At 33.8% G+C, this 71,595-nt stretch overlaps 1 pseudogene; it reads left to right on the forward strand.

Moving 5' to 3' along the window:
• The first annotated feature begins 52,447 nt into the window (after positions 1 to 52,447).
• LOC100917522 lies at positions 52,448 to 53,205 on the forward strand (annotated as a pseudogene).
• Positions 53,206 to 71,595: the final 18,390 nt, after the last annotated feature.

The following is a 71,595-nucleotide window of genomic DNA, read 5'->3' on the forward strand; positions in this document are numbered from 1 at the left end:
TACGTACACACATTACCCATATACACACATGTCTTTTCCTATCCCTGACTCATTAAATTCTGCTCCATAACTTGCCTTTCTATTTTTAACCTCTTCCTACCCAGGATCTCTGCCTTGTCTTCTTTCTTCACTCATTGCTTCCTCATCCACGTATGCCTCCCCCCTTATTTATATATTTTGGGGGATGCTATACCCTTCATGTTAAATATGTAATGTTGCCTATTGAGCTCATTCCTGATATGAGTAGGTTTTCAGAACTATTAGGCCTCCTCCTCCTTCTAATGCCTTTATGTCTATTCTTTCTCTCCACCTCATATGTATAACATGATTACTATTTTTTACCTTTACTCTGCCAGTTTTTCTTTTAAGTTTACCCTATTTATGATGGAAATCTTAAACATAAGGTATACATTTCCCATATAAAAAGAAATAATTTGTCCATATTTAAACAGTTTGTCCATGTTGAGTTCCTTAAATTGCTCATTGATATTGGCTCTTATATGTTAAATTTTCTGTTTAGTAGATAGAAAGTCCTGAAAATCTGCAGGTTCATTGAATGTTTTTTCTCATTCAAATGATAGATAATTTTGCTGGATATGATATTTTTGCTTTAGGCCTAGTTCTTTTGCTTGTCTATAGATATGATTCCAAGACTTGCAGTCTTTTATTATGACTGCTGATAAATCTTGCACAAGTCTAATTGTAGCTCCAACATATTTCAAATGTTTTTTTTTGTTTCTTAAAAAATTTTCTCTTTGATCTAGAGGTTTCAAAATTCAACAATAACATTAGTTATTTTGATTAGTTTTTCCTCAATGTCTCTCATTTGATTTCTGAATTCTTTTTTGCATTCTTCTATAAATTCTTTATGGGCAGGGAGCCATTTCTTTGAGATAGAAGCATTTTTTTAAATATTAAAAGTGTCCTCCTCTGAAGATAAATCTCAGTCTTCCCTGTTCCCACAATATGTTTCAGTGGTGGAGTTCTTTCTTCTTTGTCAGTTCATTTATTTTTTTTAAATAAGAGGTATTACTATAAGTACCTCTAGTGAGTAGGATGGGAGAATGGTGCCTGAAGCTTCCCTCCAGTTCTCCACTCTGACCAGGAACCCCAAATCAGGAGCTCCAGCCTCCTGCAAGTGCCCACAGCTAGTAGTGCTCCTGCCCTGCAGCTTCTGCACTCACCAGGTGCTGGTTCCTTCTCGCCCAGGGCCATGCCTCAGCAGCACAGCTGGACCTGGTGTTCCCAATCGGCTGAGGTTCACTCTGTCTTCCCCAACTCATATCCCCTCTCAATAAGCAGTCCAGGAGGTGAAAGTCTCTGTGATTCCTTCTGAGGTTCCAGCCCCAACTAGATAGCCTGGGGATCCTCTCTTGATGTTTCTGCAGAGTTGGCCCAAAGGTGTTTGCACTTCAGACAGGTTAATTGCCAGTCCAGGGTCTTTTTTTCAGATCTTGTCCAGTAGTATCCGGAGGACTCCTGCTCTGCCCCAAGTCTTCTTGGCTTTTCCCCAGTCTATGTTCACCCTGAGGCACAAATTTGTTCTATTTGTGGAGGAAATCAGGAGATCTTGAAATTTACCAACCTACTGCACCATCTTCCCAGAATCCTCCTCTTAGATTTTTTTCTGGGGGAGTTCATTGATGGCTTGTTAAATTTTTTTTTTCCTAAAATAGGATTATCTAACTATTTTCTTTTCTGTTAATCTGTCTAATTTATATTTTTGTAAATGTTCATCCATTTCACTTAGATTGTTAGATTTGTTGGCATAAAACTGGGCAAAATAGCTCTTAATAATTTCTTTAATTTTGCTTCATTAGTAGTGAATTCACTCTTTTCATTTTGATACTATTAATTTGGTTTTCTTTTTTAAATAAAATTAATTAATAGTTTAAATATTTTATTTTTTTTTTTTTTTATAAACCAGATCCTAGTTTTATTTGTTAGTTCAATGACATTCTTATTTGGTTTTCAGTATTTCCAATTTGGTGTTTAATTGGGTGTTTTAAATTTGTTCTTTTTCTAGTTTTTTTAAAGATACATTTCTAAATCATTGATGTACCCTTTCTATATTTTGTTAATGTAACTGTTTAGAGGTACAACTTTTCTCCAAGTATTGTTTTGTTTGCATCCCATAATTTTTGTATGTTTTTTCATTGTTATTATTCTCTTTAATGAAATTATTGGATATTTTTATGATTTGTTCTTTGATCCAATCATTCTTTGGAATGATATTGTTTACCTTTTCATCCTGATAGCTGATATTTAGATAATTGCCATCTTGACTTTGTGCCAGCTTTGACACAGATGAATTCTTCATCCATTTCATCTTCCAGTCCAGGGAGTTTTTAATATCTTCTGATTACAAAACTGCTTTGTTTTATCTTTTCATTGATCTTCACCCAGATGTTCTTCCCTGTTGTATTTTATCTTGTTAATTTAGAGTGAGGCAGCTAGGCAGTATAGTAGATAGAGTGCTGGATTTGGAGGCATATCTGAGGTTTAAACCTGTCTCAGACATTTTGTATGTGTGTGACCCTAAAAAGATCATTTAAACTCTTTTAGCTTTGGTTTCTCCTTCTATAAAGTAAGGATAATGGCATCTACTTCATTAGTTTGTTGTGAGATCCATTTATCAAATGAAATAATATGGTAAAGCACTTTGAAAACCTTAAAGTACTATATAAATGTAAGCTACTATTATTTACCTTTTATAACTTTTTTCCCCTTTTTAATAAGGTATACTCTTTTGGAGCCATATTCCCATTATGAATTTCATCCCACCAAATTTTAGTGACATCTATGAGGTCACATTTGTTTCTTGGGTTAGATTTTATTCATTTTTGCTTTTTGGTTAAAGTTGTACATTTAGATATTTGAGACTATGGGTCCACTGCTGGCTCTTTTCTTGGATTTTGTGCCCTTGAATTTTCGTTTATTCAGATTGCTATTCTTCCTTCACTCACATTACTTTTTTTAAGCATTTTAATTTGGTGGATTTACATAAGCATTTTTCTCCCTCTCCCAAATCTTTTTTTCATTTAAAGCTAGATTTATTAGACACCAGACTTTGTTAGATATACTCCATCTCTGACCATTAGACTGTCATTATTATTATTCAGAAATTCAAGTGTCATTATCAGAAACTATTTTCTCAGTTCATTGTTTATTTCCCTAAGCAGTTTTCCACCTTTCCATCACTTGCCTACAAAGGACAGCATCAATGAAACTATCACTTGTATTCCTGGCCTGATTTTCTCCTTGTCTTCATTACTTCCTCCCCCCCCCACCCCTCGCTTTGTCATTTTTACAGTGTTCTTTAGTTTCCTTATGTGAGAATCATTTGTGACTCCCTGTGAATCATAAGAGAGGAGGAATAGTCATCTAATTTGACAGGTCTTGGGAGGTTCTTTGTAATGCCTTGGATAGATGCTTTGATGTAGGCTTCACTATTATTGTTATCAGGTCAAAACAGTTAAAAAAAACCAACTGCCTTTATACTCCCTGAACAGGGAGTTACCAAACACTATTATTCACTTTTTCTTTATTGGATGGTATCAGTTCTGACTGTACCTATGGTTCCACTTTATCATTCCTTGGAGGACAAAGTGTTCTTTCCCTCTACTTCAGAAAAAAGCCTCAAATTAGGGTTTGGGTTTTTTTCCTTTGTTTTGTTTTTGCTTTTGCTTTAAGTATAAATTGAAGTGGTTTTTCTCTTACTCTTCTGTATGACTTTTTCTGCTCTTCAACCTTTAGATACAACATAAGGCAATTAGCATTTATTAAACACCTACTCTATGCCAGGCACTATTACTGCTGGTTTATAAACAAGAAAGAGAAAGACAGTCCTTAGCCTCCAGGAATTTATACTCTAATGTGGGGAGAATACAGAAAAGCAAACTGAAAAGTGGGGGGGGGGGCAGGAGGACGGGTGTACCCAGCACAGGAATATGGTCAACATTGATGAAGTGGAAACCAACCAGAGCAGCTTGAGGCAAATGGAGAGATAATTGGGGGTTTGAACCCTCAATAAGGAGAGGCTATGTAGGAAGTTTTTGCTTGCCTCCAATCTAAGAAGGAAAAGCAATTGAGGGTACTGATGAAGTGTTAAGTATCAAAGCTGAAGCAAAGTCGGTGATGATGAATTTCCTGATGATGGGATTATCTGGTGACAAATTTATTCTGGGAAGAACATGAATGATGATGAGGGATTTGAAGCCAAACTGGTGGCAAATGAAGATAAAGTGCCCTCTCTACCACTTCAGATCCTTGGTAGATAAACCTTTTCTTCCTTGCATTGAAACCTACTTCTCTTTCGTTGTTGTTAAGTAACTTTAAAACATTCCCGATACTTTAGAATGTGGAGAAATATTTTTTGAGTTCCTTCATCTTATTTTGTTGGATCAGGGATCGACTTGAATTCTGAACACAAAGAGTACTTTCCTTGCAGTAAGCAGAAATTTAAACATCTCACTCTCAAGAAAAATCATGTCACAATTTTCTAACTGTCCATTCTAAGAGTTCAGCTTTGTTTTCCAAAATGCTTGTGGATGTTTAATTCACCTCCTAATCACCTCATTAAGACCTAGTTAGCTTTTTTGTCCTTTTTTAACAACTTGACAGTCATACAAATGTTCTTTACCTCCTTTTATTAGCCTCATTTGTTTTTACACACTTATAAAATTTTAGTTGTTTATTCACTGAATTTGTTTTATTTATCAGTTTGTTTACTTGTCTTGCATTCTAGCTTCTTCTTATTGAATACTTCCACTGAGTCACCTAGCCTTTCTCTCTCTCTCTCTCTCTCTTTCTGTTTCTGTCTGTTTCTGTCTCTCTGTCTCTCTATCTCTGTCTCTGTCTGCCTCTCCCTCTCTCACTTCCTCTCCCTCTCCCTCTCTGCTACTTGTGTATATCTATATACATATGTATCTATCTACATGTATGGATAGACAATGAATTAAGTCTAGAACAAAAATAGAAAATTAGAATGGATCTACATCGGGAAATTTTAAAATTCATTGGAAAGACTACAAGCTTCTTCCTAAATTCTTAACACAAATATTCCTTGGGTGATATAGATGTGTCATGGAATGCTACTGTTTCTGATGAATAAAATTTGAGAGTCATCCAAGAGCAACCATCCAAGAGAGGTACATGTTGGGTGTTCTCACATAGCAACATATTACAGACAAGGAATTCTAAAAGAAGCAAACTAAAGTATGTCATCAATAAAATGTACAATCAACAAAGAAGTTGAGCTGGTCACATGGTGAGAGCAGTGGATAAGGAGTGGATGAATTTTTTTTTAAGTATTTAGGAAGGAGTTTCTATGTGCCCCAGTGCTTTGCTGAGTAGTAGGAATGCAAATACTGAAATTAGACAGTTTCTGCTCTCAAGAAGTTTATAACCTAATAAGGGGACACAACACATATGGGGGAATGATGTCCAATTTTAGTCTGGGAAATTACAGTTCATAAATGGAAAAATAAGGCAGTATATTAAATTGATCCCAATTCCCAGAGAGAGGGGAAAAGTGAGGGAATTTCTGGGAAATGGTAAAGAAGTTGGCTAGAATGAAGGTGCATGATCCCAGAGTGGGAGATGAGAGCTAAATGGCTTTTTTTCTGGGTCCTTCAGCTAATTTTTGGAGGGCCTGTTCACTAGGATAACAGTGATAGGCAATAGGACAGAAAGTGATGGGAGTGAAGAAGCTTGACCCCAGAATAGATTTGTTGCATATGATATTGCTCTGTATTTAGTAGACCTGGTGCCTTCAGATTTTTCAGCAGGAATAAGGCTTCTGCATTATTTGCCTTTTTTGTTTCTCAGTCCATATTTTTGCCATGTTCTCCATGTCGATATTTGCACTTAGGTATCAGGGTAAGCCTTGGTTTGGAGTATCTTAAATTTTTGATGGAATGTTATTACTACTTAATCCTCTGCAACAGATGGCTATAAATTGCCTTTATCTTCATGCCCTTTTTGCTAATAATTATTGTGAGTATTGAAAGTTGAGATGCTCACATCCCATGAAATGACATTTCTCAATGCTTTTGGCTGAATGAAAAATTTTCTGAATAAAGGGAGTTAATCAGGAAAATTCTGAAGCAAAATGAACATTTTAAAAGCCTTTTAAATATTTAAAATTGATAGATGTAATGTATATGTCTGAAAAAATAATTTCATGTTTAATGTTTTAGAGAGAGATATATTGCTAGCATAAATTTTTTTTTAGAGAAACACAATTTATAATAAAGAGAATGCAGGGATCCCAAAATACAGTGTGCAATGCAGATCTAGGACAAGCCTGATTTTCTTTAGGCAATATTTAATTCACTTTGGTGCACTCATTGAAAAATGTCCCATATATTTCATGTGGTTCTTCTTCCTTTATGTTTATAGTGGAATAGTGGAATGGAGAATCAGGACTTATAATTTCATTAATTAGGGAATTTCTAAGTGATTAAAAAAAAACCCTTTTCTACCAATTCAGGTTAGCTCCTTCTCTTACAGTCTAAGTAAGTTGTCTAAGTCCCTGGGAAGTTAAATAACTTGCCCAGAGTCATATAGACAGCGTGCATCAGAAGGCCAATTGACTGAGGACAGTTCTCTAAGTTGCAGCCCCATGCTACTGTTCATACATATATTTGCTTATGAAAGATAACCAAACATTAGAGAAACACAAAATGGATAGTTTAATTATAACTCTGTAGAAAGAAAATTGTTCTTTCTAAATTTACTAATATGTTGTATTCCTTTTATCCCTTTCTTGGTGTCTTCACTATTTTTCACATTTTTATAAAGAAATGAAAAAGAACAATTTGATCACTTGTCTCATTCTTTACTTCTCTGTTGAGCAGTAATAGAATTGTATTTAAGACATAAGACTTATTTTGAGGGGGTTTTGACTCATTTGTTTTTACAATTAATGTCAAGGAGAGATCTAGAAACCCTTGTAGTTTTGTCAGTGAATTAAGTTTTTAGAGTGCAGGAAGTTTGGGATGATATCATCTTTCTAAACCAATGGGCCACAATACTTCTTATAGCTCAGCGCTCACACACAATAGAGAAATTAGTCAATGTTTTTGGATGAAGTGATAGAGATCTCAGAAATCCTAAAATAAATCTCCTATAGCACTACTTACAACCTACTCTACTCTCCTAATTTTCTCTTATAAAATAGTCTTTTGCTTAAAAATGAGCTTTCAGTTTATCAAAAAACTCAATTTACATTTTTAGCGGGCCAAAGTAATCACTGCAATCCACACACACAAATAAAGCGGTGCATGAGTTTGCAAGACAAATTACTCTGCTATTCAACACAACTGCCAAATCAAACTCATCTTCACATCAAATACTGTCATTCATTTTGAGAAATTATACCAACAGCAACATTCAATACAAACACGAAAATACAGTGGATTATTTAATTTTCTTAACAAAAAGCATCATGTTTCTATTTTCCCTTTATGAATAAAATGTATGTAATCCATCTCTTAGCCCTTTTTAGCATCTTTTCCCCTTTAATGATCACCTGAATTGATATAGCTTCTGCCATTCTAACGTTTTTCATTCCTGAAATTAGCACATCTCCAGTCTAGATCCATTCTCAACTTCTCACTTTGCTCTGTGAATACTTGTCACTTCACCTTATTACCATAAATATAAATACTCCATTTGTGGAGCATTACACAAACAAACAAACAAAAAACCCAACCACATATAAAAGCAAAAACTCCTTATCACAAAATGGCTACCACCAAATATGAGGCAAAATTAAATTTACTCTCACAGGACTGTTACTTCTTTTCACAGGACCAAAGATCACAAAGAAAGATCATCTTCTCTAGCCTTCTAACTACTGAACTTTCTAAAACATCTCTGATAAGTGGTCAACCCAAGAGTTGGCAGTGATTGTAAGAGAACATTAGGTCTAAATCTCCATTTTCAGCCAAGACAAATGGTTTCCATTCTCTTAAAGATCTTTGAGAATGGAAGTTCAAGACCTTCAGCATTCCATTAAAATGTTTTAATTTCTAAGGGCAAAAAACAAAACAAAACAAAAAACTCATGATCTAATAGAGGGATGGGACAGAGGGAGACAGACACTATAATGTTTTATAAATCTGGAGTCATGCTATTTACTAACTTTGTGCTGTTGGGTAAATCACTCTTACTTTGGTTTGGTTTCTTCTTCCTGAAAAAAGGGAAAGCAATTCACAGATTCATTCAACATTTACCAATATTTAATTATGATATTAATTAATTATCCATGCTCTGTGTATGGAACACTATATCAGTATAATGAAAGTTTTGCTGTATATACCTAGATCACTCAATGTGGATGAACACTGATTCTAGGAGAAGACGCCCTGCATGTATTTCTCTATTGTGAGGGTGGGAATAGACTCTGAACAGGGTGCAGGGCTGGAATAGGAGGCATCTTTAAAACTGCCAGGCAGGGTCAGTCTCACTCCTGTTCAGCCTCCAGAACTGAAGAAGGCTCACCTTCAGTGCTGATACTATGTACTGAACCAGTGAAGGGGAAGGACTTCTTTCCCCTGATTTCTCTTTTACCCTGTGGCTCCCCCCCCAAAAAAATGGGTCTGAGGTCTCTGTTATGTTTCATTTGTTCTTCTTAGTTTCTTGGTGCAGATGTAATTCTCGCTGGACCCAGAACTGAGCCATGGCAACGTCAGAGTCAGGGTATGAGCAAGATGTAGCAGGCAGCCAGCCTGGCAATGAAGTCCTGAGAAGCCAGGGTGGCTGGAACTTGAACCCAAGTAGAGCTTTGGACTTGGAAATGAGACTGTAATAGGTAGGAACAGAACTAATCTATAAACCTAATCCCCTTTCGTTTGCCAGAAAGTAAGGGTTATTTAAATGTGATTAAAGTGTCTGGGGAAAAAAAAATCAAAGGATCTTTAGAAAACATTTTAAAGGAATTATATTAAAAAAGAAATATCTACCAGAATCCTCTGATGTGTGGGCTGGACTATTTTTTTCTTTAAAAGGCATTGAAAGCATTCTCAAGACTGCATTGACTAAAGGGATTAAAATCTCCAGCCACTTGACAGTACTTCTTGATCTTTCACTTTAGCACAAAAAAGGTATGCTGAGTTCCAGCTCCCCTCCCATTGCTTGACTAAGGCTTTCTACAGGCAATGCAGAGATAGGGCAACTGCCCTTAGCTAAATTACTGTAGTGCCCTAGTTGAATATCCTTCCCCTGCCGTGATTTAGTACTTCTCCCTTTGTTAACTGTCCCATCTTCTGTGAGTACTTTAATTTACTCTGATAACAAATCTAAACTACCAGAGGACTGGCCTTGAGTCAAGTCTTTCCTACAACAAACTAGTTTGGTCATTTGGTTAATGAATAAATCTTAAGCAATTTAGTGAAAAATATCATTTATATGAAAGTTGAGTTAGTTAGTTGGGAGGAGGAGTTTAATTGAAAGTTAACTAAATGAAGTGCCTTTTCCAAATTACAATAAATCCATTTTTGGAGAATCACATCCCATGCCTATCTTTGTTTTATTTTCTTTGGGCCTACATGGAAAAGGAATATAGCATTATCTCTGATAGGCTGTAAATATAGAGTAAAAACTACACAGCTAAGTAGCTCAGTGGGTAGAGTGCTTAGTCTGGAGTCAGGAAGATCAGAATTCAAATTTGGCTAAAATACTTATTAGCTGGGTAACTCTGGGCAAGTTACTTAACTCTGTTTGCCCTCAATTTCCTCAACTGTAAAATGGGAAAAAGCAAACCACTCCAGTATGTGCCAAGAAAACCCAAGTGGGATCATGAAGAGTCAAACATGACTGAACAACAATTGATACTGCTCTGAAACTCCATAGCACAGACCACATGGAAGGGTTCACACACCAGGCCTGAGACATTGGGACATCTAAAATTAGAGAAATTGAAAGGGTTCTTTCAGTTCTAGGATTCTATTTTGAAAATCAACTAAAATATTTCTTCTATACCTGCTGGAAGGAAAATATAGAATCTAGGAAAGGCCTTTGTCAGAGAGCTATTGAAGAGTATATTGAACTCCAATAATTAGTTGAATAGTTTGTATAGTTCGATTTGAAACACAACTATTCAAATGACCTAGCTTGGAGCAAGACAGTAAAGGAATACAGTTGAAGGCAAAAGATAGTCAAAACTATTATCAAAAACTCCTGCCCGGTTAATGACTCAAGGTTGCATAACTTAGAAAAGCAAACAGTCCTCTGCCCACATTGAAGCAAATGGCAGTGCTCTCTGAGGGCCTCTGACATTAGGGAGTGTACCTTGTACTGCAGAAGCAATTTTTCCATTTCCTGAAATTTTCCCTTACTGTGCTCTGCCTTGGAAAGGAAGAGAGCAAACTCTTCTTTTCTTACTGTCAACCCTGTTTTTATTCCCTGCAAACCTAGAAAAAAACCTAGTCAAGTCAAAAGAATAACCTTCCATCTGACAGGCAGAAACAAGCTTATTTATCAAATATCTCGGGTCAGTCATGCCACCTGAACAAACTTTAACACTTCTTCGGAAGATATGTAAATGTTGCTTTCCATCCCTCATGTCCACCAATGTGCATACACCTGAGCAAAGCTGAAGGAAATTTGGTTTGGACTCTAAACAACTATTCTTTTTACTTTGAGAAAATAGCTGTTAAATTATAATATATGTTTAAAAATGTAGTATCACTTCATCTTAATAATGTAAGCCTTGTAAGACATCTGAGTAAAATGAATAATCCAAGTATAAAATATTAGTAAGACTAAATATAGAACTGGCAGAAAAGCTCCAAATTGTGTTTACCAGGCAGGGTTCCTGGGAACTTAATCAGGTCATGTGAAAAATACAACATGTAAATGAAAACACATTTAGAAATCACCATGTAAGTGGTTAATCTTTGGAACCGTGAAAGGAGAAGTCCGAAAACATAAGATACGCCATACTGAGTCAAGCCATTGACCCATCAAGCCCAGTATTCTGCTGTTGACAGTGATAAAGGATGACTTATGAAACAGCATTGATAGTTGTCTTTGATATCATGCCTGTGGGGATGACAAACACCTCATGGAGTGAAATTGCATTTTTTGAAGACTTCATCCCCACTGGGCCCTTCAAAGGCTATTCCAGGGTTAATTTTGTAGGTCAGAATCCTTTTGAAATCATAAATCATGAACTGTCATTGATGTGTTTACTTTAACTAGTAAGCCAGAGGAGATTTCCTTTACTTCAAAGCAAAGACATTTAATGAAATAGCAACATAATAAAACAAAAGAATGTTCTCCTCTGGAAGTCTGGAGTTCATTCTCTCACAAATATATGCATGCACCTTCCTTAGGAAGAGGGAACAGGAACAGAGGTTTCTTCACTATAAACAACTGAGGAATTCTTGTGGTCAGGTAACTCTAATGAAGGGACATGAATATTCAAGGAATATTTGTGGCCAGGGCACCTACGGGGGAACTAGCATAACTCATACTTTTGCTCAGCTAAATGTCTTTTGGTAATACCCCTTATCTACGCAGTCTTCTTCCTAAAGGCTTTGTTCTTTGATGGTCCCATCCAGATATTATAGCTCAGTGCTTCCTTTCCCACATACTATTCATTGCCAACAAAGATCCTGGTCAGGTTCCCACAGTGAAACACCTGGGGCTCTCTCACTCATGGTTCCCCAGAAAGCCAACTCAGGTGTTACCTCATGAGCCCCCACCAATGTATTTACATTGATCAGTCAGCCAATAGAGACTGTTAGTTCAAAACAAAGGCATTTAATGGAATAACAGAGTAATAGTAATCATAACAGAGAATTCTCCTTCAAAATTAAAGCTCACTGACCACAAATGACACTTTCAGTGGTAATAAGATCATGGATTTATAACTCAAAAAAACCTAAGAGGTCTTATTTTATAAATGAGGGAATCTGAGACTGGATTAAATGGCATTTAAAAAATTATTGTGGGCAGCTAAATGGCACAGTGGATAGAGTACCAGCCCTGAAGTCCCGAGGACCTGAGTTCAAATCTGGTCTCAGACATTCAATACTTCCTAGTTGTGTGACCCTGGGCAAGTCACTTACCCCCAATTGCCTCAGCAAAATAATAATAATAATAATAATAATAATAATAATTGCACAAGAAGTTAATGGACAATCTGAAATTCAAAGCCAGGTCCTCTGGCTCCAAAACATTATTCTTTCCACTGCCTCCCACATGGGACAGAGACCCATGGGGAATATGTATGACTGGAGCATATATAAGAGAGGGCTTCTGAAATTGCAGAACTACCAGTGTTTTCTGGTGGTGTTATCACACTGCCCTCTTCTGGACCCGCTCCCTGTTAGGTCTCATGCCTTTGTCCCAGTGGACCTTCAGGAATCCAGCTGTTTTCAGATTCACTCATTATTTGTGCAACATTCATTAGGGATACAGTGATTAATTAACCTCTCCTCTAGAAGAGAGCTGCAGCTCTTCTTAGCTAGCTTCCTTATCCTTGTAGATACACTATGGCTGTTAGTAAGCCTCTTTCTTTTAGGGAAGGGTCCTAGAATCTTCAGGCAAGGTTACACAATTCTCTGATCCAGTGTGGGGTGTTGTGGTTAGTAAGCCTCTCCTCTGCAGAGAGAGCCTCTTCCATTAGCTCCCTCAATTAATGCTTATTAAGTTCTTCAATTAATGGCTATGAAGGGATAGTTCCATCACTTGGGTGGCTCACAGAAGACATTAGGTACCCAGGAGAGACACATAAGCATAATGAGCTCATCTTTCCTTTCTTATATATTTTTTACTTAGCTATTACAATGATTTTTCTAAAGTATAGTTCTGACCATATTACCCAAGTCCAGTGACTCCTTATTAAATCCTCATGATGAAATATGGAATCCTCTATTTTGCTTTCACAACCAGTTATCTTAATACCTTACAATGTATTTCTATTTTATTCCCCTCCATGTATTCTCACTGATCTACCAGCTTATTGATCCTGAAAAACAACATTTCATATCTGAATTCTGTGATTTTTCCTTACTGTCTCCCATGCCTGGGATGCTCTCTCCCTCCTCAAATTTTGGGTCAAATTTCACTTTTTGCATGAAGCTGTTCCTGTCTCCATTCTCCCAATTCTAGTGCTTTCTCTCTGTAATTACCTCTTATTTATACTTCATGCATTTCTTTTATATTCATAGTAGTTTACATGTTGTCTTTCCAATTAGAACATGAGCTCCTTGAGGAGAGAGACTATGCTTTTCCCTTTCTTTGTATCCCAAGGACTTAGTCTAGTGCCATAACTGCTTACATTGTTATAATTAAGTTTTTGTTACTGTTTGGTTATAGGATAGCTAGGTGGCTAAGTGGACAGAGTCAAAGAATCATCTTCTTGAGTTCAAATTTGGCCTCAGATATTTACTAATTGTGTGACCCTCGACAAGTCATTTAACCCTGTTTCATTCACTTTTCTCATTTGTAAAATGAGCTGGTGAAGGAAATGACAAACTTCTCCTATGTCTTTGTCAAGAAAACCCAAAATGAGGTCAGGAAGAGCCATATCCAACTGAAAAACAATTGAACAACAATTGTTAACTTATAAATGTTAGTTCCCGTTGACATAATTTATAATGATCACAAACCCATTTTAGTTCTCAGGGTTTTTTTGTTTGTTTGTTTGTTTTTTGCATATCCTCTGGAGTAAGGAATGTATCTTCGGTATTCTACTCTCTCAAATAGTAAAGGAGCTAAGCAAAATGGTAAAAAAATTACTTTTAACTTCTCTTATCATGTTCTTCTCTTCTATACACTGGCTGAATTATCAGAAAAGTCTGGGAAGGTCAGTAACCTTTTTCTTCTTCCTCCCAACAATACTAAAAAACCCCACAAATCATAGCTTTTTATCACTATAAAACAAAACCTTAAAATTATGATTAAATGATCCTCTCTATCCATTCTCTTATCATAATTATTAAATTCTCTCTTAGTTTTTAGTTTAATAAGAAGACAATTTATACTAATATCAGAGATATGAGAATAGGGAAGCCTAAATATAACATTATTTTTGAAAATATACTTAATAGTTTTTTAAGCAGGAGCATGACAGTTTAGGAACATTAGCCATTTTGTGCACAAGATAATGTGCAGGTAGGGGAGATACTGGAGTTAGGAAGACCATGAACAAACTGTTACAGTAATCCAGATGAAAATGATTAAAATTGGGTTATTGTGATAGTATTGAAAAGGTTGAAGGAATAAATCTATCTGATATCCCTCAAAGATGGAAACTAGGAGATACAGAAAAAGGGAAAGGAGTCTAAGAGGGCTCTAATATTTAAAGCCTGATTGGTATGAGAACAGTGCTTCCATGAACAAAAATGGGAAAGTTTGGAAGGAGTGTTAATTAGAAAGAAGATGATAAATGAGTTGGAAGTGACTATGAAACTTCAACAGTTAAGTGTTTGCCTCTGAACAAAGTATTTGCCCTTAAGGAGTTTATAACCTAATTGCCTCCTATATAGATTAATTCAATTTCAAACCAAATGTTACATGTTATACATTAATGTATATACATTATATTATTATATTATTAATATATCAATATTACACTGGTATATCAGCATATTTAAATTTAATATTAATATACCATAATTATCAATAATATTTTAATAAAATATTATGTATTAATTGAAATTATGGTGCACTGATACATATTATTTGTTGTACTATATAATGTTATATAATATATAATGTATAATATATTAAGTTATTACTGTTCAGTAGTTTCAGTCATGTTGAATTCTTCCTGATACCATTTGGGATTTTCTTTGGAAAGATACTGAAGTGGTTTGGCGTTTTCTTCTCCAGCTCATTTTACAGATGAGGAAACTGAGGCAAACAGGGTTAAATGACTTGTCCAGAATCACACCGTTAGTAAGTGTCTAAGGTCAGATTTCAACTCAGGTCTTCCTGACTCCAGGTCCAGTTCTAGCCATTTCCTAAGTGATAATGAGCTAGTATTGGACTGAATATTATCATTGTTATGAGGTTGCTAATTGTGAAGTGACTTTTTCTGTTGTTAGACTACTTAAGTGGTAGAAAATTTCTTCTTGCTGAAAGCTGCCTTTTTGCCATGTTTACTCTCTGTTCTGTAGTCGGATGTAGTGAAATTTAGTCTACAATCTCCTGCATAACCTGTCAAATATTTGGCCAATAATATATTACAATAATTAATATAACACATTGACTGAAATTATGATACACTGATACATATGATGTGTTATTTATGTTATATGATATATAGCACTATAATACATATATAATATATTAGCACATATTATATAATGTATATTTTGTTATTTTTGTTTAGTCATTTCAGTGTGTTGGGCTCTTGTGACCACATTTTGGGGTATTCTTTGCAAAAATACTTCTTTTCTTCCAGCCTTAGTATCCCCCAATTGCCTTAACCATTCCTGGCTCGGACATCTCAAGGTACTGAAAAAAACAGTTAGATACAACTTTCTGAATCACGTTTAGTGATCTTTCAAAGATCATGGTGAATCAGAGAGTTATCATAGGACTAGAGAGAAACAGAAGAGAATTGAGTCTGCAAACAAGAGGCCATTCAGGTTGACATTGATTCTTAGAAAAATTCTAGAACATGTTGTAAAAGGGACAGCCAGAAAGAAAACAGAAATGGTGATTACAAAGAGCTAATATGGTCTTATTGAGAGCAAATTATGTCAGACTAGCTCTCCCCGTTTTTTTGGACTAAATTCCCTATATTGTGGGAATGCTGAGGATATAGTACATCTAGATGCTGAGAAAGAACATATTTTCACCAAATTTTTCATTGAAGTAATATGGTGAAGTGGGAAAAGGATTTGCAGTCATTGTACCAGATTTGAACTCCAGCTTTGCCTCTTACTGCCTTTAAGTTTCTTTACTTATAATACTTCATTTCTTCACTTATAAAATGAAGGATTATTCTAGATGATCATGAAGATCATTTCTATCTCCAAATTTTCTGGATGTCTCAGAATCTAAAGATAGGCTACTCTTGTGGAAAAGAAGTGAAAGTGTGGGTGAATATGATAATAAATGTAGGTGTATTTGGAACTGACCGAATGGCTACTAAAAATTCACCTTCTAACAAAAAGCTTTTTGCAGTTTCTTTTATGCCTTTGTTGATTATCATCAATTTAGCCTACATAATACATGATTATTTGCATGTTTTCTCCCTTATCAGACTGGGAGATTGAGAACCAGGACAGGTTTTTGTTGTTGTTGTTGTTGTTTTGTTTGGTTTTGTTTTTGCCTTTCTTTGTATCTCCAGCTTAGTCAATTGTTATTGTTGCTCTTCAGTTGTTTCAATCATGTCCAAATCTTTGTGAACCCATTTGGAGTTTTCTTGGCAAAGACAGTGGAATAATTTGCTATTTTCTTCTCCAGCTTATTTTACAGATGAGGAATGGTGGCAAGCAGGGTTAAGTGACTTGTCCAGAGTCACACAGCAGGCTGAGGTCAGAGATGAGCTGAGTTTTTCCTGACTTTAGAGCTGGTGCTTTATCTGCTTTATCACCTTACTGCCCTATACATTGCCCGACACTTAATAAATGCTTGCTGATCGATTCACTTAATCATTTTATGTCTTTTGAGAAGAAGTCCCTAGTTGAGTACCCCAAGAATCTGTACTTGGGCCTTTGCCTTTTGCAGTTTTTATATTAACTTGGTTAATGGCTCAAGTAGCATCTTGTCAAATTTTCAAATAATTTGAAAGTTAAAAATATAGTTAACAGACACATTTACTGACAGGATTTGAAAATACTTTGGCAATCTGGAATACTAGACTAAATCTGAGAAAATGACATTTGATCAGGATAAATTTAAAGTCTTGGGCCTGAGTTTAAGAAATCAAGTTCACATGTAAAGACTGGTGAAATCTGAGTAGGCAGTAGTTTGCTTATGAAACAAAAACTAAGACCTGAGGAGCAGTTTGTTATTTATTCATTTTTATTTTTTTATTTTAGAATTAGTTTATTTATTCATCAACAAATTCAATATTATTCTAATATGATGTGTGAGCCAAAAAGATTATGATCATTTTTGGCTGTATTGAAACTTATTTAGTTATTTCTTTTACATTCACATGGTGGCTTTGATATTTTGCAGGCTGGCATAAGAAATTAAATAGGAATTTTTTATGAGGTTTGCAAAAGCCACAGAAAACATATGTGAGAGTCAAGGAAGTTTAGAAACTCAGAAATATATACATATATATATGTATGTAATATTGTATAATATCAACACATCTTTTACTCTATAAACACCCCATAAAAGAAAGGAAAAAAAATTGAGACTTCTCTGATATGAAAGGAGGGCCAAAAGTTTTTAATGTGAATTTTCCAGATCAAAGGGGTACTATGCTCCTAATCTGGTATGAAGGAATAGCTATAGTTTCCAGATCTAAGGAGGTAGGAGTCACTTTATAGTCTATCCTCATCAGGTTACAACTGCATTGATGTACTACTCAGTTCTAGAAGCCTAGTCCAAAGAAATTTTAAAAATGATTCTAGAGGAAAGCAATCAGAAAAATGAAGGGTCTAGAGTTCAGGCCATATGAGTTTCAACTGAGAGTTTAACCTGGGAAGGGGAAGATTTAGGGATAAAAAGGTAGAAGTCAGTCTTGTAAAAGACAGATTAAACATATTTTTCTTGACATCAAATGATGAAATTGATGGGTAGAAATTGAAATGAGATAGATAAGGTTTCATATAAGGAAAAATTTCTATTCAATAAAAGTGATACAAAATCTCTTAAGATTACAGGATCATCTTGTACCTGCATAGGTACAAGAAGAGGAGAAAGAGGGAAAGAGACAACTTGGAACTCAATTTTTTTTTTTAAAAAAAAAGAATGACAAAAATTGTTTTGATATGTAATTGGGAAAAAGTAAAATGTTATTCTAAACTTTAAAATTCAGGTTTGGGTCATGGTTAATGCCTTTCCAAGTCAGAGAACAAAAAGGTACATGATTCAGATATGGAATAGTAAACAATTTCTTAATTACAGAACACTCATAAGTGCACAACGACATAAAGACAAAGTAAAATACAATGACTAATCAGTTACAATTAGTTATATTATTCCAGGAGGCTGAAACTTTCCAATACATAAAGCATGTGGCAGAATTGCTAAAGAAGCATTTTATATCTTACTTTGACTCTATATTATCCAAACATTTCCCCTGAGGTGAATATATTTTGGTGGAAAAAGCCCTGCTTGGATTTATCATCTTGCTGGTGATTATTTTCTTGGATACAGAAACTTTTCTTACTAATAGTAAACTAAAACCAAGAGATCTAAGCCTTCTAATTTCTTGGATTCAAGAGGTTGCCTCAAAAACTGAACACATACAACTCAGGATTACTGCTCCATCATCTAGGATCTGACAAAAAAGAGATAGCCAGAGTACCCTCTAGCTTGACTGAGCTCCAGCTCTAGAGTCCATGTGGTCCAGAGTAATCAAGCTACTTAGTGGGGGAAAAAGTGCTGCTTTCCACTTTTTACCAGAGAGACATGATCTGATGCATCTGGAAGAAAAGAAGAGAGGGAGCTGAAGCCATATCATTCTCTTTTAAAGATCCACTGAATTAGTGACCAGAAAGGGGATTATGAAAGTGCCCAAGTCCTTGAGTTCTAAGCCATACCACATGGCTAATTAAAAGCAAAAAAACAATTAAAAGCAATCTCTGCATGAGCTCCATACCTATAAAATGTGTGGGTGTATACACAAGAGAATATTTGCATATAATTGTACATATATGCGTCTATGTATGTATATACCTAAGATAATTTAAGGAGAAGTGACCCCATTTGGGGTTTTCTTGGCAGAAATACTAGAATGGTCTGCTGTTTCCTTCTCCAGCTCATATTACAGATGAGGAAACTGAGGCAAACAAGTGACTTGTGCAGGATTATGCAACCAGTAAGTGTCTGAGGTCATATTTGAACTCAAGTCCTCCTGATTCCAGGGATATCACTCCACCTAGCTGCTCCTTGTCATGAAATACTGTCCCTCAAAAGATTAAATAGTAATATGAAATATGTAATGCCTGTGATTTCTAAACAAAACAGGAATAGTTTTTATAGTGATAATTGGTAAGTCATGATAGGAAGAGACTAATTAAAAACAACAACAACAACAAAAACTCCAAACATCATCGCCATAGAAAGCAAATGTCCAGAGATTTGTCATCCAGAAAATAAATCTGCCTTTTCATAACTTAGTAAAGATGATGTGAAAATAAATCATTATATACTATGTAATATACTATATAGCCATTATGGAAGGTGTTATACATAGTTTGAAGGCCAAATTTCTACTTTGAATTAGTTTTTAGAGTGTTGTGAAAACCCTGTATACCTCTCTAACTTCTCCATATTATCCTAGGTTAAGTATTTATGGATATAAAATTTATTATAATCCTAAATGCCAGAAACAAAATTAAAATTGAAGAAACATACCAGGCAACATACAACATACAAATATTTTTTAGAACCATTCGTATTAAATATGGTGAAAACAAATTAATTGATTTACAACAAATAATAAAAAATCCTTTGTTCTGACACCTGCCAAGTGTCCATAAATTTCTGCTAGTTTTGGGTAGTTCTAGTTTTGCTGATTTTGCTTTTCCTCACTTCATATAAGAGCAGAAACCTTAGTCACAGTTCCAGGGCAGAAAAGAGGGCTTGTGGTCATTCACAAACCAGAGAACAGAGTAAACACACATATCCTTAGATCATACCACCTTGGAAAGAAGTGGAAACTTACAGATTCTCCCCCCCCCACACACCTCTAAATTAGCTCCAAAAACAAATACATAAAAAACTCAAGAAACTTAGGAAAATGCCCCCTCAATTCTGGAAGCAGAGTCCTCTTTAGAATGGAGTTAAAAATCAAGAAATAGGCTAGGAAAATGAGGAAAGAGCAGAAAAATATCCTGATTATAGAGAATTACTATGGCAAAAGGGAAGATCAAAACACAAACTCAGAAGACAAAGTCAAAAATGAAATAACCAAAACCTTAAAGGAGAAATATGAATTGGTCTTAGTCCCAAAAAGAATTTTTGGAAGAGCTCAAAAAAGATTTTATTTTATTTTATTTTTCTGTTGAATCCTTGGTGAAGGCCCTATGCATTTTTTAAAAATTATTTAATATTTCCCCCCACTTACATTCAAAACAATTTTTTATATTTATTTTTAAAAAATTTGAATTTTAGTTTCTCTCCCTTATTCCCACCTTCAGTTAAAAAACCACATGGAAAGTTATGCAAAATATTTCCACAAAAGTCAAGTTATGAAAGAAGACATAGAACTCCCACCCTAATGAAAATAAAAACCCTTAAGAAAAATTAAATTAAAAAGAAAGAACTAGAAAAAGAGAGAATGCTTCAATCTATATTCAGAAACAATCATTTCCTTCTCAGAGTATGGATAGTATCTTTCATCATAAGTCCATCAGAGTATTTGTGAATGACTGTACTACTGAGAATAGCAAAGTCAAAATTTACTGCTGGTCATCCCAGAATAATTGCTTATTACTCTGTATACAGTATATTTCATTTTGCTTGAGTTTATGGAGCACTTTCCAGGTTGTTGTTGTTATTGTTGTTGTTGTTTTTCAAGAGCATCCTGCTCATCATTTCCCATAGAACAATAATATTCCCTCACAAACATATGCTACAGTTTATTGAGCCATTGCCCAATTGATGGCCAATTTCCAATTTCAAAAAGGATTATAAAAATCAAAAGAGATAGAACAAAAAATTGGGAAAAGAAATGAGAATAAAGCAAGAAAATAATTTAAAAAATTAATAGCTTGGTAAAGGAAACATAAAAAATACTGAAGAAAATAAAATCTTATATTCCTACATGGGAAAATGAAACTTGTAATTTCTAAGAACTTTTTCATTATTAAAACTGTAAGAAGGCATGATACATAGATTGAGGACACAGGTATGAGCTGAATGTAAAGGAATGATATCTTTAAAATAAAATTAAAGAATGAGAAAGAAGAATGCACTAGGAAAAGGGGAAAGGGAAAAAGCAGAATGGGGTAAATTATCTCACATAGAAAAAGTGCAGCAGAGCTTTTATACTGGATGGGAAGATGGGGAAGATAGAGGTGGGGGATAGTATTTGAACCTTACTCTCTTCGGAATTGGCTCTAAGAGGGAATAGCATTCACACTGAGTTGGGTTTAGAAATTTCATACCTTTCAGGAAAGCAGAGGGAAAGAGAATAATTAGAGGGACTGAAAGGGAGGGTAAATTTGGAAAGGTAGTAGTCAGAAACAAAACACTTTTAAGGATAGACAGGATGAAAGTAGAGAGAAGAAGCAGGATAAATAGGCAGAAAAATAGGATCAAAGGAAATACAAAGGTAATAATCATAAATAAAAAAAATTACTGCAAGTTTCTTTGATAAAGGCTTCATTTCTCAAATATATAGAGAACTGAATAAAATTAATTATATAAATATATATATATATATATATATGTATATATATATTTGTTGGTAGATTTGTAAACTGATTCAACCATTCTGTAGAACAATTTGGAACTATGCCCAGAGGGATAAAAAACCAGGTGTACATTTTGACATAGCAATACCACTACTAAGTTTGTCTCCCAAAGAGATTTAAAAAATAAAAAAAAGAAAAGAGACTTATATGAACAAAAATATTACAGCTTTAATAATATTATTTATATGTTCATTATTAATCTAATCTAACAAAGTATACATTACATAATACAGCTAATAATAAATTATCAATTATATAGTATATGTTAATATAACAATGATGATATATTAATCAACTATATTATTTTTCATAGCTTCTTTTTATTGTGGTAAAGAATTGGAAAGTAAAGAATGCTCATTAATTGGGGAATGGCTGAACTAATTGTGGCACAGGATTGTGATGGCATACTACTGTATTATAATAAATGGTGAGCAGGCTGCAGAAAAACTTGGAAAGACTTAGGAACTGATGCAAAGTGAAATGGGCAGAGACAGGAAAGCACATACAGTAATTGCAATATTGTATATTGATCAACTGTCAATGACTTAGTTGTTCTAATCAGTGATTCATAACAATTCCAAAAGATTATGAAAAATGCTATCCATTTCCAGAGAATGATTTGTCTGAATCAGTCTCTGCAATATTGTCTGAATGCAAATCAAAGCATTTTTTTTACTTTCCATATTTTATCTGTTTTACAATATAATTAATATGGAAATATGTTTTGCATAACTGCATGTGGATAAGCAATAGCAAATTGCTCATCTTCTCAATGAGGGAGGTGAGGAGAGAGGGAAAGAGGGAATTTTTGAACTCAAAAGCTTAAAAATTGAACAATCTAAAATGTTTATAGAAGCTCTTGGAAGGAGCCAAGATGGCAGAGAGATCACACATGTTTCTTTTGGACCTTCTCCCACGACTCTCAACTAATTACCAAATTCAGCCTCTGAATTAGTTCTGGACTGGTGGAATCCACAAATATTGGGAATGCAACAAATTACCAGCAGAAGATAATTTCAAAGATTGCCAAAAAAGGTCTGTTGTGATTGGGCATGAGCACTGGAGGAGACCAGTACAGACAAGGAGGCAGAGCGTGGAGGCCAGCTCAAACTGTTCAGAGGGGGGAAGGGTAGTCTCCACAGGGCAGAGAATCTACAGGGAGGGCTCTACCACAGTGTTGGCCATTCTGCCCTGGTTACAAGCCAGTCGTAGATCAGCAGAGAAGTTATAAAACATCCATCACAAACAAAAGGTAAAGAGTGAACCCCAAAGTGCCGGAGTCTCATGGGACCTGGCCATGCCCACCCAGCACCAGAAGTGAGTCTGCGTGATCCCAGCACAGCTGCTCCCACTTCCAGGAGTCTATAGAGGAGGCTTGGAACTTCCCTTGCCCTAAAAAAAAATGAGTAAAAAGGCAAAGAGAACTCTAACTATAGATAGTTTCTATGGTGAAAGAATAAGAACAGATTTCAAAACTTGAGGACATAAAAGCAGATTGTCTCCAGATAAAGCCCCAAAGGGTGATATAATTGGTCTCCATCACACAAGGCTCTCCTAGAAGAAGTCTAAAAGAATCTTAAAAGAGAGCTAGAAGAAAAATGGGAAAAGGAAAGGAAAACTTTGCAAGAGGGTTTGGAAAAGGCATAAACTCATTAAAAGAGAGATTTGACAAAATGGAAAAAGAAAACAACTCCCTGAAAAATAGAATTTGTGAACTGGAAAAGGTAAAGAACTGCCAGGAAAGTGGATGGTAGATGGCAGAATGGATTAAAAGCCAGAATTCTACAATATGTTGTTTACAGGAAACACATTTAAAGCAGGGAGATACATACAGAGTAAAGGTAAAAGGCTAGAGCAGAATCTATTATGCTTCAGGTGAAGTAAAAAAAAAAAAAAAAAAAAAGCAGGGGTAACCATCCTGATCTCAGATCAAGCAAAAATTGATCTAATTAAAAGATAAGGAAGGAAATAATATCTTGCTAAAGGGTACCATAGATAATGAAGCAATATCAGTACTAAATATATACACACCAAGTGGTATAGCATGGAAATTCCTAAAAGAAAAGTTAAGAGAGCTACAAGAAGAAATAGACAGCAAAACTATATTAATGGGAGATCACAACCTTGCTCTCTCAAAACTAGATAAATCAAATCACAAAATAAATAAGAAAGAAGTCAAAGAAGCAAAAGAATACTAGAAAAGCTAGGTATAATAGATCTTTGGAGAAAACTGAATGGAGACAGAAAGGAGTACACTTTCGCCTCAGCAGTTCATATAATCTATACAAAAATTGACCCTATATTAAGACATAAAGACCTCAAAATCAAATGCAGAAAGGCAGAAATAGTAAATGAATTTTTTTTCAGATCAAGATGCAATAAAAATAAATATAAATAAAATAAATAAATAAAAAATAGAAGTCCAGGGGAAAAATAGACCAAAAAGTAATTGGAAACTAAATAATCTCATCCTAAAGAATGAATGGGGTGAAACAGCAAATCATAGCCACAATTAATAATTTCAACCAAAAGAATGACAATAATGAGACAACATACCAAAATTTGTTGGATGTAGCCAAAGTAGTAATAAGGGGAAATTTTATATCTCTAGATGCTTACTTGCATAAAAGAGACAAAGAGAATAACAATGAATTGGGTTTGCAACTAAAAAAGCTAGAAAAAGAGCAAAAAAAAAAAAAAAAACCAATCAAATATCAAACTTGAAATTCTAAAAATAAAAGGAGAGATCAATAAAATTGAAAGTAAAAAAAACTATTCAATTAATAAATGAAAATAAGTGTTGGTTTTATGAAAAAAGATAAACTTTTAGTTAATTTGATTAGAAAAAAGGAAAGAGGAAAATCAAATTGTTAGCCTTAAAAATGTAAAGGGAGAACTTTCCACCAATGAAGAGAAAATTAGAGCCATAATTAGGAGTTACTTTGCTGAACTTTATGCCAATAAATTTGATAACCTAAGTGAAATGGAGGAATACCTACAAAAATATAGATTGCCCCGATTAAATAGAGGAGGAAGTAAATGGCCTAAGTAGTCCTATTTCAGAAAAAGAAATAGAACAAGCTCTTAATCAGGTTCCTAAGAAAAAATCTCCAGGACCAGATGAATTTACATGTAAATTATAGCAAACATTTAAAGAACAATTAACTCCAATATTATATATGAACTATATATAACTATATGAAAAAATAGGGAATGATGGACTCCTACCAAATTCCTTTCATGACTCAGACATGGTACTGATACCTAAACCAGGTAGAATGAAAACAGAGAAAGAAAATTATACACCAATCTCCCTAATAAATATTGATGCAAAAAATCTTAAATAAAATATTAGCAAAGAGATTATAGAAAATCATCCCCAGGATAATACACCATGACCAAGTAAGATTTATACCAGGAATGTAGGGCTGGTTCAATATTAAGAAAACTATTAGCATAATTGACTGTATTAATAACCAAATTAACAAAAAGCATATAATTATCTATCTCAATAGATGCAGAAAAAGTATTTGATAAAATCCATCACCCATTCCTATTAAAAACACTAGAGAATATGGGAATCATTGTATTTTTCCTTAAAATAGTCAGTAGCATCTAAAAACCATCAGTAAGCATCACATGAAATGGGGATAAACTAGAACCATTCCCAATAAGACCAGGGGTGCAACAAGTTGCCCACTATCAATCCATTACTATTCAATATTGTATTAGAAATGCTACCTTTGGCAATAAGAGATGAAAAAGACATTAAGGGAATTAGAGTAGGTAATGAGGAAACCAAATTATCACTCTTTGCAGATCATATGATAGAATACTTAGAAAACCCTAGAGAATCAAGTAAAAAGCTATTAGAAATAATCCACAACTTTAGCAAAGTGGCAGGATACAAAATAAATTCACATAAATCATCAGCATTTTTATACATCACTAAAAAAATCCAACAGCAAGTGATACAAAAAGAAATATCATTTAAAATAACCATTGATAGTATAAAATATTTTGGAATCTATCTGCCAAGAGAAAGTTAGGAATTACATGAGTAAAACTATAAAACACTTTCCACACAAATAAAGTCAGATCTAAACAACTGGAAAAAATATCAAATGCTCTTGGATAGGTAGAGCAAATATAATAAAGATGACGATACTATCTAAACTAATCTATTTATTTAGTGCTATACCAATTAGACTCCCAAGAAACTATTTTACTAACCTAGAAAAAATAACATCAAAATTCATCTGGAAGAACAAAAGATCAAGAATTTCAAGGGAACTAGTGAGAAAAAATCAAATGAAGGTGGCTGAGCTGTTTGTGATCTAAAACTATATTATAAAGCAGCAGTCACCAAAACCATTTGGTATTGGTTAAAAAATAGACTAGTTGATCAGTGGAATAGGTTAGGTTCAAAGACAAAATAGTCAATGACATTAATAATCTAGTGTTCGACAAACCCAAAGGCTCTAGCTTTTGGTATAAGAATTCACTTTTTGACAAAAACTACTGGGAAAATTAGAAACTAGTATTGCACAAACTAGGCATTGACCCACACTTAATACCGTATACCAAGATAAGGTCAAAATGGGTTCATGATCTAGGCATAAAGAATGATATCATAAATAAATTAGAAGACCATAGGATAGTTTACCTTTCAGACCTGTGGAGGAGGAAGGAATTTGTGACCGAATTCCATTGTTGATCACAAAATAGATAATTTTGATTATATTAAGTTAAAAATTTTTGTACAAACAAACTAATGCAGACAAGATTAGAAGAGAAACAATAAATTGGGGAAACATTTTTACATTCAAAGGTTCTGATAAAGCCCTTATTTCCAAAATATATAGAGAATTGACTCAAATTTATAAGAAATGAAGCCATTCTCCAGTTGATAAATGGTCAAATGAAATGAACAGACAATTTTCAGATGAAAAAATGGAAACTATTTCTAGTCATATGAAAAGGTGTTTCAAATCATTATTGATCAGAGAAATGCAAATTAAGAGAACTCTGAGATACCACTACACACCTCTCAGATTGGTTAAGATAACAGGAAAAGATAACACTGAATGTTGGAGGAGATGTGGGAAAACTGGGAACTGATACATTGTTGGTGGAACTGAGAATGGATCCAACCATTCTGGAGAGCAATTTGGAACTATGCTCAAAAATTTATCAAATTGTGCATATCCTTTGATCCAGCAGTATTTCTACTGGGCCTGTATCCCAAAGAGATCTTTAAGAAGAAAAAGGGACCCATCTGTGCAAAAATGTTTGGGGTAGCCCTTTTTGTAGTGGCTTGAAATTGGAAACTGAATGGATGCCCCTCAATTGGAGAATGCCTGAATAAGTTATAGTATGTGAATATTATGTAATATTATTGTTCTGTAAGAACAGCGGGATGATTTCAGAGAGACCTGGAGAGACTTACATTTACTGATGCCGAGAGAAATGAACAGAACCAGGAGATCATTGTACATGGTAACAACAAGACTATAGGATTATCAATTCTGATGGACATGACTCTCTTTGACAATGAGATGATTCAGGCCAGTTCCAATGATATTGTGATGAAGGGAGCCATCTACACCCAGAGAGAGGAGTGTGGGGAGTGAGTATAGATCACAACATAGCATTTTCACTCTTTCTATTATTGTTTGCTTGCATTTTTGTTGTTTTCCTTCTTAGGCTTTTTCTTTTTTTACTTTCTATATTCAATTTTTTCTTGTGCAGCAAGATAACTGTATAAATATGTATACATATATTTAATTTAACATATTTAGCATGTATTGGGCTACCTGCCATCTAAGGGAGAGGGTGGATGGAGGAGGGGAAAATTTGGAACAGGTTTTGCAAAGGTCAATATTGAAAAGATTACCCATGGATATGTTTTGTAAATAAAAAGATATAATAAATGAACAAATAAAGAAATACAAGAAAAAACAGAAGCTCTTTTTGTGATAGCAAAGAAATGGAAATTATGGGGATTCCCATCAATTAGGAAGTGGCTGAACAAGTTGTGGTATATGATTGTAATGGAATACAATTGTGCTAGAAATGATAAGCCCATTGAATGTAGAAAAACATGAATTGACATGCTTGAAGAGTGAAATGAGTAGTTATTGTATGAATGTATTTATGAATGTATGTATGAAATGAGTATTACTGTATATAATATAATAGCAATATTGTTTTAAAAACATTTTTGAGTACCTAAGTAATTTTGACTTATAAAACCAAATTAACTACAAAAGGAGCCAAGAAGGAAAATGCTATCTGCAACCAGTCAAAGTATTGATAGATAGATGTATAGAATGATTTTATATATTATATGCATATTTATGTCTAATGGTAGCTATCTCTAGGGTGGGATAAGGAAAAAGAGAAAATGAAAATAACATGATAACTATCATGTATTTAAAAAGAATAGAAAGTTGCACATAACAGATTTCATGAGCAATTATTTTTTCTTTATTCTACTATAATATAGAAAGCTTATGTTATTTCATAAAATAAAAATTAAAAAGAATGAATTTTAAATGAATGAATTTCAAAAGTGAATGTTAAAAATGGTTTTTACATATAATTGGGAGAAATAAAATATTAAATGTGGTTTAAAATAATAAGAGCAATAAGATCAAAATGCTTCTTAGGATGAACATTTCAGTTGAAAATACTGGAGACAATCCAGATCTTGGACCTTGTAAATTTCTAATTTAGCCAAAAATATTTAGAATTCATGTGGACCTTGATTTTTTCTTTTGTTCTGCCTTTTTTTTTTTTTTTTTTTTTTAATGCTACACAGTGCTTTAATAGCCTGATTTCTCCTTCTGAGAGTAGGCCATTTATCTATTTTCTTAGCTCTATTATTTTGTTCTGTTGATAATCATCCTTTCCTTTGGATCATCAAATTTATTAGCATAAAGCTATGTATGCTAATATATGATAATTTTCTTGATTTCTTTTCCCCTAATGATCACTTCTTTCTTTTGATTTGGATTCATTCTTTCCCTTTAAAAACAAATTTACTACTTGTTAAAATCAATTTTTTCTAGTATTTAAAACAGGTTTTGGACTTATCAATTAATTATCTAGAGTTGTTTAATTTTTGATGATTTTGTTTTTTATAATTTTTGATTGTTTAATTTGTTTCTTTTCTAAGTTTTTATAATACAGAGCCATTTTATTGTTATTTTTATCTTACTAATGTAGGCAGTCAGTGTTATGCATTTCCCTCTGAGCACTGTTTTGACAACATTTTATAGATTTTGATGTGGGATTTCTGTATTGTCATTATTTTTGATGTAAGGTTGAGTTTGTTGCTAGATCATTCTTCTATTTTATCATTCAATTTAATAAGTCTCTCCCCATTCCACAAGCCCTTCCCCTCCAGTCCTATGCATTTTTAAAAATTGCATTATTATTTATTGCTAGTTTGATTGCAGCTTGGTTCATAAACTTAGTGTATAGATTTTTTTCTTTTTCATATTTTTCTAGATCTTTATTGTGGTCAAGATCACCAAGAAGAAAGACCTTTGCTGCTCGTGCAAAAATGGATTCAGATTTGGAAGCTTCATAATAGTTTTTTCTCCTGCCTTGTCATCACACTTAAGACTTTCTCTCAAACATTAGCATTTTTAAAAATACTTCCTTAAATGTCTTTAGCTCCCATTTAAATACTCAAGGTAACTGCACATCAACTAAGGAAACAAGACCTAGTTTTCAGAAGACTTGAATTTGAATTTGGGCTATAGAAAAATCACACTGTAATGTTCTGAGATGACCAGTTGTAAATAACTTTGCTATTTCAGCAGCACAATGAGCCACTACTCCTTTGAAACACTTTTGATGAAAAATCCTATCCATACCCAAAATTTGATTGTGTTTGAATACAGATTCAAGCACACACACACACACTTTCTCACTCTTTTAACTTTATTTTTATTTTTTGAGGGGTTGTTTTTTTATTAGGTAGGGAGATATAGGATTTCTTTCCCAACATGACTTTTATGGAACTAGTTTGCATAACTTCACATGTGGTTTCTTTTTCCTTTTTTTCTTTTTTTGCTGAGCCAATTGGGGTTAAGTGACTTGCCCAGGGTCATACAGTTAGGCAGTGTTAAGTGTCTGAGACCAGATTTGAACTCAGATTTTCCTGACTTCAGGGCTAGTGTTCTATCCATTGCACTACTTAGCTGCCCATTTATGTGGTTTCTTGGGGGCTAGGAATGAGGATAAGGGAAAAAATTTGGAACTCAAGAGTTTTAAAAAGAAATGTAAAAAACATTTTAAATATAATTGGGGGAAATGTTAAATAATTTTTTTAAGTTTAAAAAAAAAAAAAAGAAAAATCACAATCTCTATGGACCTTAGTTTCATTATCTTTAAACAGAAAGGTTTGGAACATATGGTTTCAAAATTCACATTCTAGCTCTAAATAAGGGATCTTATGGCAATTTATTTTTGCCACATTAGAAAATACAAATAATTTGGTTTTTACCCTATAAATAATAATTTTTTTAAAAAAATCTATCCCCTGCATTTTCTCATGGATCTCTGATTTTCCAAAGAACTTTTATATTCATTCAGACATAGTAAAACTCTTCATAGATGGCAAACTGGTGAGAAATACTCCTACTCAAACCTTCCCCCACCATAGATACCCTCACAAAAGGATAGAATTAGAGCTACTATAAAGAAAACTGTAATATTCTCTCTAAAATGTAATATTCTCTTGTTGAGGTTTTCTTGGGATCTCTGGGTACAGAGATTCAGTTCAGTAATTGCCACGCAAGTAGCCAGGGTTTGTTAAAGTCTAAATCCTTTATTGTCTCCTTCAAAGTTTTGTCTCCTTCACTTGGGGGTCTCTAGTTTTCTGGAGGCCTTCCGGATCTTGGTTTCAATGGAGAAGTGAAGGAGGAGAGCCTGCCACCTTCTCTGTCTTCCTTAGTTCTGATTTTAACTGAGTTTTTCAGAGCTTATATGGTCTCTTATCAAAGGCGTGAATCTTGTAGAACTATAGTAAGTACTAAGTACATGTACTGAACTAGAGAACTGTTAAGCCCCATGCTAAATAACCATTGTCTCTATCAATTCCACTGACGACCTTGTTTCAAGTTCTGGCCCAAAACAGAAAACCATTCCAAGGATGAATTCCACCTTCTCCATGACTCACAGAATGGGTGACAAAGGCTAAGTTTGCCGTTTTTACTAAGAGTTCTGGGTCAGTATTGCTCTAGACTGTCTTGAATCAGATCCTTGCTTGATCCAGACTTTTTTCTTTTTCTTTTTTCTTTTGACAAACCCCACTGCGATACCACTTCACATTTCTATCTCACCTTGAACAAAAAGGAGACTCAGACTCTGTCTCTCTACAAAGACATCCCAAACCCAGGTGATTCTTTTGCAGGGACAGAATCTTCTCTCTAGGAGAGTGAATCTATGGTTATTGACAGTTTCCTTACATTTCTTCTTCTGATTTTTAATCAATTGTTGGATTTAAAAATCTCTTTTTTATTATGAATTTAACAATCATTACTAAGCAAACATTTTAATATGTAGAATTTTCATTTTACTGGTGAGTTAAGCCATGGATTACTAACTGTATGACTCTAGACAGTCAGCCCTGTTTGCTTCAGTTTCCTCATCTATAAAATGAGTTAGAAAAGAAAATGGGAAACCCTATCAGTTTCTTTATTAAGAAAATTCTAAATGGAGTCATGAAGAGTTGGACATGACTGAAATATAACTGAGCAACAAGGTTTGCACTAGTTGGTTACTGAAGTCTCTCCAAAAATATCCTGGGGCTTATTATATTGGTACCAAACTTAGTTGGGACACATGATGGGCTTTAGCTCTACTTCAGCTCAGAAATTCCAGGTTCAAGAGATTCACTAACTTCAACCCCCTCCAGCAACTGGGATTACAATTGTGAGCTGCCAAATCTGATAGAAAAATATTCTTATGTATAAATAAAATACACAGGATTACAAACAATACCAATCATATTAAAATGTTAAAAAGTTCACAGAGCTGAGGTGAAGAACCCATGGGTTAGAAAGTTAATGAACCTGGGGAAGGAACATGATTGATTATGCCACTTGTAGATAACTAGACAGACTATCTCAAGCAAGGCCACCCCTAGTCTCAGGCAATCTGATTAGATTAATTAAATTAAGTAATCTGATTAGAACTCTGTGAGCTAGAATTTACTTCAGGTCTCTGTGATGTTCTCTAGTAAGACAGGGTCTCCTCCCCAGAATTAGAAGGAATATACCCCAGGGATTTAGGCAATCTCATACATCAACAATATCTTTGAGAGACTGAACAACCTACAGTTTGAAAAATATCTGGTCCTAACTCAATAATTAATATGAGAGAAATAATCATTTTTCTCAGCTTAAAGCTAGTTTGCTTAAAGGAAAGTTTTAAGTTTTAAGGAAAACTATTCCTTAAATCCAAGAATTTGAATTTGAGATACCTGAGGTCTCTTCAATTTCTAAATTCTATGAAAATGATATTACTGACCTATTATTAGTACAACATAAACTGTAAGCTTTTTTAGTAATGATATAATGGAATAGTTGTACCAAACCTTCAGTGGAAACATAACATGGCACATAATAGAAAGAATGATGGGCTTGGAATCAACACAGACTTGGATTTCAATCCTGTGTGTAACATTTAGTAGTTATGTGACCACAAACAAGTCATTTAATGTCTCTTATCCTTAGGTTTCTTATCTCTAAAATGAGGACAAATACCCAAAGACCTCATAGGATTGTTGTTGTAAGGATCAGATGAGATAATGAATGTGTATAAACTGAAAACCTTGCAGTGCCTTATAATATTCCAATGTTCTCTCCCAGTGACTTCTCAGAATCAGGGATGCACATTTGCTATATAACTGGCCTGTTAGTGGTACTTTAAAACTTTGTTGAACTTTTAATTGCAGTGATTTCGATACTACCTCCAGTGACAGAGATCACAACCCAAATATATTCATCCAGTTTGTGCCAAGTCCTCTCACAAATACATCAAAAATGTCATTTCTGTGTTGGAAACCTTCCTCTAGATTTATTGCTTTTGAATATTATTGCTGTAGGATATACTTTTTGTTTAAAACTAGGTGACTGACTCATCTTCTCCCTTCCCCTTCCCCTTGTCATATAGTTCTTGGGGTGGGAGGGGAGTAGAAAATACACATTTTTAAGTGCCTACATGTATCAAGAACTGTGATAAGCACTTTTCAAATATTACCTCACTTGATTCTCATAACAAGTCTATGAGGTAGACATTATAATCTCCATTTTACAGTTGAGAAAACTAAGACAGACTGAAGTTGTGTCTTGCCTTCAGTCATAACTAGTATCCGAGGCTAGTTCTGAGCTCAGATCTTCTTGACTCCAGGCCCAACGTCCCATCCACTGTGCCACGTATCTCACTAATACCCTTTACACCATTTTTCCTTTAAAATTCCGTGTTAGTATAGATTGGATTAGAGAACTTTCCATGGAGCTGGACTTCTGTACTATGGTTCAGTGGGGAGGGACACGTGTTTTTGCCCCTCTTATTTGTTTTTTGATCCCCATGATGCAGGTCATGCAAAAGAAGACTGGTGACTTATCTGGTTAATAGACTTAAAAATGAGAGTCCAAAAAAAAAAAAAAAAAAAAAAAGAGTCCAAAATCTCAATTTTGCATTTTGTTTCTCTTTTAAATTAATTGTTTGGGAATCTGTCAGTTGTTGCTTGGACTTCCTGATCTTGAGGAGTGAATTTCTTTCTTTTTCTCTTCCCCAATACTTACAGCAGCTACCCAAATATAGTAGCTACAATCAAAAATGGCAACAAGAACACATGCTAGCCTAGATGAGGCTGAGAAAAGGTTTCTGATCTCTGACATTTTCTTTTGTTTTGGGTACTTTTCTTTAGCATGGACTCAATGTATGTTTCTAGTTGTGATGGCTACCTTTTAGGTTTGAGAGATCTGCAGTTCTTGGGGACTGACTGGCAGCAAGAGGGGCTTCCTACAATTATGGTGCTCCTCAGAGGAGAGGACAAAGACCAGTGTGATCATCCTAGGACCTGAACGTCCAGGCCATGACCTGACTGGCTCGAAGAACTGGACTTTGCTGTTCATACAGTGCACACTGAGGTGAAAGTGATATCTCTTTAAGAATCCCGTAGATCAGCTGAGAGCTTTTTAAGCTTTTACCTTATGAGTTTTATGCATTTTCTTCCAATCTCAGTCCAAATTCTACAACTTCTGCACCGGATCAATGTCTATTGCCTACCCACTGACATTACTTCCCATTTTTATAGTGCATATATGTAGTTTGCATGCCCTCTCTCCCTAACCCTACCCAGTTATCTTATGAAATATTTCTAAAAATTTTAGCACTGGCACATAGCCTAATAAATCCTTACTCCCTTCCTATTTCAAAATGAGCTCCTCATGGACAGGTACACTTTTCCCTTTTGTTATCCCTCCAGTGCTGAGCATTGTTCTTGGGAAATAAGAATTGCATAAGTTGGATGAACAAGGAGGGGTTGTGATCTCTGTCACTGGAAGAAGTATCCAAACCATTGAGATCACAGGTCCATCAAAACATCAAAAAAAAGGGGCTTAATTAATCCTTACAGACTGATTTCTGTAGAGGAGGAAATTAATACCTTTCTTGTGCTTTCTACTATTTTGTAAACTGAATAACTTTTCTGAAAGAAATTTTATTTTTCTTCTTCCTTCCTCCCTCCTAAAGTATAGGGCATGTACTAAACTTTCATTTATCACAAAAGAAATATTTAAGAAATTACAAAAAACCTCCTAACTATATAATAACATATAATTAAAACATGAACACATTTCATTGTTACCATATTATATTCTTGTAGGAAAATGAGATTTATAACATAACATATTTTGTGGAACTGATAAACAATCATTTTTCTTTTACCTCTGAACTGCATCTGCCAATCAACCCACAAATTTTCTTGCAAACCATAATGTGGTCCAGGATTCTTAGTCCTTTAATCTGTAGTGTGCTGCTGACAGTGAGATATCTTTTTCTTTGAGAAATTATAGAGATCTCTTCTGCTGGGCAACCAGGCCCCAGACTCAGAACCTCTTGAACTCATGGGGGTTCTTCCATGAAATAGAAATAGCCATCTCAGAATTGTGGTCAGACATCCATACTCTGGAAATTAAACAAAAGGCAGAAAAGGCAGCTAGGGACTTAAAATTCAATCTCAAACACATGTTATTGCTTCCATGTTTGAATATTTATAGCTGCTAAGCATGAAAAGGAGGAATTTTCCCTAATACTCTCACACACATACACTGAAAATCTATAGGAGAATTTGAAAAGTCCGAAATGATTGCAGATGAAAGAGAAGGAAAGTTCATTTTTCCCTTTTGGGGACATAGTGTATAAAACCATACCAAAAATTTATTTAACAGATTTTTTTCCAAAGTGATCATACAGACTGGGAGGCTGTTATAATCCCCTCTCTTCAGGGTTCAGATTACCCAAAGATTGAACATAATCCATATGAGTTCACAGCCAAATCTCTTTTTATGGAAAGTGGCCCCATTTGAACTGCCAGTGAAATTGCTAATATGCATCCTGCTCACAATCTCTTCCCATTAGATCTCTGCTATTAGGTATCATTCAACAGTGGTAAATATCTTTAATGAGCATTTATCTCCTTGTTTATGTCTCATTTATATTAATAATCAAGGGATTGTCAAGCAAGGTTTATATTTTTCAAAGAATCTCATACAGTTTTGACATCACTTTGCTTCTTACTTCCTGTCTATCTCTTCCTCACCATTCTGGAAAAAAAAAACTTATGCCCAGGGTTCCTGCCGTCCCAACTAGTAAAGCTTCTCCTGCACCACTGCTTCAGGAGAAAGTTCTGTGTGCATCTTTCACTCACTCTTCTTTTAAATCATTTCCTTATCAACCACTTTGCCACTTTCAACATATCATTTAAACGCAGCTCTCTCAGGAAATGTTATTTTAATAATTTTTCTCTATCCTTTCTTTGTCCATCACAATTAACAGTCTCTCCAGAACTCAGTATCCTTGAAGACTCCTCACAGATTGACAGTTAAACTGAAACTTTTATGATTTCTTTTACCTCCTAAAGATAAACAGGATCTATAGTCCCCGGCAGAGAGACTATGTGTTACATAAAGTTACCAATACCTTTTGAATTTTGTACATTTGTAAAGGCAATGGGCAGAGGAAGAGACCTTTATTTCTCCTTCCTCCTAAACCACGGGATAGAAAAAGATATTAATAACCATTGAAACATAAACCTTCACAGCTACATGGAAGAAGGTAAATTTTTCCCCACCTAAATTTCCTTATGATATCTAAAAAGCACATTGCAATTTTCTCTCTTCTTTAATGTCTAACATTATTGTGCTGTGTTAAAGAAATGAGCCATTTTAGTCCGAATAGAGCTTCTGAGTTGGGAGAAATAGCTTTTGAATGGTGTACATAAAGAGCTTGAAAAGTGGGAAGTTAGTGTCATTGTTACCTTTTCTATAATCATCCTGTTTGAAGCATCTGATATATTGCTGGGACTCACTCTGCTGAAAAAGCACCTTGAGCTCAAAATCTATTTATTTAAGGCCATTTGCATAAATTGAAGATAAAAAGGGTGAATAAAAGAATGAAGGGATTATTGCAGGTATATATAACCATCATAGTAGGGAATTAAAATCTCCTCTAAAGCACACAATCTCCATACTCTGCCAGTAGGTTTAGGAGGATTTGTTGGTACACTCTATTACAATTCCCTGTAGATCTGCTTTGCTATGACCAGCTAATATAAAGAAACTGGACAGAAGTTGTTATTGCAAGCAAAATAGAAGAAGAGGAAAAAAGCCAAGGAATTCTATCTGAATTCCACAATACTTGAAGCTAACCATATAGTGCTTATCTAAAGGAAAGCTATTTTCTTTCCCAGTCTGGTTATACTATCAAGCAAAATATTATGTCCCAATAAATTGTTTTGAAGTGGGTGTTCATTTTTTGTTTCTTTGTTTAAAATAGTTGTTTGGTCATATTATTCAATATGGCTGGGGAAACCCTGTTATTTTGTTCATTTGTTTGGTTGCAACTTCAATGTTATCTTCAATTTGAAGACTTGATAGCTATGAAAATAATGCTTTCAAAGAAAATGATCATTTAGGAACACAGACTTTGAAGTTTATAGTCTGTGGACATTCTGGCCCTATTCTCAGGGATATTAAATTCTTTGCTTCTTTCCTTATTGTTGGTAAGAAAAACACAACAATTTATTCAAAAAGCACATTCTTTGTAGTTCAATTTACCAATGTTGCTTAGGTAGTTAATGTCACTTAAAAATGAGAGAGTGGGAAATAGAGACATGATTGATATCACATGATATGGTTCAGGCTTTAAAGGGTGCTCACAAGCCTGTTCATAAGACTCACAAGTATCCTCAAATAATAGCCTGACAGAAAGGATGTCAAATAAGCTCAGCTTGGCACATTGCTAATTATTTCACAAGCACAGCTTCTTAAACTGTGGGTCATGACCTCATATAGGGTTGTATACATAAGGTTGCAAAACTGATTTCTTATCAGCAAATGTTTGATTTGTATACCTGTTTTATATTCTTATATGCCCAGCGTCACATGAAAATTTCTTGGACAAAAAGGCATTGTGAGTGGGAAAAAGTTTAAGAAGCCCAACTAAATCTTAGTGACTCTATGACCTCATTGCTTTAAGATCCCAACTTGCACACACTGAAATTCAGCCACTCCTTTCATTTTCTGTAATTCTTGGACAAATCTTTCAATACATTTATCTTAGAAGATCTACTCAATGCTCTCAAGATCTTCCTCAGGTTCTTTAATTATTTCACAGATCCATTGCAGTAGCCAGTGTAGTTCTCCCTGCCCCCAGCTCCATTCTGGGGTACTCCCCCACTTGCTCTTGAAAGTTAGATTACCTGGAGGCTGACTACTCTAGTTCAAGGTAATCTGTGCTTCCATAAAACTAGGATTTTATGGAAGCACAGATTTATAGTTCCATAAAACTGTAGTTGGTGAACCCCAGCCCCCTTACTATGGGTTCGCCTTCTGTGGGCATCCACTTGGCCAAATAAGCCTAAAGCAAAGTCATTTACTGAAATGGTGTCTTTTATACTTCATTCTTGCTAAATGATCTATCCACTCCCTTTTCTGGTTATGTGTCCTTAATGATGTTACTTTATGCCAGCCTTCACTGGCAACTTGCTGCACTCTGCTAACATCTGCAATACATATTTGTATCACTCTTTGGGTCAATTTGTATTCTTTTGAGAGTATGATATTCCATAATTTACAATCATACAAATATGCTTGAAGAATATTGGTTTAAAAAGAGAGATGGAGTTTTGTGCTAGTAGGCACAAAGTGGTATCACTATGTAGCTTTCCAGATACAATACACTTTTACATTTTTCTATTAAATTCTGGGGCAAGCTTATTGTCCAAATATACCTCCTATCCATTATATGTACTGATGGGTTGATTCAATTCAAAGCCTTGTCATAATTTGGCCAAAATGTGTCCCCCATACACTTATCTCTGTGTTTTTTTTTCTCCTGGAATGAATTATTAGATCAGTCAGGAAGCCCTGCAATGTTTCAGGGATAAATGAAAAAAAAAAAAAGATAATTAAACATGATAGCATATATAAAATCATATAAAGCCTATGCAACATAACTGAATAATTTAACAAATTAGAACTTATCTATCTAGTTGATTTTTTTCACTTTTTTTTTCACTTTCAGAATAATCATCATAAGAGGCTAAATAAATAAATTAATAAACCTTAAACTAATAAAAATAAAATTAAATAAAAAGTAATAAACCTTAAACCTTGAACCAAACAGTTTGGAATGCTATACCTGCAAGTTCCATGTTGGATTAAATTTTAGAGGTCATCTAGTCCTATCATAACTTCACACATGAATCTTATCTAAAGCTTCCAACTTCTGTTTAGACATATTCAAAACTAGGGAACGTTACCTTTTTTTTTAAATTCTGTAAATGTCTTCTTGGAGTTCTTTCCTTTTGTCAAATCACCATCACTTTCCAAGTCATGTCTCCTTCCCCCCCCACACACACACAGGTAAGTACAGTCAAACAAAATAAATCAAGTCATTGACCATGTCTGAAAATGTATGCCTTTTTCGATGCCTATTGTTCCCTACCTCTCTGCAAAGAAGCAGAAGGCATTGTTCACTGTCAGGACTCTGAAGTCATGATTGGTCATTTCATTGATCAGAGTACAGAAGCTTTTCAGAATTGGAGTCCATTATGTTATTGTGTCACTATATAAATTGTTCTCCCAGTTCTGCTTTCGTGACTCTGTCCACATCAGTTCATACAAATTTTCTCAAGCATAACAAGAGACATTCTTTTATATGAGCTTTACTTCCTGGCTCCTGTCAACCATATAGAAACTCTGGGGCCAGCTTCATTACTGAGGAAAAGCAGTGGGAGTTCATAGAATCTTCTAACCGGTGGTAGGGTTAGAGTAGCTGATGACTCAGTGGGGTACAAAAGAAATTGATTGACCCCTTTGCAATTTTCTTCATATAAGACTACTTTTGAGCTGTGTCCCAAGAATTGTGTCAGGAAGGGATGATTGCCTCATTCCCTTACTCTAGCCTCCAATGCAGCTATTATACAGTAGTTAAAATACACTTAGAGGAGTTTGGGTTACCTCTTTTGTATTTCCTGAATAAATGATCAAGATGGACCCATCCAGGAGGTGATCCTGTGAATCTGAAGGATCCAGAGGTCTGCAAATGCAGGGCAGCAAGGCCCACTGGACGGTGCTACAACTGTACCTTATTTTGCTCACTGCCCTGCTTATGGAAAGAATCCACTCAGAAAATGATTGACTCTATCTGGGATGCTGCTGAGACCTGGTGAATCTCTTCACTCAATGCTTCTTTTTGCTTTATTGTCACCTGATAATCATTATTACTCTTAAGTGATTTTGTCCTCATAAGCTGCTTACTTATTGCGTGGATAGTACTTAAAATTTACTTGCTCTGGATTAAAATTAAGATTAAATATGAATTTTGTTCTGAGTGCATATCTTTGTGTATAGGAACTAGAAAAAGGAAGAAGATAGTGACTATTTGAATACATACAGGGTGTTTGACAGGGTGAAGACCTTAATTTCTGGCCTAGCAATCAGAGATCACTCTTGTCTAGGGATTTTGAGCATTTATTATTTGTATTGATAATATATATTTCTTAAAAGAGCTCCCAATTTATTATGTGGATTGCATCAAAAATTTGTCCTTGGGAGCTAAGCAAATCACCTTGTATAACAGAGGAGTTGCTTTAAACATGGGTGTCTGAGTCTGGGCAATATCCACCCTACAATGGAAAAGGAGAAGGGGATTGTGGAAGGAGATAGATGTAAGCAGAAAGAAATGTTCAAAGTCAAATCCAGTGGATAGAAATGATTTAGAAGGAATTAGTTCCTACTCCAAAAATGATGGGGGAAAAGTCCTCCTCATTCTAACTGCTGCATTGACATCTGCTGCTTGAGCAAGTTTCACTAAATTTTTCTCATGTGCTGTTTTGTATGTACTCTAACATTATACTCACACATACCAAATTTGCTTAGCAGTTCTTCAATCTGTAAGCAGTCATTTTTCTTCTTAGATCTTCATTACTACAAAAAATACTGCTATATATATTTTTTGTTTATATGGCATCTTTCCCTCTTTTGTTAGCCTCCTTTGGATATATCCCTTACTAATGATGCCATTGGGTCAAAGAGAATTTATAGTTTAGTTATTTTTTAAAAGTATAATTCTAAATTGATTTTCAGGAAGATAGGACCAATTTAAAGTTCCTTTGGCAGTGCATAAGGATGTTTTTTTTTCTTTTTACAGCTCTTTTCTCCAATATTTCACTTTTTAATTTTTTGTAATCCTTGCCAATCTGAGGGAAATGAGACAACCTTATCTCCTAGGTTACCCTATTCCATTTTTATTAGTTTTAAGAATTTCAGCCTTACATCTAGTTGAAATCTGTCTCTGTGGATCTTCTCCCTTTTGATAATGAATTAGCACTGTTTCTTAGGCCAAGAAGAATTAAGTCTCCTCCTTCTTCCCCAAGGAAAGCCTTAGAACTGTCTAAGAAAGGGATTGTAACTACACTTAATCTTTTCTTATGCAGTCTAAACCAGACCTGATTTCTTCAAATGAAGGTTTTGAGACTTCTCACCACATTGATTGCCTTTCTCTGTATATACTGCAGCTTGTCTCTCCTAAAATTAATTAATTGGAAACAAACTTTTGAGGTAGCTGGGTGGTGTAGTGGATAGAGTGGAGTGAGAAGGATCTGATATCAAGTCGCTCAGATACTTGATACTTAACAGTTATGTAATCCTTGCAAGCCATTTAAGCCTGATTGCCTTGCAAAAAAAAGAAGAGAAGAAGAAGAAGGAGAAAGAGGAGGAGGAGGAATAGAAGGAGGAGGAGGAGGAATAGAAGGAGGAGGAGGAGGAATAGGAGGAGAAGGAATAGGAGGAGGAGGAATAGGAGGAGGAGGAGGAAGAGGAGGAGGAGGAATAGGAATAGGAAGAGTAGGAGGAGAAGGGGGAGGAGGAGGAGGAGGAGGAGGAATAAGAGGAGGAGGAGGAGGAGGAGGAGGAAGAGGAAGAAGAAGAAGAGAAAATGAAAATCTTTTTAGATGTGGTCTGAACCAAAGATGAGCCTAGTATCATAACATACCATAACATCTTATTTTCTAGACATTATACTTTTATTATAGTTTAAGATTAAATTAGAAATTGTTTTTGTTCGTTTTTTTATGCCTCTTATTATTACTGACTAAACTTGTGGTTTAATAAGCTTTTAGTTGGTTAAAATACCCAGGGCTTTTTCACAAGAATTGTTGCCATTATCTATTGTCTTTCCGTACTTTTGCCATGGATCTTTCAGGACTTAGAATTTGGAGTTATTCTCTTTTGTAAGGTGTCCCAAAAATCTTAGTGCAAAATATCATGGTTTAGAGCTGTATTAAGATTCTAGTTTTAAGTCAATGTGACTCTACTAAGAATTTCAGGGTCTTGATTTTTTAAAAATCCTGATCTTGTTCTGTAATGTATTTAGTGTACTTATCAGTTTTGTATCACTGGAATATTTGATAAAAATGTCATCTATATCTTCCTTTAAGTCATAGATAAAAATGTTGAACAGAATAGGGCAAGGGCAAGAACCCTGATGCAGCATAAGGGATCTATCTTCAGGCTGAAAACAATAAATTAAGCAATATCCCTTGGTTCCAGTCCTAGTCCAATATAAGCTTGATATATCTTGGAAAACCTGAGTTTTAATCATGGAAGATACTACAAGAATCATACCCTGCTAACAAAAAGAACTTTATTTATTGTAATAAACATCAGAGATTAAATGGGTGAATTCATCTTTCTAAAAGCTGGAAATAGCCCTGGCAAAATCCTGAAAATGACTTAAGGGACCAATGTCTTCAACCCAAATTAGGTTAGGCCTTTATCTGCAGATTGCCTATGGACTTACATCCTAGAGGCCATGTGGGCCTTGTCGTTACAGACAGGAGGGGTTTAAACCATAGTCACTACAAGGCTGAGCAGGTACTAATAGCTTTTCTGTTTGGGTTCAGAGAGCTGTTAATACTACAGTGAAACACCCCCACACACATACACACAGAGCCTTTTGTTCATCCTTTCTTTATGTATATAGTCTTGCAATTCCCCATTTCCTATAATCATTCATTGTAGCATCTCTGTGCATTTTGTGCACAAGGATGTAACAAGAAATTTTTCTGTCAAATTCTTTAACAAAATAGAAACATACTATGTTTGCCACAGTATTCCCTGTACTCAATTGACCATAATAAAGTTTTGGGCTTGAGATGTACTAGCAGAATCCATAAGTTTTCCCTTCCCTCTCCCTGCCCCACCGCTCCAAGTACTGGAAATTTTTCACATATATAGAGAAACTGGCTTTTTGAAAATTTAGGGAGAGATAGTGAATACTTAACAACCAGCTCTCTAAAGAAAGTTTACATATAATACTTACATAAATAATTAGACCATTTATTGAATAATTATCAGTTATTTAATTTTACCATATCATTGAATTTATTGAAGCAAATTTGTATACTAAAGAGATGGATGCGCTTATTTATTTTTACATGAAGAATTAAATCTTGAAGGAATATTTGACACCTTTTACTGTTGCCAAATTTTTCACAACCCTTTCTCCCATATGGGGTTGTAATTCACAGTTTAAGAAGCTTTGGTCTAAAGCATCTGATTTGGCATTGATTTATAGCAAGGCCTTTATTACAGAGCCTTTGATTTCTCTGGAGAGAACAAACCAAAACCACCCCTTGGCAATAGCCTGACAATTTAGAAGCAGAATCCCCTGGGAATAATTGTGCCCATAATAATTGGCTATTATCTCGTACACTGGTACAGTTTTGATTGCTTTTGCTCTCTTTTTGCTTTTACCACTAGAAAAACAGTTGAAAAGCTCTTACCCAACCTCTCCTTTTTAGAACTCATAAAATAGCTTTCAATCAAATTCATGCAACAAGTACTCCTAATTTCACTTTTCAATCAGTAAAATCACCATTTATCTTTTATGAGACTGTCTCTAATAATGAAATGCTAATAGATTATTCATGACTAATTAGAGTTTATCAATTAGGGACTATCTAAGAAGAAACTATGATATTGAAACTATAGTTATAGACTGGAAAAGTTTTATAAAAACTTGGTTCAAGAGTGGGCCATGTATGGCATATATTTGAACAAATATGGTACACAACGTCAAATATTTTTAAGTAAAAAATTATCACAAATATTGCTATTTCCTCACAGAACCTTACCATAATGAGTGGAATTAATGTTTCCCTACAGGGAAATGCTGAGCTCTAGGAGTCTGTTTTATCTATCAATCTATAATGGTCTCATAACATCTGTCACAGACATACATATTAAAGCAGGATTTCTGTCATCAGAGACATAGCCATGGCTAAGGTTTGTCACAGAATCATCACTGTCCCAATCCTGTGGTACATGGTTTCTCTTAAGACCTTAACTAATTGGGAGCAGAGCTCACAGTAAAATTTTCTAAGGTATGCAAAATAAAAGGAAGCACAAACACAAAGGCACAATGGAAGTCCCGTAGTTAACTGGACTCTCCAGGAATGCATGCACAGATCTCTCTCTTGGCTTATTTTTTATCCCCTTTTCCTGGCAACCTGTGTAATAACCAATTTAGAAATCTGAGTCCTGAGTCTGCTTTTATAGACAACCAATAAGAAAAGAGCTAACATCCTCATTAGAATTGCTAACAATACCTCTTGCTATTTTGCTCCAAGGATCAATGGTATTGTCTTCCTGTCTTTGGGCAACATGGCCTAGAAACCCTATTAGAGAGGAGATGTGGTTAGTACAGCCCAACTTGTTAATAAAGAGTCCATATTGTCTCCCCGTGATGAGTTTCCTCCTTTAAGTACACTTAAAGTCATTCAGGAGTCAAAGCAAGAAGCACTAAGTACCTACTATCTGCCAGAACAAATACTTCACCTGAAGTTTAAATACTTTGACCACATAATAAGAAGACAGGATTAATTGGAACAGACCTTGATGCTGGGAAAGACTGAAGACAAAAGGAGAAGGGGAAGGCAAAGGATGAGGGGGATAGAGTGTCATGGAAGCAACAAACATGAGCTTGGACACACTCTGGAAGATAGTGGAGGATAGAACAGCTTGGTCTGTTACGGTCATGACTGAACAACAAATATGCCAGAAAAATCTGTTCAATAATCTCCTCCATAATTTTATTAAAGATTAACATCAAACACAGTTGTTTGGCCATTTTTCAGTTATGTCCAATTCTTCATTTGGGGATTTGGGATTTTCTTGGAAGAGATACTGGAGTGGCTTGCTGTTTTCTTCTCCAACTCATTTTATTGACGAGGAACTGAGGTAAACAGGGTTAAGTGACTACCCAGGTTCACACAGCTAATAAGTGTCTGAAGTCAGATTTAACTCAGGACTTCAGGGCCAGTACTTTATTCACTGTGCTACCAGCTGCCCCCAAACACCAAACTCACAGGTTTATCAAATACAGGATCTAAGTTTTTCCTTTTTTTGAAAACTGGGACATTTTTCCAGGCTCTGACCCTGTAGCACCTATCTTATTCTCTTTGGCTCCTCAGAGATCACTAGTAGATATTATTCAACAATCACATTCCTTTTGTCACTGCTTTTATGGTGTATTCTTTTTGAATATCATATGTAGTGGTAATTTTTCATTCTTTCTAGGTAGGTTTGATTTTTGGGAAATGCTAAATTATTCAAAGTCAGGTCTAATGAGTGATCTTATCAGTGTTTCATCCTCTCTTCCCCCAAAACAAATATAAACACACATAGCAAAATAAAATTGCCATGTAACCAACTAGATTCTATCATGCATGAGTTAGATTTAAAGGAATTTCTTTTAAAAAACATGTTTCCATATAAGCATTGTTGTGAAGGAAAAACCAGAATAAAAGGGAAAATCCACAAGACAGAAAAAGCAAACAACAACCACCACAAAAGGTGAAAAAAACAGTATGCTTCAATCTCCATTCTGTCTCCATAATTCTCTCTCTGGATGCAGATGGCATTTTCCATCCAAAGTGCATTGCAAATTGAGATGATTCAAACCAGTTCCAATTATTCAGTGATGAAGAAAGCCATATACACCCAGAGAGAGGTCTGTGGGAACTGAGTGTAGAACACAACATAGCATTTTCATGCTTTCTGTTGAAGTTTGATTGCATTGTTTTCCTTCTCAGGTTTTTTTTCTTTATAGATCCAATTTTTCTTGTGCAGCAAGATAACTGTATAAATATATATACATATATTGGATTTAGTATATATATTTTGACATATTTCACATATATTGGACTACTTCCTATCTAGGGAAGGGAGTAGGGGGAAGGAGGGGAAGATTTGGAACAGAAAGTTTTGCAAAGGTCAATGTTGAAAAATGACCCATGCATATGTTTTGTAAATTTTAAAAAAAGTCCATTGGCAATTGTCTTGGATCACTGTATTGCTGAGAAGAGCTGTCTATTGTAGTTGGTCATCCCATAATCTTGCTGTCACTGTATACAATATTCTCCTGGTTTTGCTCACTTTACTCAGCATCAATTCATGTCAGTCTTTCCAGGCTTTTATGAAATCAGCCTGTTTGTCATTTCTTATAGAATAATAATGTTCAATTACATTCATACACCATGACTTATTCAGCCATTCCCCAATCAATCAGGATCCACTCAATTTCTAATTCCTTACCAACACACACAAAAAGAGCTGCTACAAACATCTTCGCACATGTGGATCCTTTTCTCTCTTTTATGATTTCTTTGAGATATAGACCCAGTAGTGACTCTCCTGGATCAAAGCATATGCACAGTTTTATAGTCCTTTGCACATAGTTCTGAAGGAAATTTAAAAATATGTAGCTGGAGTAAAAATAGCATCATTGCAATAAGCATCTAACTTTCTAGATTGAGCTTTTTAATGAGGACCCTTTGGGATGTATGAGTTCAGTCCAGTTAGTTAAATTAACATTGTTAACTTTGAAAACACACTATTCTTGTTTCAGCAGTCTGTGCCATTATATTGGTATGAGATACTTATCCTTCTAGACAGAATTCTTCCTCTTTTAAAAACTTATTTTGTAAGATATTATAATATACCTGAGAATAATATACACACACGCATATATAGAAATAATTTATTAAGCATATATGGTGTGCCAAGAAGTATTCTACATATTGGGAATATAAAAACAAAGGTAAGTCAATCCTAGCCTTCTGTAAAGTTACATTCTAATGGGGGAGACTCAGTTTTGGACTGAGAAATCAATAAAATGGTAAATGGAACAATAGGACAATCAATTAGCATACCATTCCTTGATATAGTTTGGAAAAAGATCAGTCACTCAATCTTCTTAGTTATCCAATTACTACAGATTTATTGAGCATCTATTATGTTCCCAGCATTGCATTAGGTGTTCAGAGGTACACAATAGAATTTTAAGATATGTTCTTTGCTTTCAAGGAAATGCAACAATGTGGAAAAGGCAAGACCAACACACATATGACACAATTACATTTATAGCATTTCACAATTTTATGAAATAGGAAACAATATAAATTAGTCTCATTACTAAATCTTAAATTGTTTGATGCAGTATTTGATAAGCATTCAAGAAGTTCAGAGAAAGGACAGATTGCCATTGGTTAGAGAAATTAAGCTTAATGGAGGAGCAAATACTTGAGCTGAATCTGGTCATACGGTTTGTTGTATTTAGATTGAATATATATTTTTCTATGAATACCATCGAGAATTTCTATTAGTCTCTGTCCCAAGAAAGTACATGTTAGAAAACACATGAGAGAAGATTTAAGATGTTTTACTAAAGATTCCACTATTGGTCTCATTTTGCAATGAAGATAATGACAGCCAGAAAAGGTCACATATACAAATCTAGCAGCATAATTTGCTTTTTTAAAATAGTATTTTATAGTATATGAAAATGTGAATTATACTCACTACTCATTTTCAGACATATGACCTAGTATCATAAAATATTCCAATACAGTTATATGACATGGGAAACTCTGTCACAGAGCTAGGCTGTGAAGTAAGCACTGGATTTAGAATATAGAAGAATGAGATTTGACCTCATGTCTATAATTCTCTTTTACTTTTGGCAAATTATTTGATCTTTCCAGATCTCAGTTTCCTGATTTGTAAACATTAGACTGTTTACACTAGAAGATCTCTAGAATTTTTCTTAGCTGCAAATCTGTTTTACCCATGTGTTTTGAGGAGACAGATGTTTAAGACATAGATAGAAGACACAATGCAGATATGATCTTTGTGTTAAGTAAAGTCAATTTGCATTTAATAATAATCTCTGCACTTGTCAATTATGTTTCTATATCTAGTTGGCATTGACCCAGAAGAGCAGTTTTGTACTCTAAGTGGCTAATATGGAGTAATACAAAAGCTTTAACATCTTGAAACTGTCCTAAGATTTTTGGGACATCTGCTTTATTTAATTTTGTGTAACATTTGAACAATGCATAGTAATCAGCCTTTTTAGTGTTATATTAAAATGGTCATTGCACTTACAATGCTGATTACCATTACAAGTCACTAACAATTTGACACAATGTTTTCTCTGTACAACATTAATTGTTATTGAGCAAAACTAAGAAAATAAATTTTGGATACAAGATAAATAAAACTAGCTATTTTAAAAATTATTTATTTAAGATTTTAATAAATCTTGCTTTGACATAACAGCAGCCTCTTCCTCTCCCTCAAAAAACTCTTCCAAAATAATCCTGGGCAAAATACATTCCCCATACCAGATAATTAGTTTATCAAATGTTAATAGAAAAGATATGTATTCTTTAAATTTGAAGGTATTTTAACTAGAAGGTTTTTTTTTTGTGTGTGTGTGTGTGTGTGCTTTTTCTTGCATTTCTATGTTGCAGTCATGTTATGTTCTCTATGGTTTCTTTTTTTTCTTCAGCATCAGTTCACGTTTCCCCATATTTTCTGAATTATTCATATTTACCATTCCTTGTAGCACAATGCAATTAAATTCATATACTCTTACCAGTTTTGTGATTCTGGCAAGTGTTTTAATCTTCCTGAGTTTCACTTTCTTCATCATTAAAATGGGAGTAACAATATCACCTACCCCATTGGGTTGCTATGAGCTATTTCTATCCCACTCCCTATGGTAGTTATTTCAAACCCTCTCCTCTCCTCAAATTTCCTACACCATATCTACCCTCCACTCTTAAAGCTAAGGACCTCATTTCATCTTTATAAAGTCAATAGGGGACTTTTACTCTAAGCTCTCTCTTCTTTTCTTTTGTATGGCTCAAAACCAACTGACATCATTACCCACTGTCTCTTCCTTTACTCAAGTGGTCCTTCTCACCAAGGCCAACATCTCTACATGTGCCTCTTATACCTTCCCCCACCACATCTTTCTCAGAATTTTGTGCCTCGTTTATCCCTTCTCCCTCTTTTATCCTGAATCTTTCCCTGTCTGTGGACTTATTCCCTGCTGCCTACATGGCTATTTCTTCTGTCAAAAGCCCCTTTTATGATGCTGTCATTCCTTCAATCTATCAATCATGCTACATGTTCTCTCCTGTTCTTAACCATATATATATATATATATGATACATACATACATACATACATATTTTATATATATATATATATATATATATATATATATATATATATATATATATATATATATGTAAAATAAAAACAAACCTATCTAATCTTCTTGGGTCTAATTCCTCTCTTCTCAGTTCTTTGTAATATGACTTCTCACCTCATTTCTCAACTAAACGTACTCTTTCCAAAATTACTAACACTTAATGATCAAATATGATTGCCTTTTGTTAATTTTTACCCTTTTTTGATCTGTGTGTAACACTTAGCACAGCCCGCATTCTGTTCTCCAGGATACTGTCTCTTTTCTGTTTTTTTATGACACAGCTGGATCTTGGTTTTCCTATTACCTGACTGGCTACTCCTCAGACTGATTCAGTCTCTATCACTTATTACCCAAATTCACATATAAATGTAATATATGGGTTTGTATATACCAGATATATCTCTTCTTGGGCCATTTTCTTTTCTCCTCATCTCTTCTGTTCTCTTCTCTTTCATTCTCTTCTTCCTCCTCCTCTTCTTTCTCTTCCTCCTCCTCCTTCTCCTTTTCCTTTTCCTCTTCTTCCTATTCCTCCTCCTCCTCATCTTCCTCTTCCTTCTTCTTCTCTCAGCTTTCCAATCATACATTGCAAACTATTAAACATCTTGAGGTGTATGTCCTGGAGATATCTGACTCCTCCATTAAATGTCACAATTTCTTTTGACAGCAACACTATCCATAATAGCCTATGAATTGCCAAACTACCAGATCTCTCATCCATCCTCTTCTGTTCACTCACATGATCACTACCTTGTTCAGGCTGTCTTTACCGCTTTCCAGGATGTTTGTAATAATTTCTTAATTGATATCTTTGCTTCAAGGCTTCTGCCATTACAAAGCATTTCACAAATAGCTGCCAAAATTTTTTTCCTAGAACATCAGTCAAACACTGTTATGGGCTTATTGATTGGTATGTAAAGAACCTTGCAAAACCTCAAAATGTTTCATAAATGAGCTATTTAGGACATAGAGCATCATTTATTCAACTATCCCCCAAAATTTTGGGTTCCTATTTTGTTTCTAACTTTTTGTTTTTACAAATTAGGCTGCTAGCCTTTTCATAGTGGCAAGGAACTAGAAATTGAGTGGGTGCGTATTAGTTGGAGAATGACTGAATAAGTTATGGCATATGAATGCAATGGAATATTATTGTTTTATAAGAAATGGCAAGCAGGCTGATTTCAGATAACTTATATTAACTAATGCTAAGTGAAGTGAGCAGAACCAAGGGTACATTGTATGTAGTAAGAAGATTATGTGATAATCAGTTGTGATGGATTTGGCTCCTTTTAACAATGAAATCATTCAAGGCAATTCTAATAGATTTGTAATGGAGTCATCTATATCCAGAAAGAGAGAACTTTGAAGACTGAATGTGGAGTAAAGCATAATATTTTCACCTTTTTCTTGTTGATGTTATTGTTGTCAGCTTGTTTTTTTTTCTTGTTTTTTTTTCCCTTTTAGAAAAATTGCACATTTAGTCATATCAGATTGCTTGCCTTCTTGAAGAAGACTGAAAAGGGAGAGAGGGAGAAAATTTTGGAACAAAAGGTTTTGCAATGAGGAATGTTGAAAATTATATTTTCATGTATTTGGAAAAATAAAGTACTATTTTAAGCACATTATGCTGCTAGGCACATTTTTGTACATGTGGCCTTTTCTGGCTATCATTATCTTCATTGCAAAATGGGACCAATAGTGAATTCTTTGGGTCAAAGGATATGAAAAATCTTGCAACTTTTGCACAATTCAATATTGGTGGGTAAAGTAGTTGAATAAAGTCATAGTCAACAGTTAATTAAGAGAATCCTCCAAAAATTAATTTCTTTTAATACCTATTGTAGTTTGATGTGTGCAAGGTGATACTTAATATTGTTTTAATTAGGATTTTTCCAATTAGTAATGATTATAAATATTTTTTCAGGTGGCTTGCATTTCTATTTTTGAAAACTACCTGTTCCTAGTCTATAACCATGTATCTACCCGAGAATGGTTCAAATTTATATGATTGTTTAAATTGTCCATAAATTTTACAGTTAGAAGATTGTACTTGCTACATTTAATGGAATTTTTTCACAATTTGTATCTTTTCTTTTGATGCTAGCTGATGTGATTTTATTTCCATATGATAAAGAATTGTCTATTTTTTTCTTTTGATGTTCCTTTCTGATATATGCCTCATTATGAATTGTCCCTTATCCAGAATTGTGAACACTATAATTTTCTATTCTCATTTCATTTGTATATGAGATACCTAATAATATTTAATACAATTTTAATATGAGGTACCTCAAAATAATAATATTTTATTTAAGTATTTGGAATTTATTGGGAAACTAGATGTGTGGATCTATATCTATTTTCCTCTAGACTGTACTTCTTGTTGAATAAAGTATCCCTTCTGAAGCTTATCAAACATGTCATTATTATATTTATTCACTTATATGCCTTAATTTCCTAGTTTGTCTTACTGATCTTTTTTTTTTTTTAATTTTAAATAGCTGGTTCTAGATAAATTTACATGTGTGACTTTATAATGTATATTTTGATTATATCTTTTGATATTCTTGACCTTTTATGTTTTTAGTTATCTCTTTTGTCATTTGGTAGATATAACATTAATTCTGTCGTTGTGTAGAATAATTTTTCCTATGTTGGTGTTGCCTGATATGCATATCAAATATCTAATCATTTGGCATATATATTTCTTATATGTAAATTTATCTTCTGGTTGTATTTACACAAGTCCTGTGTGTTTTGGTAGTTTAATTCCCAGATGTTAAATACATCATTATATCCCTTGATATACTTGACCTTTAAGTCCTTTAATTATCTTTTTGGTAATTTGACAGATATGATAGTCATTCTGTAGTTTTATAGAACACAAGGTTTTGCAAGGGTAAATGCTGAAAACTATTTTGCATATATTTTTTAAAAAGCTATTATTCAAAAAACGATTAGCATACAAACTCCTGAAAATATGACTATCTCATTTTAGACAAATTTATATAATAGATTTAGATATTAGAGATATTTTGAATCTAAATAAGTAATTTTTTTAGGCCTAGAGATGTTGGAATATCTAAAATCTAAGATGCTACAGAATTTCTAAATGACAGAATTCCTAATTTTTCTGTAGTTCCACATTTCAGCAAGATTAATAATTTTGGTAACATTTTCTATAGATAATTTAATATTATTGCATATGCTCTAGACTCCATCACCTTAGAAAATAGTTAAATAGCATGTTAACATCACTTCTAAATTTAAAATATAGTAAATTAGAGACAAGCTTCATTGTAATTTTGATAGATGGAGGGTAAAAGACAGCTGGTATTGAGTTTACCCTGGCACTTTGCCTCATTCTATCTGAACATCATTCTATCGATGTCCAAATAACCAAAACTTTGTATTGAGTATGTAAGAATATGTATCTTGGCCCAGGTTTTTTCAATAAAGAAGTTACATTGTATGGAGCTGAGCTTTTTGATATTCATTGAATTTTACCAATATCTTTAGGGAGAGCATCACAATTTAATATTAGAATTGCTATACAGAGATTAGCTCAAAGGGAGGTAAACAGAATCATTCCAACAATGACTGCCATAGATGCTTTAATTGCAGCTGAGTGTGCCACAAATGTTTTTAAAATAGTAATAAGTGAATATATTCTCTTTAATACTTACTTGGTATTCATTGATGTAGATGGGCTACATATATACACATTTGAAACAGAAAGAAAAGAGACTTATTCAGATTGTAGTCAGCTTCCCCCAAATATGGTTTCCTTTGGTAAACTGGAAGAGGTTTTAAATTATCTTATTAATAATGCCTCATTTCAAATAAAATCACCATCCATCAGATCCACATTAGAGAAAAACAATAGAGCAATTTACTTATGAATAACTTTAATAGAAGAATGAACAAGGTCAAGTGTTTCTAAAACACTGAAAACATTGGGACTTGTTGATGGACAGGAACTTGCCATTGCCAATTTTACTATGACACATAGGTTGTAGTGTTCAAATTTCATTTTTCTACTTGAGAATAATAATTGTATGGATAAAATAGGATAAATAAAATTGTGCTCTATGAATGCTCAGAATAACATAATTGGCTTTCTGTTTGGTATTGACATGGATGGAATTTGACTTTTATAATGAATTACTTTTTCTTTCTTCCAAACTGCTCCTGTAAGCTATAATTTGGGGGATGATTATATATTTGTATCATTGTATACATTAAGAATCAGAAGTGATAAGGGAGAGAGAGAAAAAAAATAGAGAGAGAAGGAGGGAGAGAGGAGGGAAGGGGAGAGAAGGGGGGAGTGAGAGGAGGGAGGGAGCAAAGGCTATCTTGTATGTATGTGAATAATTGCTGGTGGTCAAACTATAACTTTCAAATTTCAGTTGTGTTCTATCTGTGTGTGTGTGTGTGTGTGTGTGTGTGTGTGTACTTTTAAAAAATAAGATTTTAAATACCATTTTGTAAATCAGATAGTGTTTGAAGAATTAGAAATTTATAATATGTTGAATTTAGAATGTTTCCTGTTTGAATTAATATTCAGTTTATTCAAACTATTTAAATAAATATTAAATATTACAGATTGCTTTGTCCATATTTTATAAACATTTGTGCATGAAAACTGAAAATATTATTACATATATTTGCTACACTAATATAGTTTATATGCACAATGTTGGAGCCAGAAACTCAGTGATGTTTCATTTAAGAACTAAAGTTTGAAGTTTGACACTATAAATATTATTTATAAAACACCTTGTCTAAAAGTAATCTTGAAAGACAAAAGTTTGCACTTGTATTTTGCAACTGCTTGTCTCAAAGAACTCCAAGAATCTCATGCAGATATATTACTTTTCTATCTCTTATGAATCACTCAGGTCACAGGGCTGCCTCAGAAAAAAAACTGTCCCAGGCGTGGCTGGAAGCAAAGTTACATAATCCAATGTCTTTGTGATGTAGAAATTCCTATAGAGTCCAATCCAACAGGTATTTGTGTGCCCACCATGTGTATAGTCCATGAGAGATATGATAAAAAGATTTTTTAAATTTAGTGTATATATCACAATTTTCTCAACCATATCTAATTAATTGTCAGTTTCACATTACTATGAAGATTCATTATATATGGGACCTTTATTTAATATATGTATTTGATGGTAGAGACTCAATAGAGCTATCATTAGGTAAAATAAAATGAAGTTAGTGACTTTTCTTATGTAATTCCAAACTGTTTTTTTTTAGAAAAATGAACAATTCCTTGGACAGTGTATTAATGTGCCTATTTTTCCATGATACCTACTACCCACTGTTGCATATTTTAACCTTTTCCAAATTTTGAAAGCTTAATGAGTGTGAAATGAAGTCTCAGAATTGTTTTTTAAATGAGCATTTCTTTTATTATTAGTGACTTGAAGCGTTAACAGAAGATTTTGTTGTCTGCAGGTTATATTTCTTCTTTTAAAAAACTGTTTAGCTTTTGACCCCTTGTAGTTTCAAGGACATTTAAAAATATTTCCGCTACCCATCATTGTGAAAAATGTAATCTTAATGTTCCTCTAATATATTTTTATGCCTAGATGGCATAAGATGCTAATTCCAACCTATTTTTTAGTAGATTACTCTCCATCTTCCCAGGAGTTCCTGTTAAATACAATGTCATCTCTCCCAGTTGTTTTGTTCTGCTTTTCTACTGATCTGCTTTTCTATTTTTCTTAACCAATACCAAATACTTTTGATAATTATTGACCTTAAATAATTTGAAATCTGGAGTTCTAGACTCCTTTCATTCTATCTTTATTCATAATTTTTCTTGAAGTTCTTAAACTATTCTTCCTTCAAGTACAGTTTGTTATTTTGTAAACTATTCTTGGTAGTTTTGTTGGTGTGACATGAAACTTTAAATTGATTTAGTTATTCTCATAATTTTTATATTAAATAATTACATGATCATTGAATATTTCTCCAAATATTTATGTCTTTTATTAAAGACTGTCTTACTTTACATTTCTATTGTGTGTATTTGGTAGTTTTAAGTCCCAAGATAATTTATAGAGTTTTATAGTTGTTTTGAAAGGGATATCTTATTCTATCTTTTCCTCTTTTTTGTTTTCAGATATTTCAAAGAAATATTGTATTTATGGCTTTTGAGTATTGATTTATTCTGTTACTTAAATGAAGTTACTAATCAGTCCTTGTTAATTTTCTTTAAAAAATTTATTAAAGGTTTTTATTTACAAAACATATGCATGAGTAATTTTTCCAACATTGATCTTTGCAAAACCTTTTGTTCCAAATTTTTCCCTCTTTCCCCTCACCCTCTCCTCTAGATGGTAGGTAGTCCAATACATGTTAAATACGTTAAAATATATGTTAAATCCAATATATGTATACATATTTATACAGTTATCTTGCTACACAAGAAAAATCAGATCAAGAAGGAAGAAAAAAGAAAAACAGAAAGAAAACAAAATGCAAGCAAATAATAACAGAGAGAGTGAGAATGCTATGTTATGGCTCATACTGTTCCCACATTTCTCTCTCTGGGTGTAGATGGCTCTTTTCATCATTGAACAAGTGGAACTGGTTTGAATCATTTCATTGTTGAAGAGGGCCACATCCTCAGAGTTGATCATCATATAGTCTTCTTGTTGCCATGTATAATGATCTCCTAGTTCTGCTCATTTCACTCAGCATCAGTACATGTAAGTCTCTCCAGGCTTCTCTAAAATCATCTTGCTGGTTGTTTCTTATAGAACAATAATATTCCATAACATTCATATACCATAACTTATTCAGCCATTCTTCACTGGTGGGCATCCACTCAGTTTCCAGTTTCTAGCCACTATGAAAAGGCTGCCACAAACATTCTTGCACACATACAGGTCCCTTTCCCTCCTTTAAGATCTCTTTGGGATATAGGCCCAGTAGTAACACTGCTGGGTCAAAGGGTATGCACAGTTTGATAACTTTTTGAGCTTAGTTCCAAATTGCTCTCCAGAATGGTGGGATCTGTTCACAGTTCCACCAACAACGTATCAGTGTCCCAGTTTTCCCACATCCCCGCCAACATTTGTCATTATTGTTTCCTATCATCTTAGCCAACCTGACAGATGCATAGTGGTATCTCGGAGTTGTCTTAATTTGCATTTCTCAGATCAATAGTGATTTGGAGCACCTTTTCATGTGACTACAAATAGTTTCAATTTCATCTGAAAATTGTCTATTCATATCCTTTGACCATTTATAAATTGGAGAATGGCTTGAACTATTATCAATTTGAGTCAATTCTCTATATATTTTAGAAATGAGGCCTTTATCAGAATCTTTGAATGTAAAAATATTTTCTTAGTTTATTGTTTCGCTTCTAATCTTGTCTGAATTAGTTTTGTTTGTATAAAACCTTTTTAACAATATAATCAAAATTATCTATTTTGTGATCAGTAACGATCTCTAGTTCTTCATTGGTCACAAATTCCTTTCTCCTCCACAGATCTGAGAAGTAAACTATCCTATGTTCTCCTAATTTGTTTATGATATCATTCTTTATGTCTAGATCATGAACCCATTTTGACCTTATCTTGGTGTATGGTGTTAGGTGTGGGTCAATGCCTAATTTTTGTCTTACTATTTTCCAGTTTTCCCAGTAGTTTTCATCTAATAGTCAATTCTTATCCCAAAAGCTGGGGTCTTAGTGTTTGTCAAACACTAAATTACTATAGTCATTAACTATTTTGTTCTGTGAACCTAACCTATTTATTACACTGATCAACTACTCTGTTTCTTAGCCAGTACCAAAAGATTTTGGATGATCATTGCTTTGTAATATAGTTTTAGATCTGGTATAGCTAGGGCACTTTAATTTGCTTTTTTTTCCCCATTAAATCCCTTGAAATTCTTGACCTTTTGTTCTTCCAGATGAATTTTGATATGATATTTCTCGGTCAGTACAATAGTTTCTTTGGAGTTTGATTGGCATAGCACTAAATAAATTAATTAATTTAGGTAGTATTGTCATCTTTATTATATTCGCTTGACCTATCCAAGAGCATTTGATATTTTCCCAATTGTTTAGATCTGACTTTATTTGTGTGGAAAATGTTTTGTAGTTTTGCTCAAGTCAGTTTTGCTGACTTTCCCTTGGTAGATAGATTCCCAAATATTTTATACTATTGACAGTTGTTTTAAATGGAAATTCTCTTTGTATCTCTTGCTGTTGAATTTTGTTGGTGATTTATAAAAATGCTGATGATGTATGTAGATTTATTTTGTATCCTGCCACTTTGCTAAAGTTGTGGATTATTTCTAATAGCTTTTTACTTGATTCTCTAGGGTTTTCTAAGTATACTATCATATGATCTGCAAAGAGTGATAATTTGGTTTCTTCATTACCAATCTAATTCCCTTAATGTCTTTTTCATCTCTTATTGCCAAAGGTAGCATTTCTAATACAATATTGAATAGTAATGGTGATAGTGGGCAACTTTTTGCACCCCTGATCTTATTGGGAATGGTTCCAGTTTATCCCCATTTCATATGATGCTTACTGATGGTTTTATGTAGATGCTACTGACTATTTTAAGGAAAAATACATTGATTCCCATACTCTCTAGTGTTTTTAATAGAAATGGGTGATGTATTTCATCAAATGCTTTTTCTGCATCTATTGAGATAGATAATCATATGATTTTTGTAAATTTGGTTATTGATATAGTCAATTATGTTAATAGTTTTCCTAATATTGAACCAGCCCTGTATTCCTGGTATAAATTCTACTTGGTCATGGTATATTATCCTGGGGATGATTTTCTGTAATCTCTTTGCTAATATTTTATTTAAATATTTGCATCAGTATTCATTAGGGAGATTGGTCTATAATTTTCTTTCTCTGTTTTTGTTCTACCTGGTTTAGTACCATGTCTGAGTCATGAAAGGGATTTGGTAGGAGTCCTTCATTCCCTATTTTTTCATACAGTTTATATGGTATTGGAGTTAATTGTTCTTTAAATGTTTTGTAGAATTCACATGTAAATCTATATGGTCTTGGGGATTTTTTCTTAGTGAGTTGATTGATAGCTTGTTCTATTTCTTTTTCTAAAATAGGACTATTTAAGTAATTTATTTCTTCTTCTGTTAATCTGGGAAATCTATATTTGTGTAGGTATTCCTCCATTTCACTTAGGTTGTCATTTTTATTTGCTTAAAGTTGGGCAAAGTAACTCCTAATTATTGCTCTAATTTCCCCTTCATTGGTTGATAGTTCTCCCTTTTCATTTTTGAGACTAACAATTTGATTTTCTTCTTTACTTTTTCTAATCAAATTTACCAAAGGTTTATTTATTTGGTTGTTTTTTTTTTCATAAAACCAACTTTTAGTTTTATTTATTAATTCAATAGTTTTTTTTTTTTACTTTCACTTTTATTGATCTCTCCTTTTATTTTTAGAATTTCAAGTTTGGTATTTGATTGGGGTTTTTTAATTTGTCCTTTTTCTAGCTTTTTTAGTTGTAAGCACAATTTATTGATCTTTTCTTTATTTTATGCAAGTAAGCATCTAGAGAGATAAAATTTCCCCTTACTACCACTTTGGCTGCATCCCACAAATTTTGGTATGTTGCCTCATTATTGTCATTCTCTTGAATGAAATTATTGATTATTCCTATGATTTGCTATTTCACCCATTCATTCTTTAGGATGAGATTATTTAGTTTCCCATTACTTTTTAGTCTTTTTTCTCCTGGACTTTTAATGAATGTAATTTTTATTGCATTGTGATCTGAAAAGAATGCATTTACTATTTCTGCCTTTCTGCATTCGATTTTGAGGTATTTATGTCCTAATATATGGTCACTTTTTGTATAGGTTCCATGAACTGCTGAGAAGAAAGTATTCTCCTTTCTGTCACCATTTAATTTTCTCCAAAGAACTATCATACCTAGATTTTCTAGTATTCTATTTATTTCTTTGACTTATTTCTTATTTATTTTTGTGGTTTGATTTATCTAGTTTTGAGAGAGCAAGGTTGTGATCTCCTACTATTATAGTTTTGCTGTCTATTTCTTCTTGCAGCTCTCTTCACTTCTTTAGGAATTTCCATGTTATACCACTTGGTGCATATATATTTAGTACTGATATTGCTTCATTATCTATAGCAACATATCTTCAGCAAAATATAGTTTCCTTCTTTATCTCTTTTAATTAGATCAATTTTTGCTTTTACTTGATCTCAGAATGGCTACTCCTGCTTTTTTTTACTTCACCTGAAGCATAATAGATTTTGCTCTGGTCTTTTACCTGTACTCTGTGTTTATCACTCTGCTTTAAATGTGTTTCTTGTAAGCAACATATTGTAGGGTCCTGGCTTTTAATCTAGTTTGCTATTTGCTTACACTTTATGAGAGAGTTCACCCCATTCACATTTATAGTTAAAATGACCAATTCATTCTTTTCTCTTTTCCTTTTCTCTTTTCCCTCCTCCCCAGTATTTTACTTATGAGCACCACTTGCCTCAAACAGTTCTCTACCTTTAGAGACCCTCCCCTTTTCTTAAGCCTTTCCCTTACTTTTTCTGTTTTCCCTTCTATTTAGACTATCCCTTCCCTTTTCCCCTTTCCCTTCCCACTTTTCTATAGGGTGAGAGAAGTTTCTCGGTTTAACCAAATATGTCTAATATTCTTTCTTTGAATCTTACTCTGAGAGTAAAATTCACACAATATTCATCACCCTCCCTTCTTTCCTTCAATTATAATAGATTTTCTTTGCCTTTCCCTGAGATGTAATTTCCCTCATTTTACCTCCATTTCCCCCCTTTTTTTCTATTACAATCCCCTTTCCACCTCTAGTTTCTCTTTTATATTATAACAGTAAAATCAGATTTACACACGTACTCTCTATGTATACCCATAACAGAAATACAGTTAAGAGGTTTTTTTTTTGGTTTTTACCTTTTTTATGCTTCTCTTGAGTTCTATATTTGGAGGTCAAATTTTTTTCGTTTAGCTCTGGTCTTTTCATCAAAAATAAGTGGAATTCACCAGTTTCATTGAATATCCATTTTCTTCCCTGAAAGAAAATGTACAGTTTAGCAGGGTAATTTATTCTTGGCTGCATTCCAAGTTCCTTTGCCTTTCAGAATATCAGATTCCAGGCCCTTTGATTCTTTAAAATGGAAGCTGCTAGGTCCTGAATAATCCTTAGTCTCTTAGGTATTTGAATTGTTTCTTTCTGTCTGCTTATATTTTTTCCTTAGTTTGATAGTTTTGAAATTTAGCCATGATATTCCTTGGGGTTTTAATTTTGGGGTCTCTTTCAGGAGGTGTTCGGTGAATTCATTCAATGGTCATTTTACCTTCTGATTCTATGACATCTGCGCAGTTGTCGATGATTTCCTGAAAAATATTGTCTAGGCTCCTTTTTTCATCATGTATTTTAGAGAGTCCAAATAATCCTTAGATTGTCTCTCCTAGATCTATTTTCCAGGTTGGTTGTTTTCTCAATTAGGTATTTTACATTTTTTCTATTTTTTCATTTTTTGATTTTGCTTGCTTGACTCTTGTTGTCTCATTGAGTCATTCATTTCCATTTGTTCAGTTTGAATTTTAGTGAATTATTTCCTTCATTTACTCTTTTGTATTTCTTTTTGTATTTGTCCAATTAAAATTTTAAATGAGCTGTTTTGTTCTATGGAATTTTTTTCCATTTCACAAATTCTGTTTTTCTGGAAGTTGTTTTCTTTTTCCATTTTATCAAATCTACCTTTTAATGAGTTATGTGGCTTTTTCAAACCTCTTGCAAAGTTTTCATTTCCTTTCCCCATTTTTCCTCTAGTCCTCTTTTAAGATCCTTTTTAATTTCTTCTAGGAGAGTCTTGTGTGATGGGGACCAGGTTATATCACCTCTTGGGGCTTCATTTGGAGACAATCTACTTTTAGTTTCCTCAGAATTTGAAATCTGTTCTTCTCTTTCACCATAAAAGCTGTCTATTGTCAGAGTTCTCTTTACTTTTTTACTCATTTTTTTTTAAAGTTAAGGTCTGCTTTTAGGACAGGAGAGGTTTTTCAGGCTTCCTTTGAAGCAGCTTCCTCTATAAGTGGCCGGGGTACACTGGGTCAGTGCTGACTCACTCCCAGTGCTGGATGGGTGTGGCCAGGTCCCATGAGTCTCTGGCGCATTTTGGGGTTCACTTTTTCCCTTTTGCATTTGAGTTGAATATTTTATAATTTCTCTGCTGATCTACCAGCTTGCAACCAGGGCAGAGTGGCCAACACTGCTGTAGATTCCTCCCCGTAGGTTCTCTGCCACATAGAGTTTGCTCCGGGACTCTGTGCTGTCTGTGCTAGCATCTGTGCTCAGCTGCTTGTGCTTGGCTGACTCCTTCCTGTTTCCAGTTGAAACAGAACTTTTCTGGCGATCTTTGAAATTATCTTCTGCTGGTAATTTGTTGCACTCCCAATATTTGTGGATTCTCCCAGTCCAGAGCTAATTCAGAGGCTGGATTTGCCATTTAGTCTGAGGGTTATAGGAGAAAGTCAGAAAGAAACATGTGTCATATATTGTATTTAAGATATACTTCTAATATGTTTAACATGTATGAGACTGCCTGCTATCTAGGGGTGGGGGTGGAAGGGAAAAGTTGAACAGAAGTGTTTGCAAGGGTCAGTGTTGAAAAATCATCCATGCATATGTTCTGTCAATAAAAAGCTATAATAAAAAAATATCAAAAAAGAAAGAAAGAAAGAAACCTGTGTCCTCTTCACCATCTTGACTCAGTCCCTAGAATTCAGTCTTTGTTAATTTTTTAAAGTTTTCTAAATAAGGCTGGTCACATCCTCTGACCTTTTCTATGGGAGAACCCTCATTCTTCTTCCTCGTGTATATGCAATATTGACTCATAAGCTAGAAAAAGAAGTGGTGGAGGATAATACTATTTTTTAAAAAGTGTCTCTCAAGAGACCAAAGTAAATGAAGTCCTTGTTAAAAAAAAAAAAAAGAATAAAAAATAGAACAAAAACAAATAGGAGAAAAATAGAGAAGACTTGCTAAGATTTTTTAAAATAATAATAAACATTTTTCACCATCAAGGACAATTGACTCATTATATGTAGACTTTTAACAGTCTTAGGCATGCCTATACAGAAGATAGAAATGGTTCTAAAATAATAAATAAATATAACATATAATAATATAAATAAATACAATAATAAAATAAGAAAAATAAGAAAAGCAATTGATTAATATTTACATATGCTTACAAATATATTTATAAATGTTTAAAATATGGAATAATTATGAAGACCCTGAGGAATTAGGGGGATTCCTCTCATTCTCCTCATGAGGTAAAGATCATAGAAAAGTCTCAATTATTTCTAATATTGGAAAAAAGTGACTGAGAAAACATCAAATATGAACCTGAACATCTACTTTTCTATTTATATGCAATCTTCATGAGAATATCTACACAAATCTAATTTATATTTTAATGTATTTAACATCTACTGGTCATCCTGCCATCTAGGGGAGGGGGTGGGGGGGGAGTAAGAGGTGAAAAATTGGAACAAGAGATTTGGCAATTGTTAATGCTGTAAAGTTACCCATGCATATAACCTGTAAATAAAAGGCTATTAAATAAAAAAAAAAAGAATATCTACACAAATATCTAGGGTATCCTTGCTGAGTTCCCTTCTAACAAAATGTCTCTCATACACATGTGAGAATTATAAAAAAATTCCAGAAAAGATAGTATGGAGAGATGACTTTATTCAGCATCCCTCTGTTCATGAATATAAAAAATGCAACATAACTGGGATATGTATGCTTACGAAAGGTATTCTGTCACTAAGATAGAGGAGTGCAGTGAAGCATCCAAGTTTAAGAAAGAGTTCTCGCAGTTGGTGAGTTCTTCTAAGATACTCTTGCTCATCGGTGACCTGCTGGTCATTAAACCCTGGGACATTGAAAAACTTCCTAAATAGGATCTGAAATCACTCAAAAAAATGATATAATCTTTGACATAGGAAAAAACCAAGTAGTTATTGTCTAGACGACTGCTCTTCAAATTATAAGTCAACTTATTGAGGTGCATTTTGTAAGATCAATCTGAATATCCTACCCTCTTTAAGAGAACCTGTTGTGGGAAATGTCTCAACTATAATCCCTTTATCCCTTTACTAGAGCATTGTAATATGTGCTGGGGAAAAGGTGAACATAAATTGGGGGACATGGAGGAAGATTTTCCCAATATTGTTTGAGCAATTAAATAGATATCTAGAACACATTATAATTGTCCTGAGAAGCCAACTGCCTTCCATTCTGCTTTTCTCCCCTATTCACAATTTGTTTTACTTAAATTATATTATTCTTTCAGTTTATCCATCCTCTCTATATATTCATCTATTCCTCTATGTAACTATTTATCTATCTATCATCTATCTATCTACTTACCTGCCTACCTTTGCTATGGTTTAAAATCTTTCCTTGTCATTTCTTTCTTACCATTTCAACTTCTTGAATAAAATTTATTTGTGGTACTCTTCTCTAAAAAATGTTAATTTATTTCTTTTCCTTCTTTATTGTTCTCTTCTGACATCCAGTTTCTTATACATGCAAATGAATTTGAGTTAGAATAAAATGTAAAGGGAAAAAGAACAAGATAATTGCTCCTCACTCATCCAGTTAATATTCCTATCTTGGTTTTTTTTTTTCAATGTAAATATCAAAAAAGTATATTTCCATGCAAAGAGAACACAAAAAATGGATTCTATTTGAAATCATGATTCTTCACATCAACTCATTTTTATTTTTTTAAGCATATAACAAATATTGCTTTCAAAACTGTCTGACTTGACTTCCTTCTGAATTTTCTTTTATTCCCTTTTGTGCATTTTAAAAATTGTTTCAACAACTCACTTTTTTGGTCTCTCTATTGCTATCTCCCTCTTTATGCCTTACCCCTTTGAATTAATCAAGAGAAAGACAGTAAAAAGATTTAATTTAAAAACAAAATAGACAGGAAAAACCAATCTCCTGGAGACAGATTTGGTTATTGCAATGACCAGAGTTCTTAAGTTTTTAAAAAAAAAAAAAATTTTTTTTAAGCACCATTACTGCCTTTGTATAAATTGTTCACCTGGTTCACCCTGTGTCACTTCATATTACTCAGAAGTCTTTGAACTTATCTTTTTCATCATTTATTAGGGAGCAGTAATATTTTATTCATTCATACACTACAATTTGTTCAGTTATTCCTTTAGGGTTGTATTTTGACCAGTGAAAAATACTTTGTTTTATCCCTAGAACAAGATAGCTGGGTTTTAGTCTCTGGATTGTAATGTTAATTCTGTATCTTATTCTTTTCTTCACTCTTTTATCTACATTAAACCATTGGCTTCTTAGATTCTTTTGTTTCTTGATCATTTCTCATTTCTCTTTTTTTATGTCCATCAAGGTAAGGATTTTTTTCTTCAAACAATAGCATGGTGGATTGATTTGTTTAGACATTTCTTCTTAATTTTACTTATCAACCTTACATTTCTTAGTGCTGAATGTCATTTCTTCCCTTTTTCTTGTTTGACTTTCTATCACATGCTCTGACCAACCTATGAATACTCCTGCCCACAGCAAATGACCTGCCTTCACACTTCACTGAGAAAACTGAGACCATCTATTAAGAACTCCCTATTCTTTCCAATTTATCTCAAATCCCTTCAATGTCTCTAGCTCTTATTCTAGCCTCTTTTGTTCTTTGTTCATTCAGTGAGTCTTTGACAAGGTAGGAGTTGAAATTGGTGGGTAATTATCTAGCCCTTTGGAACTATTCACACTTGTTTACCTCAATTAAATTTGTCTGCTCTTATGGCATTTAAAATATTCTGTTCATTCTTTTTTCTTAATAAGAGTGTTTTGAAGACATAAATATATTTACAATTTCATTTTTCCCTTTATATAATTATGCTCACTTTTGAACAATAAATTATTCTTGGGCTCAAATCCTTTTCATTTGCTTTCCTATATAGATACAGTTTTCAATTTATATATTACAAAAATTTGACTTCCCTTCCAAACCTAGCTTCAACTGCCAGAAGCCTGCCACAGGGTCAGCAGCATCAGCAGCACTGGTGCAGCCCCTCACACTGAAGGGTCATCCTTTTCTAGAGTTATTTTAGCTGTGAGGCCATATCTCAGATCAACTAAAGAGCCACAGTGTGTATGGGGTCATGAATTCCACCAATGAGGATGTCTGAGGAACTGTCTAGTTACGTCAAGCAAGAACTGTATTATATTCTGTCCTTTTAAAAATTTCCCTTTATTTCCCTTTATTAGTCTTGTATGATTTTTAATAGTATTCCTTTTGTATAAAATCTTTTTTCCCCTGGCTCCTTGAAATATTTTCCCCTTGACTTAGGAGCTTTGGATCTTCTCAATCACATTTCTAGCTGAATTAAACCTATAGCTTACTGCTGATGACCTCTTAGGTCATCTAACACAAGTACTTTGCCCTTACTTCCAGGAAAATTTCACCAATGAAACCATGAAAGGAAGCATTAATTTTTAAATTAATTACATTTTGGGGGTTACTCATCAATTCTAAATTTATTTCTCTAGGCTTTGGTTTCTAAGTTAGTTTTTAAAATTTTAGATATTTTATCTATTCTTCCAATTATACTGTCTTTTGTTCTAATTTTGTATGCCATTGAATTTTTTACTTATCCATTCAGATATGGATTTTCAGAATATTTACTGCTTTGCCAAGCTATTTCAGCTTCTATTCTAAGTCATAGATTTTCATTTTGTCTTTTTCTTATCCATTCTTATCCATTTTAACAAACAATTTATTAGATCTTCTACCCCTATCAAAGTTATTTATTGCTTATTCAATTCATTTATGTTCTAGTTGGAATTATTAAAGAATTAGTTTCTTTTTCTGGTAATTTTCTTGGCATTTGTTCTCTTTCCCTATAATATTTCTAAGTTGTATAAGAAATTTTTCCTTACTTGCTTGTTTCCTCAGGTTTATTGCTGAACTTTTTTTTCTTATGAGGTTTTCTTTATAAGAATTTCTTTTGTTTCCTTCACAGAATGATTTTCTTAGATACCACCTTTCTCCTATCATGCATTAGTGTATTCTCATTCCCTCAAATAACATTGTATTTATTTTCAATCAATGCTAACACTTCTAAAATTTTAATTCTAAATTTTGTTCTTTCCTAATTATTAGGGGTTGGATCAATCATTTGTAAATACTAAGCACTTAGTAGTCTATGAGAATTTTGTACAAATACCCTTTCAATATATGTGTAATTATGGTTTTATTCAATATAATGTGGACCTTGAGGACAGAGATGATTTTATTTTGTCTTTATATTCGCAGGGTGACATATAGTATCTATTTCATGGTACAAACTTCATAAATGATTGTTGATTGATGGTTGTTGCATTTCTAGTTGTTTCGAGGTGATGGGGTGAAACCCAACTTATATATAACCTTACCAAAAGTTTGTGACCAGGGGAATAACTTTGTCAGAATTGTGCATTAGAAAAAAATAATTTGGTAGCTATATAACAGAAAATTTGGATAGGGAAAAAGAGTAGAGATTGAGAGACCAATTAACAATCTGTCACATTTACCTGGATGGGAAATAATAAGGCCCTAAACCCTATTTGGTGTCAGTGAGTTTCTTGTTGTTTGCCCTTCATTCTCAGTAGCATCTTGACTTGCAAATGAATCAGATTTAAGTGAGGCAGAGATGTGCAAAGTCATCAGTTTCACTCTCTCCTCCAAAGTCATCAGAGTTCAGTGGCAAGACATAGGTTAGGATGACTGGTGATGGTACCAGATGCAGTAAAAGACCTTGGCTTTACACAGGTAGCATTAAAAGGACTTAGTAAATGACCAGATCCTGCTCCTTTTTGAAGATAGCAGTAGTGCAAAAAAAAAAAAATAATGGACTTAGAGACAAGAAAAACCTTGGTTCAAATTCCTAAATCTTCCATTTAATAGTGGTGTGGCCCCAGGCAAGGAATTCACTTCTCAGGGGTCATCTTCTGCATCTATAAAATGAAGATAAAGAAGTTGCTAATCTTAAAATGATATATAAATGTGAGTTAATATTACTATTAAAAAATACCCTTGACACATAGAAATTGCAGGGTATGAAATACTCTTCAAGGCTTTAATTATTTTAACACTTTAGTTTGTTGTTTTATTTTTAGATGTATTTTCTAAAGAAACTTAAATTTCAAAAGATCTCTTAGTTTTCTTTGACCTGGATCCTTAAAGGAAAAAAAACATCTCAAAACAACATACTTCAAGACAGCTTTAGACAATAATGATGCAAATTTTTAGTTATTTTCCCCTTCAACATAATCCAAGACTTTTTTTTGTTTTTTTACAAATTACTAGTCAAATTTAATTGAAAAATAATTTGGCAATGCTGAGCTATTGTGATCAGCCTATTGTATTTAAAGGCATTTTTTTTCTGCTTTGTCTTTTTTTTTAGTAACATGTATTTGGAGGTTATTGATTAACATAAGACAGTGATGTCATAATCCATTAATCATAAAAAACCTTTATTAATCATGAAGAATTCTGTTATGTAAAATAGTTGTTTTCTCAACATGTATTGCCAATATGTTAATTTTCTCACAGCTTCTTCAATATTTGTCAAATCACCTTTTCCTTGGTAATATGAGATATTCTCTTTCCATCACTTACCATTTGGCATGGACTTGTGCTATTGTTTTTTTTTTTCTTTTCAGTAGCAATGTATGGCTGTGAGAGTTAGACTATAAGGAAAGCTTTCACAGAATTGAGACTTTCAAATCGGGATGCTGGAGAAGACTTTTGAGAATACCTCAGATAGCAAGGAGGTCAAATCAGTTAATACTTAAATAAATTAATTCAGAGTATTTACTGGAACGTTGAACAATGAAGTTAAAGCTTAAGTATTTTGACCACATAATGAAAAGACAAGATTCCTTGGAAAAGACCATCATGTTGGGAAAAACTGAAGGCAAAAAGAAAAGAGGATGGTGGAGGTTAAGATGGATAGATAGTGTCATGGATACATAATATAAATTTGAACAGATTTGAAGAGATAGTGGAAGATTTAAGGGATTGTCATGCTATTATCCATGGAGTCATGAAGGGGTTGACACAACAGAAACAAGACCAGTATATTCTCCCATAGTGCCATAGTTTCTACCATTGTGAATATGAAAATAATACCTTCATCACTGTCAGCAAGTAATCTGTAAACAGTAGTCACTGAGAAGATTGATATATGTGTTAATGAGAAATATTTTAGCTAATATAAGGCTGCCTAAACTAATAAATTATGATTTACAGACTTTAGGTTGAGATAAGCAAAGTAATCAGATTTAAACAATTAATTGATAATTTGGTCATTCACTTAGGGGGACAAAATCTAGTTGGAATGAGTTCACCCCTACTAATTCAGTTTCTAATGTCTCAACTAGTCAGTTCAAAGTGAAATCTCATTAAAAGAATTTTATTCATGCAAATAGATGTCCCTGTGATTCCAGGAGTCCCCTTTCCCACCAAAGAGCTCTAGGATTGTATGTCCTCTGACTGCATAGACAGGGGATCAGACTTATGTCCTTATTTTCAAGTCCCAGGTAAAAAAAATCTCTCAAATAAAGTTGAGACTAGCATTTAGAGTCTCCTCAAAAGGGATTCGTAGTCTCTTCTACAAATATTATTCATAGGTATTATAGCAATTCAATATTTCTTCCACCAGAAAAGAAACTTAAAAATAACAAAAGATTTCTTTAAAAATATTAATAAATACTTAGAATATGAAGTAGTTATTAGTCACTTCTGTTATAGTCTTCCTAACAGATAGGAAAGACTTATGGGACTGATGAATGGATTTTATTTTTATTTCAGTTTTCATTGTCTCTGTAGCTAGTCAAGGTGCAGATATTCATGGCATGAGATTTTAGGTGCCCACATTATTTTTTTCAGCCCCTCCTCTGAGAAGCAGCACAATCCCAGACTCTAACAAGTCCCATATCAACATACTTATGAGTTGGGTGCCAAGGCTGGAAATGTTCATTTCTCAGTACCACTGTTCAATCACTTATACTCAGAGGAAGAAACACAAAGCAGAAGAGGCAGCTAGGGAATTAAGTTCTTATTTCATTCTCATTTAAGACACCTTTTTTTTTCTTTTTCAGAACACTTGATCACTACAAAAAGGAAACTTCTTTCTTTCTTTCTTTTTTAAAAGTATTTTATTTTTCCAAATACATGTAAAACTAGTTTTCAACATTCATTTGTATAAAACTTTGTGTTCTAAATTTTCTCTCTCTTACTTCCCCCCAGCTCAAGAGAGCGAACAATCTAATGTATGTTAAATGTGTACAATCCTTCTAAACATATTTCCATATTTATCATGTTGTGCAAGAAAAATCAGACCCAAAAATATATAAAAAAAAACAAAATAAAAGTAAAAATACTATTAAGTCACATGTTCTTGCTGCTATAGATACTTTACTTGTATTACTGCTGTTGGGAAGATGGAAGGAATAGAAATCTCATATCTCTCCTTACTGTCCAAAGGAAAATTGTAAGAGAAACTCAAATTCCATACTCAAGAAAGAGGAAGAGACTTAGTCCTTTCCTTTTTTGAAATTTTATTTTTTATTATAGCTTTTTATATACAACACATATGCATGGATAATTTTTCAACATTGACCCTCGCAAAATCTTTTATTCCAACTTTTCCCCTCCTTCCCCCCACACCCTCCCCTAGATGGCAGGGAGTTCCATACATGTTAAGTATGTTAAAGTATATGTTAAATACAATATACATATACATATTTATACAGTTATCTTGTTGCACAGGAGTGATGGTAGTCCTTTCCTTTTAGCACACACTGCACTACTGAATGAATAACTTTCCGGCTTGGTTGCTAATTTACAGACACCCCAACCAAGGTCATGGAAACCAAATAGCCAACCAGGAATTTCTGGTTATATCTATAGCTATATCTATATCTATATATCTATATAGAAAAATAAAATACTATTAAAAAGAAAGAAAGAAAGAAATTTTTCCTTTTTGTAGTGATCAAGTGTTCTGAAAAAGAAAAAAAAATATATATATATATATGAAAGTAAATGTGACCTACCAGAAAAGGTCAAGAATCAGCTCTTTTCCATACATGTTCCAGGAGGTGGCTGCCACCATATTTTCTCAATTAAATATTTGCTGACCCTAGCAAATTAACAAGGGTGCTTTTGACAAATTTGTTCATATTCCCACTTCTGGAGAGATTCAAAAATTATCTTTTTAAATGTCTTCCCTCGTGCACTGTGCTAAATAGTTTCAGAAATGTCCACGTGGTACTACTTTTAATCATCTTCTGATTGCTAAGCAATGAATCCCAGTAGTTCATTAAGCACAGTTCTTAGACCATTCCCAAATATACGGTTTTTATCAGATTCTAGGCCTTCCCTAACTGGTGGATTTGGAAATTACAATTATCTCCAAATGTAGGGTTCTACGAATTCAACAAGCAAGCAACATTTTTTTCACGAGGCTGTCAAAGATTACCATCTGCCTAATACTTAGAAATGCCTGCTTAAACCCTTCAACCCAAAACAATTGGCAAAGAACAAAATTTTGAATTAAAATAAAGCAAACAACACTACCAAAAATTTTAAGGGAAAGAAATAAAATAGATAAATACTAGTCCCAGTTGAGGTCCCAGAAAATACAGTTCTCTTCCAAAAGGCAATAAAGATTGGGTGGGGGTAGGGATTAGGAGGTGACCAGAAGTCATATTTTCATCCTTCTGGTAAGAAACTGAACTTTTCTGGGCAAAAGTTTTTATCATTAGTCTTTTCAACTCATAGAAACACGCCTTTCACTAATAGCTCCTTTCCAATGCATGAGACAATGTAGATAGAAATCCAGACACAATCTCTCTGAGTCTGTACCCTACAAAATCATAAGGCCTTCCACATGGATATCCAAACTTATCTGACAATAGTCCAGAAATCTAAATAAAAAAGAAACTAAATTCAAATGATATAGACTTTAAAAAGAGGATTTAGTATATGGGATGAATTGGAATCAATCCTTCAAACTCTGGGCAAACCTCCAGGATATTACTGGCAATCCAAAAAAGATCCAGCTCTAGATTCACTTTGACTCAGGTTCAGGCCTGGGGGTGCTTAATCTCTACAAGAAAGTAACAGATCTTTCCCCCCAAATACTCCCTATTCATTATGACCCTTGGAGTTCCAGGAAAAATATCTTTTTTAAAAATTTTATTAAAGCTCTTTATTTACAAAACATATGCATAGATAATTTTTCAGCACTGACCCTTGCAAAACCTTCTATTCCAAATTTTCCCCTTCCTTCCCCCACCTCCTCCCCTATATGGCAGGTTGACCAATACATGTTAAATATATTAAAGTATATGTTAAATCCAATATATGTATACATATTTATATAGTTATCTTGCTGCACAAGAAAAATCAGATCAAAAAGGAAGAAAAAAGAAAAACTGAAAAAGAAAACAAAATGCAAGCAAATACTAGAGAAAGTGAGAATGCTATGTTGTATTCCACACTCTATTTCCACGGTTCTTTCTATGGGTGTTG

This window comes from Sarcophilus harrisii, chromosome 5 (assembly GCF_902635505.1).
Source record: "Sarcophilus harrisii chromosome 5, mSarHar1.11, whole genome shotgun sequence".
Lineage (NCBI taxonomy): Eukaryota > Metazoa > Chordata > Mammalia > Dasyuromorphia > Dasyuridae > Sarcophilus > Sarcophilus harrisii.